General features: G+C 47.8%; 1 long non-coding RNA gene across 1 annotated transcript; it reads right to left on the bottom strand.

The window, feature by feature from the left end:
- Positions 1-19701: 19701 nt before the first annotated feature.
- LOC136611955 (uncharacterized) lies at positions 19702-40330 on the bottom strand. The gene is made up of 3 exons (XR_010790330.1): positions 40244-40330; positions 38362-38449; positions 19702-19816 (listed from the first exon to the last, which is right to left on the bottom strand). It is a non-coding gene; the product is annotated as an uncharacterized lncRNA (long non-coding RNA).
- Between the last annotated feature and the right edge of the window lie 31759 nt (positions 40331-72089).

Genomic DNA, 72089 nt, shown 5'->3' on the forward strand with positions numbered 1-72089 from the left:
CAAGACAGAGTCCCATCCCGCTCCAGCCGACACAGAGGCCAAGACAGAGTGCCATCCCGCTCCAGCCGACACAGAGGCCAAGACAAAGTCCCATCCCGCTCCAGCCGACACAGAGGCCAAGACAGAGTCCCATCCCGCTTCAGCCGACACAGAGGCCAAGACAGAGTCCCATCCCGCTCCAGCCAACACAGAGGCCAAGACAGAAGCCCGCTCTACTCCAGCCAAGACAGAAGCCTGCTCCAGTCAACACAGAGGCCAAGACAAAAAGGCCCGCCCCAGTCAACACAGAGGCCAAGACAAAAAGGCCCACCCCAGTCAACAGAGGCCAAGACAAAAAGGCCCGCCCCGCTCCAGCCAACACGGAGGCCCGCCCCAGCCAACACAGAGGCCCGCCCCACTCCAGCCAACACGGCTATTTTTTCTTACAAATGTTGGCAGGCAGTGTTGTTTAGTAAAGCCAGCATTACCAAAATATTTTAAACTGTGCCAAGTTTTGTGAATGTATCGCTGATTTAGCTAACAAATAAACACCTGTTGTTTGCTACAATGTGTGCTGTTTTTAAGTCCACCTACACATACTTTCAGTAGTACCCTGGGACTTAGATCGTACTTTGAACTAGGGGCCTACTAAGCTCTGAGCTGAGGACATACACTCTGGCAGGCCTCAAAGCAAGATTCTGCAAGATGAATGATGGTGTGAAGGCATATTGTCATTCAGTGCTAGGCAAGTACCTAAAGGGGGAACCACTGCCATTGCTACCGGCCACATCCTACAGGTTATGTCGAGAGTTCAGCACAGCGCTGTTTCCGTAGCTCTCATTGAAGAAAAAGGAAGCTAAGAAAACAGCATAACACAGTCTACTATGCTGTTCCCTTAAAGGAGATGTCTCGAGGAAGCAGTTAAATTTTTTTTTTGCCCAGTCCCCCCCATTAAACATACATTACTAATTACCCCTGTAAATGACATTTCTAGCTGGTTCGTACTTACCGTTCCAGCGTTTCAGCAACTTATAAAAGTTTCCTCAAGATGGCCGCCGGCTCTTTCCCCGTCGCTCGCTGCAGCCCGACGTGCGCGCTCCCGAGACGCCGCCAGCTGTGTCTCCATGGCAACCGGACGCATCGCAGCCGCCGACCAGACGCCCCGCAGCCGCCGACCAGACAGCAGGTAACCGGCGCTAGCCCCCGGCTCCCCAGCGCTAGACCCTCAGCCCAGGTGAAGGCCCCGGAGCCCAGCGCTAGGATCCGGAGCCCAGCGCTAGTTCCCCCGGCCTAGCGGCAGCCCCCCCCGGCCTAGCGACAGCCCCCCCATCACAGCGGCAGCACCCCCGGCCTAGCGACAACCCCCCCATCGCAGCGACAGCCCCCCCGGCCTAGCGCTAGTTCCCCCATCGCAGCGACAGCCCCCCCGGCCTAGCGCTAGTTCCCCCATCACAGCGGCAGCCCCCCCCGGCGCAGCGACAGCCCCCCCGGCCTAGCGCTAGTTCCCCCATCGCAGCGACAGCCCCCCCGGCGCAGCGCGGCGCAGCGGCAGCCCCCCCCCCGGCGCAGCGACAGCCCCCCCGGCGCAGCGGCAGCCCCCCCCCCGACAAATCACTTACCTGGGAGGCTTCTCGGGGCTGCTGGGCTGGGCTGGGCTTCTCCGCTGGGCAGCTCCAGTTTCTGCACCTTCCTCTAACAGAGGATGGTGCAGAATGGCCGCTGCAGCGCGCTCCCGAGCAGTGACAGCTCGTCTGCGCATGCGCAGACGAGCTGTAGCGGGGAGCACACTGAAGCGGCTCGTGCTGAATGGAGAAGACCGGACTGCGCAAGCGCGTCTAAAAAAGCAAGCTGCCAGCGAATTTAGACGGAACCATGGAGACGAGGACGCTAGCAACGGAGCAGGTAAGTGGAATAACTTCTGTATGGCTCATATTTAATGCACAATGTACATTACAAAGTGCATTAATATGGCCATACGGAAGTGTATAACCCCACTTGGTTTCGCGAGACCACCCCTTTAACTCCTAGAATATTTATAACAGTGTAGTGTGCTGGGCTATGCCGTTTCCTTAGCAGCCATTTACTTCACTGAGATCTACAAAAACAGCCCTGCACTCAGTTCTCTTTTTTGACTGGTGCTCAGAACAAAGCTTCTATGTTTTCGCATCATTGTAATGGGTGAGGAGGTGCATAAAAAAAAAGTGAAAATGCAAACATAGAACAGGCAGCACGATTTGGGTATGGGTCTAGGTATAATGGGGGCCCGATCTGACCTTTTGCACCCGGGCTCCTGAGCCTTTAGTTTGCATGGCCCAGAGTGCCATGCATCATCTTCAGAGGGGGCATTATGGTAATGTCTAAAAAATACATCACCCAGCTCCCTGTCACGAGTACTAACAGCGCCATAACTCAGTATATGGTGCTGTGGGAATTAAATGGGTTTCCTTTAGTCTCATTCCTTTGGTCTCATCCACATTCCTGGTTCTATAAAACACTGCAGACTTTTCACAATAAACTCTGCAATGGGGAATCCCAGTATTTCCACAGTGTTCCCATATCCTAAGGGCTCCTTGCCACGAACGGATTTCCGCTGCCTAATACGCGGCAGAAATCCGCTGTGTTGCCCGCAGCTATTAGGTTCTATTAAACCTAATAGCACAATGCTTACGGTGTGGAATTCTACCTTGGAATTCGGCACCGTAAAATCACCCGTCCTCACCCGCGGCATGCTCTATTTGCCGCGGGTGTACGCCCGGAAGACTTCCATTGCAGTCAATGGAAGCCGTCCGTCACACTATCTTCCGCTGTAGCACAGCAGAAAATAGCGTGAAACCGCTTCCCCGCCTGCCGCCAGCCGCGTCATATGACGCGGCCGGTGCGTCCTGTGACGCTGTGGACGTGTCATATGACGCAGCCGGCGCGTCACGCGCTCTATTGCGCATGCGCGCCAAAGCATCATGCGGGACGTAGGACGCCAGATCCGGAAGTATTGGGGTCTCAGGGGGGTGCCATGACGGGCCCGTCATGGCCATGTGAAGCCGGCCTAAGAAGTTATACAGTACAACAGAGGTTCTGCGGCAATGGACATTGAAAGACAGTTTCTTACCTCTCCCTAACCAGCGTGGGTCTCCTCCGTGCTGGCTGGATCTTCTTTCAGCAGCACAGAGCATGCATCTGGGAGCATTGGCCAACGTGCCTGGCTCATGTACAGTGCTATCTTTTTGTTTTAAAATCTCCTGCTTTTCCGCGGATCCGCGGCATGTCCACAGTGAGAGCTGCGGGTGTGCCGTGGATCGGACGGCTTCCATTGACTTCAATGCAAGCCGTCCCTGTGGGATCTGCAGGAAAATGAAGCATGCTGCAATTTCTTCCACGCCAGAAGAAAAAAAAATAAAAATCACATCCGCATGCGGACACTAATGCTTCCCTATGGGTGGCTTGATTTGCGGATTCTCTGCGCGGGTCCACAAATCAAATACACCCGTGGACATTGGGCCTTAATGTGACAGTATATTATCACATTTACAAAGGGGACATTTCTCACAGAAACATAAGTAGCCAACTCATCCCAGCAGCCCAAAAACCTACTGTGTTCATACTAGCAGCACAGCCCAATCAGCAGTCTATGCACTGGTCTTACCCCTCTTGTCTGCTCCAGTCTTACAGCCATCACTCACTAGTACTTCTCTGTGCTAGCAGGGTCGTGCTAGCAGCACAGCCCAATCAGCAGTCTCCACCCTGTTCTTATCCCTCTTGTCTGCTCTGGTCTTACAGCCATCACTCCCTAGTACTCCTATAGAAATAGTCAGCTCTTCTCACCTGGTCAGTCAGAGCAGCAGGTGTAATTCATTGGATGGAATGAGGGCTGGGGATCCTCCCAACTCTTCCCAAACCAGCTCCAGGACCCTTTACATGCTGGACTGGGACAGAACACGGTTTTCTTCTATGTTCAAACACAATGGAGCTGATTTATTAGGACCAGTAATTGCAACCACTAATGTAACTTTATGTCCTGTGGCGTTTAGGGGGTTAAGTGTATGTCGCTTTATACATGTGTCTTGGACTGATCATGTGCCAGAAGAAGAAATCTTTACTAGCTATGTTCTCTGGTGTAAACTCTACTAAATATAGTGGGTGTCTTCAACCCATCTTTCTAAGGCTGGATTCAGACAAACGTATATCGGCTGGGTTTTCACGCCCAGCCGATATACGGCGTCTCTCTCTCTGCAGGGGGAGGAGGCTGGAAGAGCCAGGAGCAGTGCTCTGAGCTCCCACCCCCTCTCCACCCTCCTGCACTATTTCAATGAGGAGAGGCGAGATCGGGGCGGAGCTAATTCCTGAAACTTATCCCCGCCCCGTTCTGCCTTTTCTCATTGCAAATAGTGCAGAGGAGGCAGAGAGGGAGCAGGAGCTCAAAGCACTGCTCCCAGCTCTTTCAGCCTACCCCTTGCAGAGAGAGACGATGTATATCGGCTGGGCGTGAAAACCCAGGCGATATACGTTCGTCTGAATCTAGCCTAAAAGTGTGGAACGGGGTGCAAAAAGCCCAAAAGTTACAATTTTTAGTGCAGGCTATATAAGTGCAAAGAATGTGCTACTTATCTTTTCTCACCACTTGTCCAAGATGTGCTGTAGAATCTCAGGTACAACTTTCTATACATCCATGGGCATATACCCCCAGGGGTCGTTTAAATGGGTGTAAACTAGAGATGAGCGAGCGTATTTGCTAAGGCAAATTACTCGAGCGAGTATTGCCTTTTGCAAGTACCTGCCCGCTCGTCTCAAAAGATTCGGGTGCTGGCGGGGGTGAGCGGTGAGTTGCGGGAGTGAGCAGGGGGGAGCGGGGGGAGAGAGATTTCCCCCCGTTCCTCCCCGCTCTCCCCCGCAGCTCCCCACCCCCTGCCGACACCCGAATATTTTGAGACGAGCGGGCAGGTACTCGCAAAAGGCAATACTCGCTCGAGTAATTTGCCTTAGCGAGTACGCTCGCTCATTTCTAGTGTAAACAAATTTCGATTTCACAAATATGCTGCATATATTTACACAAGCAAAAATTGCTTAAATCTGAATTTTTCTAATAGTAACAGTGACCCTAATAGTAACAGTGCCAGCATTGGTTGCCCTAATAGTAACAGTGCCAGCATTGGTTGTCCCAATAGTAACAGTGCCAGCATTGGTTGCCCTAATAGTAACAGTGCCCCATGCAGTGGCCCCAATAGTATCAGTGCCACTATTCGTGGCCCCAATAGTAATAGTGCCCCCACACCTCCTGAGTGATGTCTATCACCCACTGTCAGGACAGTCTGTATCCGGGCAGCACGCTCTCTCTCTGTAAAGCATCCACTCGCTCCCCCACCAACCGGCTTTTGTGGCAGATGGCTGCCTTGCATGAACAATGGGATGGAACCGGAGGAAGGAGAGGGGATCTGATGCTTTAGGCTGCATTCCCACAAACGTATATCGGCCTCTCTGCCTCCTCTCCGCCCCTCTGCACTATTTGCAATGGGGAGAGCCGGGCTGGGGGCGGGGCTAATTCTCGGAGCTTAGCCCCGCCCCTGTCCCACCTTCTTTCATTGCAAATAGTGCAGAGGGGCGGCTCTTCCATCCTCCCCGCCCCCTGCACACGAGGATGACGTATATCGGCTCGGAGTGAAAACCGAGCCGATATACGTTCATGGGAATGCAGCCTTAGGGTGCATTCACACGAGCGTAGGCGTATTTACGTTCGCAGCGTATAATCGCCGGAAAGAACGTTTTTCGGCGATCATGACCAGAGCTAGAAAGCGTATTATCGTTTGTTCCTACTTTGCAAACTATCTTTTCGTCCATCGAATATGCGTTGGCGCGTATTTCGGTCGCATATGTTCTGTGTTTTTTTCGGGTTGCCGTTTTTACGCGCCGTAAAATCGCCCATGCGAACAAATACATTCGAAACCAACGCCTCAGATGGTCACGTATATACGATTGGGCGCAAAAACGCGCCGTTTATGCGCTCGTGTGAACGCACCCTTAGGGTGCATTCACATTGATGACAATGAGTCGCGTCTGACATTCTTAGGCGTGACTCGCATTGCCCAGCACACGGACATTCCAGGAACACATATAGGCACAGGGGGACAGCACATCTGCATATTCTATTATCGAGTCGCACAAATATAGACCATGCTGTGACTTATCCGACTCTGAATATATGCATAGCACAGGATTATTGATGTGACCACCCTTGTAATGGAGTTTTTGACTTCCAGTAGCCCATATAGGTGACATGGTACTATGCGACGACCACTTTGTGTGGATGTCACCTCCATGTGGTTTGTAGACAAGTGCATACCTTATGTATCAAATGAATAAACGGGATGCCCATTATATCTAACAGAATCTATCATCTATTCTCAATGATATAACAATTGATGAGTGCCAACATATAACTTAGTTAATTGTACAGATGGTTGTAATGAAACCACATATATAGATGATAGGATGAAAATAGTGCATGCACCCATTTACAACACGCCTGTGATTGTCAGTGACTGATACTCCCTTATAACATCAAGTATGGTGTTTTAACCAGAGGGATTATGTGTCCCAGTGATACAATAAAGTATATGTCACATATATTAGATGGATGGAAACAAATCACATGCAAATATGACATGGTGATAACAGTGGCTGCATCCCGTCTAGACATGTATTTATGTGTCAAAGTGATTTATATACACTACCGTTCAAAAGTTTGGGGTCACATTGAAATGTCCTTATTTTTTGAAGGAAAAGCACTGTACTTTTCAATGAAGATAACTTTAAACTAGTCCTAACTTTAAACAAATGCACTCTATACATTGCTAATGTGGTAAATGACTATTCTAGCTGCAAATGCCTGGTTTTTTGTGCAATATCTACAAAGGTGTATAGAGGCCCATTTCCAGCAACTATCACTCCAGTGTTCTAATGGTACAATGTGTTTGCTCATTGGCTCAGAAGGCTAATTGATGATTAGAAAACCCTTGTGCAATCATGTTCACACATCTGAAAACAGTCTAGCTCGTTACAGAAGCTACAAAACTGACCTTCCTGTGAGCAGATTGAGTTTCTGGAGCATCACATTTGTGGGGTCAATTAAACGCTCAAAATGGCCAGAAAAAGAGAACTTTCATCTGAAACTCGACAGTCTATTCTTGTTCTTAGAAATGAAGCCTATTCCATGCGAGAAATTGCTAAGAAATTGAAGATTTCCTACAACGGTGTGTACTACTCCCTTCAGAGGACAGCACAAACAGGCTCTAACCAGAGTAGAAAAAGAAGTGGGAGGCCGCGTTGCACAACTAAGCAAGAAGATAAGCACATTAGAGTCTCTAGTTTGAGAAACAGACGCCTCACAGGTACCCAACTGGCATCTTCATTAAATAGTACCCGCAAAACACCAGTGTCAACATCTACAGTGAAGAGGCGGCTGCGGGATTTTGGGCTTCAGGGCAGAGTGGCAAAGAAAAAGCCATATCTGAGACTGGCCAATAAAAGAAAAAGATTAAGATGGGCAAAAGAACACAGACATTGGACAGAGGAAGACTGGAAAAAAGTGTTGTGGACGGATGAATCCAAGTTTGAGGTGTTTGGATCACAAAGAAGAACGTTTGTGAGACGCAGAACAAATGAAAAGATGCTGGAAGAATGCCTGACGCCATCTGTTAAGCATGGTGGAGGTAATGTGATGGTCTGGGGTTGCTTTGGTGCTGGTAAGGTGGGAGATTTGTACAGGGTAAAAGGGATTCTGAATAAGGAAGGCTATCACTCCATTTTGCAACGCCATGCCATACCCAGTGGACAGCGCTTGATTGGAACCAATTTCATCCTACAACAGGACAATGACCCTAAACACACCTCCAAATTGTGCAAGAACTATTTACAGCAGAAGCAGGCAGCTGGTATTCTATCGGTAATGGAGTGGCCAGCGCAGTCACCAGATCTGAACCCCATTGAGCTGTTGTGGGAGCAGCTTGACCGTATGGTACGCCAGAAGTGCCCATCCAACCAATCCAACTTGTGGGAGATGCTTCTAGAAGCGTGGGGTGCAATTTCACAAGCTTACCTCAACAAATTAACAGCTAGAATGTCAAAGGTGTGCAATGCTGTAATTGCTGCAAAAGGAGGATTCTTTGACGAAAGCAAAGTTTGATGTAAAAACAATGTTATTTCAAATACAAATCATTATTTCTAACCTTGTCAATGTCTTGACTCTATTTTCTATTCATTTCACAACGCATGGTGGTGAATAAGTGTGACTTTTCATGGAAAACACAAAATTGTTTGGGTGACCCCAAACTTTTGAACGGTAGTGTATATCCTTTGAACATTATGCATGGTGTCACATAATGCATCGTATATAATAATTGGGAGTTTTATATAAACAATAGAGATGAGCGAACGCGTTCGTCCGAGCTTGATATTCGTGCGAATATTAGGGTGTTCGGGATGTTCGTTATCCGTAACGAACACCATGCGGTGTCCGGGTTACTTAAACTTTCTTCCCTGAGACGTTAGCGCTTTTTTTTGGCCAATATAAAGACAGGGAAGGCATTACAACTTCCCCCTGCAACGTTTAAGCCCTATACCACCCCCCTGCTGTGAGTGGCTGGGGAGATAAGGTGTCACCCGAACATAAAAGTCGGCCCCTCCCGCGGTTCGCTATGGATGCATTCTATATGCGCTCAATGGGGCCAGCGGCAGCAGCGCTGACCCCATTGAGAACATATAGAAGACAAATCCTTCTTCTCTGGCACAGCTGTAACAGCTGTAGCAGAGAAGAACGATGTTTGCCCATTGAATTCAATGGAACCGGCAATACAGCCGACTCCACTGAATGCAATGGGCTGCCGGCGATCGCAGGATGAATGGTCGGAAAGGGGTTAACTATATAACCCCTTTCCTGCAATTCATCCAGAAATGTGTTACACTAAAAATATATACCGGCGTATAAGGCGACGGGGCGTATAAGACGACCCCCCAACTGTCACCTTATACGCCGGTAATACAGTGGAGCAAAGAATAAAAAGCATTACTTACGTTTTTAGATGATCTGCGGCGCTCCTGCAGGCTGTCACTCCCTCCTGGTCCACGGCAGACAAGCTTTCTCCACGAAAGACTTTAAATCCCTGCCTCCAGAAAGACACGTGCCTTCAGCCAATCACAGCCAATGACAATGATGTCATTGAATGGCTGTGATTGGCTGTGTTTCTGGAGGCGGGGATTTCAAGCCATTGCATTCAGTGGAGTCGGCTGTATTGCCGGTTCCATTGAATTCAATGGGCAAACATCGTTCTTCTCTGCTACAGCTGTTACAGCTGTGCCAGAGGAGGACGATCTTTATGCTGACAGTGGGGGGGGGGGGGGGGGCACTCTTGCCGCTATTGTGGCTTAATAGTGGGACCTGTGAACTTGAGATGCAGCCCACCATGTAGCCCCTCGCCTGCCCTATCCGTCACTGTGTCATTCCCATCACTTTCTTGAATTGCCCAGATTTTCACACATGAAAACCTTAGCGAGCATCGGCGAAATACAAAAATGTTCTGGTCGCCCATTGACTTCAATGGGGTTCGTTGTTCGAAACGAACCCTCGAGCATCGCGGGAAGTTCGTTCCGAATAACGAACACCCGAACATTTTGGTGTTCGCTCATCTCTAATAAACAACAAACATCTACTACATTCAGTACTCCTATTTAAATATAATATGAGAATCAATGGAGTAATGCCTGGGTTATTCCAGTATCCTCCATATCCGTGATTACATTTTAGATCGTTGTCTAAAATGCATTTTGAATAAAAACATCGACAGTGCAATGAAAAGATACACTACCTAATACAAGTGCTTGTTCTGATTGAAGTGTCCTAACTAGAGATGAGCGAATATACTCGTTTCGAGTAATTACTCGATCGAGCACCGGGATTTTCGAGTACTTCAGTACTAGGGTGAAAAGATTTGGGGGGCGCCGGGGGGAGGCGTGGCGACGCGGGGGGTAGCAGCGGGGAACAGAGGGGAGCCCTCTCTCTCTCCCCCCCCACTCCCCGCTGCAACCCCCCACTCACCCACGGCGCCGCCCGAATCTTTTCGCCCGAGTACGGAAGTACTCGAAAATCGCGGTGCTCGGGCAAAAAAGGGGCGTGGCCGAGTAGGTTCGCTCATCTCTAGTCCTAACATATATACAGATCAACAACAAACATCATCCCATCAGGGGTTAATGAAGTCCTGCACTCTGTACACAGCTATCCATGTGATTGCATTGGACAGAGTGAGCTCATTGGAGCAACAGCGACGAGCCCCCTGACAGGGGAGGCGTGGTTTGAGCTATTTAAAGCCTGGGAGTGAGGCTACAGACCATCTATGCTCATTCATTCACAGATGGTCAGGCTGGTCACATCTATATTGATTTATACCATCCTGATGACGCAGCTACACCGATGCTAGCTGTAGAAATGCGTTGATGGTGTTCTATAGCAGTGATGGCGAACCTTTTAGAGACCGAGTGCCCAAACCGCAACCTAAAACCCACCTATTTATCGCAAAGTGCCAACACGTCGGGGGCGGGGCTTATCACAACGTATGATTTTACCCCCGTCGTTCTAAAAAGGACAAGGCCGCTTCAAAATAGACAGCATGCAGATTTTGACTGCTTTTTGGATGCGGAAATACTGCAGAACGTCCTCAGCGGAAATTTCTGTGGAAAATTCTGCAGCATTTCCGCATCAAAAAAGCTGTCAGAATCTGCATGCTGTCTATTTTGAAGCAGCCCTGCCCATTTCCGCCACATGTAAACATACCCCAGCGATAATAGTGACCCACCCCCAGCAGCCCCAGCGGTAATAGTGACCCCCACCCCACAACAGTAATAGTGACACCCCCCCAGCAGCCCCAGCGATAATAGTGACCCCCCCCCAGCGGCCCCCAGTGGATTAGGGACACCCCCCAGCAGCCCCCAGTGCATTAGGGACACCCCCAGTGGCCCCCCAGTGCAGTAGTGACACCCCCCAGCGCAACAGTGACACCCCCCAGTGCAACAATGACACCCCCCAAGTGGCCCCCCTGTGCAGTAGTGACACCCCCCAGCGGAGTAGCGACACCCCCCAGCGGCCCCCCAGTGCAGTAGCGACGCCCCCCAGTGCAGTAGTAACACCCCCCAGCGGCCCCCCCAGTGCAATAGTGACACCCCCCCAGTGCAATAGTGACACCCCCCCAACGGCCCCCAGTGCAATAGTGATACCCCCCAGCGGCCCCCCAGTGCAGTAGTGACACCCCACAGTGGCCCCTCAGTACAGTAGTGACACCCCACAGTGCCCCTCCCAAGACCCACATACTTACCCCCTCCTTCTCCCCCTTCTACTGGAAGCTGATGCTCCTCTTCTGGTCAGCATGGTCCCGGCATGCATATTAACTTTTTCTTACCCACTTCTGCCTCAATAGGTAATTCCCAGCAACCTAATTGGTTGTTTGGTGAATCAGCCAACCCAAACAACCAATCAGGTTGCTGGGAATTGCTGATTGCTGCAGAAGTGGGGAAGAAAGTGTTAATATGCTCCCGGCACACACTCTGACACACACACTGCTGGACGCCTCCCCCCTCCCGGCGGAACCAAGTAGTAGGAGACGTCGGGGCAGGGGGGAGAGGGATTCCTGCTGCACAATGAAGTTAGTGTGTGTCGGGATCAGCGCGGCTAGCAGTACTGTTTGTGAATGCCGGCAGGGGAGCCGCGGCCCCTGCTGGTATTCACAAGTGGTGAGCGGACGATGGGGCGCGTGCCAGCAGGGAGAGCTCTGCGTGCCGCCTCTGGCACGCGTGCCATAGGTTCGCCACCACTGATATATATATATATACACACACACACACACACATATACATATATATACATACACACACACACATATATATATATATACATACACGTATACATTTAAAAGGCCGTAAGATTTTTTTTGCAAAGGGGTGGATGGACGGCAATAAAAACAAAAAACACAGGTGGCAGGACAAGCTTGTTTTTCCAATAGCTAATAGAAATGTATTCTGCCTGACAAAAATGTCAGGAATACATTTCTATTGGTGGCGAGTGGGCAAGCGCCAGATCCCGGTGTAGCCCATGCACGTACGTAGCTCTCTTTCTCTCGCGGGTGTGCTCGCACCGTGGTCTCGCCTGTGCGCACTCGTACAGACTGCCGGTACTTGTGTACCTTGACACCAACGGAAGTGGTGGGTGTACACCAGTGCTAGGCTGTTTGACAGCCAGGTAACGCCAACACTTCGTGTTAGGCGTCCGTGTGTAAACCACACCCCACGAGCGCTGCCGCCACGGCCCCTGCTGCCGATGCCGCAGATCACATGCAATGCTGGCCAATCTGCCCTGCTGATCCTCGCTCTCCGTCCCCTGTTGTCACGCTCCCCTACGGCGCTGTAGCCTCCGCTGTTGGCCCACTCCTCCGGCTGTATCGTTCCCCCGCTGTGAAGGTCCCCATGTGAGCCTCCTCTGTTGCGCCACTGCTCTGCCTTCTCCCCTGATGCTCTGGCGCTGAAGGACCCCCGCTCTGAAGCTCCCCTGTGTTGCAGGAGCCTCTGCTGCTGGGCCACTGCTCTGCCTTGTCCCTTGATGCTCCGGCGCCGTTAGGCCATTGGACTCCCGCTCTGAAGCTCCTCTGCTGTGCCTTCTCCCCTGTGCCTTTCGGTAACCCCCTATCAATGTGCCTGGTGCCCAGCCAATGAGGAAGTGGGGGCGTCACCTGGCTGTCAAGCAGCCTAACAGTGGTGTACACCCACTACTACCCGTGGCGTAAGGGACACCAGCCGTGCATTCCGCATTTCCTGCCTGGGCAATGAACGCTAGGTCACTAGTGACGTATGCGTACATTGACCTGCAGGAAGCAGAATGTAGCGCAATGTACGTTACATCACCGGATCCAGCTAAATCAGGCAGCTGCAGGTCACGTGACCCAAGTGTCAAGAGGATTCAGGAGAAGATTTGGGAGGAGAAGAGGAGAGGTAAGGTTTTCTGGGAAGCAATAGGTAAATATATATTTTTTTGTTTTTAATGACAGAACCCCTTTAATTCCTGAAAAAAACTGTGGGGTCAATACTCAGGACACCACTCAGTAAATATATTAAGGGGTGTAGTTTTTAAAATGGGGTCATTTGTGGGGGTATTTATCATTCTGACACCTATGAGCCTTTACAATCTTGGCTTGGTGTAGGAAAGCAAAGTGTTCCTTAAAATGCTGAAAAGTAATGTTAAATTTGTACGTCTTCTAAATAGTTTAAAAAAAAGAAAGAAAAGTTTTTCAGACGTGCGTCCAGAATAAAGTACACAGATGGAAAAATGTATGTTTGCACATATTTGAGATATTACAGTTGAAAATGTGAAAAAATTACAATTTTTTCAAAATGTTCCCAATATTGGCACTTTAAATAAATATACACAAGTTCTAATGGTCTATTTTTACCACCTAAATGAAGTACAAAATGTAGTGAAAAAACAATGTCAGAATTACTTGGATATGCAAAACCTTTACAGAATTATGATATGTTCAGTGACACATGTCAGATTTCCAGAATTTGGCTCCGTCACTAAGGCGCAAACAGGCTTCGTCACTAAGGGGTTAATAGACAAAAATGCATGGCAATGCTGGGGGCCTGGTCTGTCATGACATCAGAACACCACCGTATGATCTCATTGCACGGGTAGCCATTTGAGAGCCAGAGAGGGCTCACTTCCTTTGTTGGGTTGTTTAGATTTAACAGTGGCATCTAAATGGTTAATAGATAAGGTCTGAGTTATCTCCGATCGCAGCGATTGTGGGCAGGTGTCAGCCGTCAAAGGCAGCTGGCACCCACGGTATATGGAGCAGGCTCAGTTTCAGGGCCAGCTTCATACAAACCACGCCACTGGTGGCATACGCTCTTTAATGTGATGGGGTTACAGTGCTTCATGTGTGGTCGGTGGGGTCAGGCCGACACTCTTACCCTGATCAGGAAAAAAAATGGGGGCCTAGTTCAGTAGCAGGGCCACCGAAACCCTTCAGTAACCATCACAGCATCATTCTTGCACGTGTCAGATACTGCAACAATACGGCTGAGCTGCGGTACCGGACATAGCCACATGGCAGAGAGTGGCACTGTGTCAGATACTGCACTGAAAGAGTCATTGTTTTTCTGTTCATGGTGGTGACAGGGATCAGACTGCCACTGACAACACAGAAATACGCCATCAGTGTTGGAGCACAAAAATCCCCTTTTGTCAAAGGGGTTCAGCAAAGTGCACACAACTCAGCTAGAGCATAGGTGATATTAATGTAATGTTATAAAAAGAAATGCCTCCCCCATCTCGTACCAAACACCATTATCATCTAGTTGTAAACATTGTGGAACATTATCAAGGCTTATCTTTATAATTACCAGTTACAGGCAGAGTGGTGAGTCACAAGACATGTGACAGGGGCAGAACTTTAACTCCATGGCCCCTTGTGAACTCCAAGGCCCTCCAAGCCCTTGCTATGTACCTAGCACAGCGTAACTTTTCTGGATCTTGGAACATTTTTAATTTTTCTGTCCATTTAGGCTGCAGCCAAATCTGCTGCTACAGATTTCCGCTTTATAACCCATACATGTACGTGGGGAATGCAGAATTTTCTGCGTCTTTAGATGAGTATTGCAAAAATCTTCTACTTGTGTGAAAGGTTCCCCTAAAGCGGAGTTCACACCAGCGCTTTGGGGCTTCGTTTTCCAGCTAGGAGTTGAGCAATGGTAAATGTAGAAATGCCAGATGCACACGTCAAACCCTAATGGCACCCGATAGACCCAGGGGCGTACCTAAAGGCTCAGGGGTCCGGGTGCAAAAGTTCAGCTCGGGCCCCCCCTTGGGCCTCCACCCCACACTTTCCCGTACCCATACCCATATCGCGCTGCATACATGATCTGCCCCCTTGGCGTAATCTTTCCAAAGCTGACGCATTTCCTGAACATGAAAATTTGTTTGTAGCCCTGCAGGCCACTCTCACACACACCTCTTTTTACCGCTATTAGCACAGCGCCCTGAGCACCGTACTAACCGCGGTACAACACTCCCATAGATTTTAATGAGGTTACTCAAATTTGCGCTCGAACACAGTGTTTCTAACGCTGTGATTTTCACGAACTGTCTGTTCTATTTTTGGGTTTTCATGCTTTTTAACACACGTTATCACCCATCACAATGATGGGGTGCATTAAAAAGCGCTGTCAGACGCTGTAACCTGTGTTCGAAAACGCTGCTTGAAATTCCGGTAAAAATGCCACGATTACAAGCTGCATTTTCTGAACACGTGCGAGAACGGCCTCAGGCGGGTCATGTATTTGTTGCACATTAGAACCACAATTAAGACACATAAAAAACCTGCATGCAGTATTTAAAGACCGCGTACGGTATTAGGGTGACTGCCCACTACAGTTTTTTTTCACAGCGAAATTCGCAGCGTTTTTTTTCCCTGCAGGGGTCTATGGGACTTGTAATGTTAAAATCACGATCGCGCAAAATTGCGATTTCACGGTAAATTGCGATTTTGCGCGATCGCTATTTTAACATAACAAGTCTCATAGACCCCTACAAAAAAAAAAAAAGGCTGCGAATTTCGCCGTGAAAAAAACTAGTGGGCGGTCACCCTAAAGCTGCAGACACTATTAATAACCGCATGCGGTTTTCATGCGTTTTTTGATTGTGTGTAAAGGGTGCAAATAAATACAGTAAATCCAGGGAGATGTATAACTTATACCCGGGATAGATAGATAGATAGATAGATAGATAGATAGATAGATAGATAGATAGATAGATAGATAGATAGATAGATAGATAGATAGATAGATAGATATGAGATAGATAGATATGAGATAGATAGATATGAGATAGATAGATATGAGATAGATAGATAGATAGATAGATATGAGATAGATAGATAGATAGATAGATAGATAGATAGATAGATAGATAGATAGATAGATAGATAGATAGATAGATAGATAGATAGATAGATATGAGATAGATAGATAGATATGAGATAGATAGATAGATAGATAGATATGAGATAGATAGATAGATAGATAGATAGATAGATATGAGATAGATAGATAGATAGATAGATAGATAGATAGATATGAGATAGATAGATAGATAGATAGATAGATAGATAGATAGATAGATAGATAGATAGATAGATAGATAGAGAAGCCCAGATCAGCGGCAGGGACCAGCAGCCGCGACCCGGACTGCAGCGCCTAGGTGAGCATTACTATCTTTTTTTCTACCTAGCCTAGCTGGGACTGATTTTTGGGATAGGGCTTCTATTGCAAGCCCTCACCCCGAAAATCAGCGAGCGGTTAACGCTGCCAAAAACGCGGCACCAAGTGTTGCCGCGTTTTCAGCAGTGCTAAAACCGCTGCCCATTCATTTTAATGGGCGACGCAGGGCTGAAAACGCCCAAAAATAGAACATGCATCGCTGTCAAAGCGCAGCGTTGCATGACGCTGCGTTTTCAGCCCGGTGTGAGCGGCCCCATTGAAATGAATGGGAGTGTTGTACAGCGTTTAGCGCTGGGCTGAAAAGGCAGCGCTAAACGCTGTATAAAAAGCCCTGTGTGAGGGAGGCCTTAGGATGATAGTCATAAGGCAGAGGAAAAAATGTTACAGCAGTGGATTCAATAATACTTTTGTCTGTCATCTGTCTTGGTCTACATGGGGGCTGATTTGCAGTGGAATGTCCCCAGCGGAAAGCCTTTTTGAAGCTGGTTTTATGACGTATTACCCCTCATTGAGAAGAGGTAAATTTCGCTGTGGAAGTGGCACTAAAATTGATACGTCAATTTCCCAGAGGATTATTTCCACAGCGTGTGGATGAGATTTTCAAAATCTCATTTACTTTGCTGCTGCTGTAAATGTCATGGAGTTTATGTGCGGAGTGTCTGCATGAAAATTTCTCAGCAAATCTTCCCCATCTGGACTCCCCTTCCTTAAATTTGCTGTCTGCTGTCTAATGATCTCAACGACCCTGGACTACACTCATTGTCAAAAAAAAAAATCAAAGCACCTAGAAGGAGTTGTCATTTTTCTGCAAAACTCGGCATGCAGTTACATCTCAGGCAGATATGGAAATGATTAGAGTTGTGGCATGATTAGATGAACTGTCTTGCCACCTCAGGCTCTAAGAGTGGTTCCCCCATTGGCCCTTAAAAAGGCTCTCAGAAGCTACTTGTGTAGTGGACCTCTTGTTGACCACTAGTAGATTGATCGTCTGATTGTCCAACAAGCGCGACCAGCTCCAACTGTTTCACTGTCCGCCATCCAGAGACAGGTGGCATCATCATTACAGACCCTGGTGTCTGTCCGAACCATTTCCAGGTGCTTAGCTGAAGGACATTTAATCTCTGCCCAACAAGCGTGACCAGCTCCAACTGTTTCGCTGTCCGCCATCCAGAGACAGGTGGCATCATCATTACAGACCCTGGTGTCTGTCCGAACCATTTCCAGGTGCTTAGCTGAAGGACATTTAATCTCTGCCCATTACATGTACTGCCTTTGACACCCATCCACCGTAACTTTCATTTGAAGTGGTGCCGTGATCAACTAAACTGGACTGCTATGGAGTGGAATCAGGTTGTCTTCAGCAATAAATCCATGTTTAGTTTGGCCACTGATGACAGCCATGTTTGTGTCTGAAGACCTAGGGATGAATGCCTCAGTCCTGCCTTTGCTGTGGATCTGCACACTGCCCCACTGCTGCTGTGATGTTCTGGGGGGCCACATATGACAGTCAGCCAGCTCTAGTAGAGGTACGATGGACAATGACAGCTCAGCGATATGTTCAGGACATCCTGCAGCCACATGTGTTCCCTCTCATGGTGGCTTCCGAAAGGAATTTTCAAGTAGGGTAATATCAACGTTTCATTTGATTCTGACAACTCCTAGGTGCTTGATTTCTTTTTTTGATAATGAGTGTATTATAGGTTTCTTTACACAAAAATAACACCGGCTGCGTAAAAGAAAAGTCAATAGTGTATCATTTATCCCTGGATAGAACCCAACCACCTGATCCCCTCACATCATGCAGTCCACAACGTTCACTTTATAACTTTCTGTATCTTTCTACTACAGATGGAGACGGTGAGACCAGCAAGATGCTGATATGGCTTGGACAATTAGAATTACTTTCATCATGAGGATGACAGTTGATGTGGGGGTTCTATAACAGCTTGACCAAAAGACAATCTAACATGCAAGAATACTCCAAGACCTGTCACATTAAGATCACATACGTGTAATCTGCCTTAGGTGTAATGTAAATATGTAATCTACACCAGCACTGCTACAAATGTGATTAACATCAACATGCCTTCAAAAGGATTGAAGACCTAAAAACAGAGAAATGGAATATGGTTCTGTCCTTCAGCTTTTATGGCCAGCAGTACAGTTATTTACCATAATAAAACATATTTGATGGTCTATTACTGGCATGCTTTATACTTATGTGCATGGGAGAAATGAGAATTTAAAAGAATCAAACTGTCCATCACTCAAGTACAAATTGTCTCAGCCACTGACCTGCGGGTGCCAAGGAGTCTTCACTATGACACTTGGTGAGGTATGAAAGAACCTGGGATTTAAAATAATATATATTTTTATTTTGATTGGCTGGAGCTCATGTGTTACATATAAGGCCGGGCTCACACCAACATGGCGAATTCCTCATGCAGGAGGCCTGCAGCAGATTCTGGCTGTGAGCTCGGCTGGTGACCCTGCGTACCTCACTAAGCTGTATTGTGGATGACCATGGAGGCACGCTGGTGGTCATGCGCAGTATATCTTTTTTGTTTGTTTATATTTTCTGCGCCAGCGCTTTCTGATACCTCGGGTACCCGCAGCCCATACGCAACGTAAAATAGAATATGCTGCGATTTTTCTTCTGCAAGTTGGAATAAGCAGTTCGTATCCGCAAATGTGAAGGAGAATTCGAAGAATGCATGCCTTTCAATGCCAGAGTTTTACTGCGGATTGTCTGCACGAACGCCGATCATGGAATCAGCAAATTAAATCACTAATGACAGTAAAAAGCGGGCTGTGAGAGAGCCTAAGAGTCGCCTCATGATTCAGGTTTGGGCTCTTGTCGGTGACAAAGGATGGCCATACACATTCAATTGTCAGCACACAGCTGTTCCTCCTGACTCCCACATACACACGCCTGCTTGGCCGAGCGAGCTGGTCATACACATTAGATGTACGTATGCTGAACCCACTTAGTTCAGTGAGACAGGCCAACCTTCTAATATCAAGCATCCAAAAACAAAACCGCTCACCTGAACTTCACACCCCAAGCTAAAAGGCACGCACGGACCGCAATCCAAGTGCAGGTTCAAATCCCAAGCAGCCTACATAAGAGTCCGGCGCCGGCAGTTGCTTTGGTGAAAACTCCATCTTTATTCCAAGTGTTTAAAATGCATACATGCTGTAAAAATAAGTAACAGGAGACAATATGGGATGCGTTTTGGGAAAAATATCCTTTATGGCATAAAACCATATACCATGGAATAATTTAAATAGCTGCAACTGAAGAATAACGTGATAGAAACATCTGAGTATTGAATACACAAATGTATCTTAAACATCACGACTTTGATAGAAGTTATCATACCAAAAGATACTTGAATCACAATATAACAAACCCTGAATTATACTGAGCGGAGATGGAATTGTCGTGTGCAGTAAACAAATCCACTTTGCTTCTCTGCTGTTCAGCCGATGGTGATGGTTACCGGCCCTTCGTGGTCCATTAACTATCAACACCCTGAAAGGCAAAGACAGATATATTACCAGCATGACAATGAATACAGTGTTTAAACACCACAGTGAGATTAGTAGCATTGGGTTGTTGGCACTCGCCATATGTTCTCTATAGCTCACGCATGGCATTTTTGGGGCAGCAAACAATTAGGAGCAGATTTATACCTAAAGTAAACATTATGCTGAGTGGTGCCCTCTTCTTAATACATTTAGCATCTTTTCAGGTTGTCCATGCGCCAAAGATGGATTGTCGTGAAATTCTGGTATAAATTACCAGCCAGGTACGCACGGACACCGGCCGGGCACAAGGTCAGATTGCGCCGTGGGCTCCCGCAGGCGGAATCAGTCCCCTTCAATTGCAGGCAGCCTAAGTCATGTCCACTCTTTTTAAAAGTAGTGGGGCCAGTACTGGTAAGAGACCAATATCTGCACAAAACCTCTGTGGAAATTGACAGGCAGTGCAGAGTCGAAATCCACAGCATGTCAATTTTATCGCCATTTACATTGTGGAATTCACCTCTTCTCAATGAGGGGGTGAATTCCTCATCAAAATCCATGTTAAAAACCATGCCAGTTTGCACCATATGGTGTGAGTTTTGATGTAGACAGAATTCCTGCAATGCCTTATCATATCGATCACAGGTGCTCCACAGGGACACAAATAGTGCAAGTAAAAAAAAACAAAACACCTTTTTTGTGCTTTTTCACATATTTGCATAATTTTTTAAATTAAAATCCCACATATTTGGTATCATTGTATCCGTAACGACATGTACAATAAATTGAACACCCTTTTTATTCTGCACGGCAAAAAGCGTAAAAAAAAACCAAACAACTGAGGCAAAATGCTTTTTTTTTTTTCATTGTGCCTCCCAAAAAACGCAAAAAAAGTGATCAGAAAAGCCGTATGTATAACAAAATGTTACCGATAAAATCTACAGCTTGTCTCACAAAAAATAAGCCCCTACAGACCTCTGTCCATGGAAAAATAAAAAAGTTATAGGACTTTGAATGCAGCGATATAGAAATGCACTGATGCAAAGTAATGCAATGTATGTACACAGTGACTCCACTTGTCACTGGAGATAGGAGCTGACATTATGACATCACTATAGGTGGAGTTATATGTTCTCTGCTCTCTATACGGAGCCCCTATAGTTCCCGCCCTGCAGCAGTTGTCGCCGTGTCTTTGGGGGATGATACATTATATGTAGGATAAGTCTACTTCGGGAATATTGTGCAGCAGCGATCACTCCGATCATAGTTGCTGTGTTAGGAGAAATCCAGACAAAAGACAAACACCACAAAATATAATAAATCTATTTAATTAAAAGAGCAATAAGTAACATTGTAATTAGGCACACAAAGAGAATCAGGACCACGCCTCAGAGTAAGGCCTCTTTCACACATGCAACAGCGATATTGTCACAAGAAAATCGCAACAATATCACAGCTGTGTTCCTGCGATTTCTGTGAGATATTGCTGCGTTTTTTTTGCAGCAATATCATGATTTTGTAGCGCTTTTTTGCGGGGATTCAATGCAATGGCTGTGATTGGTTCATAGAACGCTGTATTGATTGCCTGAGCCGTGGTGCTTGAGAGCCAATCACTTTCTGGAGGCGGGATTTATGAACCCCCTGACCTGAAATCGGTGACTGAAGACCACAAACAAGTGTGCTGGAGTTTTGGGAGGAGAAGTGCGGCAGAGTGCACAGCACCTGTTACGTAATGTATTGGGGTTTTTTTTAATGCTGCTAGGGCTTATTTTGGGGACAAACAGTAGGACTTTCTACTGTAAAAGTTGCGTTGCACCGCACGAAAACCATGTTTTCGTGCGATGCAACACAAAGAAACATGGGCTACAAAATATTGCAAATCACAGCAATATAAAGCATACGGTGATTGTTTTTCTTGCAATGTAGCAGCCTACAAAACATCGTAAATGCGAAGGAACCAATTAGAAAGCATGGGCTGCACATATATGCGATTTGTAGCAGTATCGCATCGCAAGAAAAAATTCGAGCGACTTTGCCGGCTGTGTGAAAGTGGCCTAAATGCGACAAAAGTGAAGGCATTATTGATAGGGGACTTACCTGGCATAGGCCGACAGACCCTCCCCCCTCCAGCCCCGGCTTAAGGCCTCCGCCATAAACACTTCTTTTTCTGTGAGTTATGTCTTTGAGCATTTTTTCTCACCTCTGTGATTTTATGTAGTTAATTGTGAGATAGCGTAGGTTCTGATATACGTGCAGTGGCCTTGCGGTGGCACGCCGGCTTACGTGTTTTGGGCCTAAAATACTGACACCCGCATTTATCAGTGTGTGTTTTTTATGCACGTGGTTTTCTATAGATGCTGGTGGAGTCCAGGATGGCATGCCAGTATGGCACACTTTTTTAGTGCAGGACAATCCACTGCTTAGTCAGTGTGGGTTGTACGCCTGTATGTGTGGTGCACCCATCTGTGGCGGTCATATTGGTATCATTTCATATTGCGCAGACTGGGTTTGTTAGCAGTCACCCCTCCCCTACCCTGGGTTGCTCAATCAGTCTGCACATAAACATTTTTGTTCCTCTATATTGCAATCTGTCTTACTGCATACTCCAAGGTTAAACGGCGATTGAGCCTTTCCTGTAGTATATATCCTGTATCAGCCCAATTTTCCAGGAACCCAAACCCCCCTGCTTACACCAACTCTGGAGCCACTTGTTTACCTCCCTAATCTCCTGCTGCCTTTCTGATGTGGCTCGTGGTACAGGTAGTATTTCTGAGAAAACTACCTTGGAGTACCTTAGCTCCTAGATCCCTGAGCTTAGCTCCTAGATATCTAAAATTATTTTTAAGGGTCCTCCATCGACCTCTGACTTTGTCAGTGCCAATGTGTACCATGACCATGCTGGATCCTCACCAGCCCCTCCTAGTAATCTGTCAACCCAATCTGTGATGTGTCAAACTCAAGCGTCAGGAAGGCAACACACCAGTCGACGATCAAGTCTTTGTGGCAGATTGCCCTGTCTGACCCCCTAATAATGGTGTCCCCCACCACCAGGACCTGTCTAGCCTGCCCTGCACTTCCTTACCCCTTCTTCCTTAATGAAGATGCTAAAGGAGGCGTTTCCGCAGCCATCCACTTTATGGCAATTGCTTTTCGGACTAGAAATATAACTTTTTTAGAAATATTTAAGTTAAATGGAATACCACTACATTTCACCATTCTTTGAATGTCAATGAGGGCATAAGGGATTGTCATTGATCTTGAATAGAAAGTACATTATAATTAACCTTAGATAATGGCAGGTGTGTGTAGAGTATTGATATTAAGCCTTTTAGGTCTCTGGGATTAAAGTATACCTATTATGGGATATTTCAAAATTTGGGTCGAGGCAGGAGTGGGGGAGAACACTGAGCATTTAGAACATGGCACAGTTGGAGGTATCTAAACAATTGGAGTTGAGGTGTCTGTAAGTACTGACATAGCTGAATGAATGAGACAAACATGTTATGTTGGTCAGCAGCATCTTTCAGTGCAACTACTCCCAGCACAACCCAATATTGATAATCTGGTATGAATTGTACAGAGGGCAAGGGTAGGATCGTTCCATAAGAGGAGATCTGACAGAGTAGATAGAGTTAGTTTATGTGATGGGAATATATTGAAAGATTTGACATATTCTGGGCGTTCTAAAAAACTTAATAGATTGTTGCCGGCCATCATCCCTGCTAAATAATGGTCTGTACTGGGCAGTTCCTCATGTAGAAACCATGGTCATATATTCCTTAGTTGGTCTGCCAGGCAATTAAGCTGAAAGTCTGGCAGAGCCATCCTAGTCTGGTTTTTAGGTCTTTACAAGGTGGAAAGTTTTAATGTAGAGCATGATGAGCTCCAGATAAATGTATTAAAGGGGTTGTGCAGCGCCAAAACCTTAAAAAAATTTTTTGCCCAGTCCCCCAGTTTCTCAAAGGGAATACTGTAGCCATGTGTTACTTTTTTTAAAAAAAAATTCTCTTACCTGGATCCCCTTTCAGCAACTTTTAAAAATCTTCTCTCCAAGATGGCGCCGCTGGACTTCTCCCACGGTGCACCGCAGGTCTTCTCCCACGGTGCACCGTGGGTGTTCTTCTGCAGTGTGCGCTCCACTGCCGATTCCAGCCACCTCATTGGCTAATCGGCACCATGTGGCGGAGGCGGAGCAACGCGATGATGCGGAGAAGAGGACGGCCGAGGGAGGAGTCAGGACGCAGCTCGTGTGCACGGACCATCCTGGAGAAGATTCGTCTCTGCGCAAGGGCGACGGTTCCAGCAAGGAGAAGAGGACTTTGGTCGGCGCCATGGCAACGGGGACGCCAACACAGGGGGGGGGGACCCCCTGTAGGTAAGTATATAACTTCTGTATGGCACATATTTCATGCACGATGTATATTACAAAGTGCATGTATATGGCCATACAGAAGTGTTTAGCTTTACTTTAATTTGCCGGACAACCCCTTTATGGAGAGAATTCAACGATTGAACAAAAAATATGTGTTGGGACTTTTACAAGCAAAGTGTAAAGACATTTAGGCTGTATAACCATTTTGACTAAAGTTTATCATCCTACTACTAAAAGGGTCAATTTAGACTATAATTAAAATTTCATTTTGATAAGTTTCTGTAATCGCACTTTCAGGGTCATGTGGGAGATGACAGAAAAATTCTTTATTTTGTATGTATGTTTTCATATAAGGCCATATTGACCATAAGTTAATGAATAAGTGAGAGAAATTATATTCTTCTATAATTAGGTTTACATTTCAGTCTAAAGGCTGTTTTAAACAGGACGAGTGTTGGGCAAACGATACCCAACATTTGTCCCCGTGTATACTCGCTCCTTTACTGTTACACAGGAGCGAATATTGCTGGATCGCTCACAGCACGGCCAACAGAGAGGAGGAGCGGCTGGGCGGAGAGTTCTCACCCCGCCCTCCTCCATTCACTGTAAACAGCAGCCGTTCAGTACTGAACGACTGCTGTTTACACTGAACGGCTTGTTGTTTGGTTTTCAGGCATGCTGGGAGCACGGGGTTTTGAACAGCTACCAATGATAATTGTCACGTGTAAAAGGTCTTTTAATCTGCTTATGTCAGTAAGCATTCCCCATATACAATAAAGAGTGTAATGTTGTTCCTTATCTAGAGAAATTTCTACATAAACAGAAGAATACACAAGATTTAGTTTAGGACAATGGAGTTAATAGACTGGACCAAAGAGGAGTCAACAGAAACTGATCATTCTTTACACATCAAACCAGTTTGAAACCAGCAGAGAGATAATTCTTCAGTCTTTTTTTAACTTTGCCATGTGGTAAGACCCTACTGAGCATCTCTGCTAATTTCCTTCCCTTTTGATTACTTTATGAACACTACCCATGAGAATTACCTATCAGCAGTCATTATGTTGTAATGTATCTGAATGTCACACCTTCTTTTGCTTGAGTTACAGTATAAACCAATTTGTTGCCATTATTAAATTAGATGTCCCCTGGTTTTACACACTATACTGCTGGTTATTCATTGGCTTCTCCGAGCTCGTACCAACCACATCAAATATGGCACTCACAGTATATCTAAGAGTTAATTTGTGCTAACAGTAACATGGTTATTCCAAGGCATTTAAATTTGAAGACCACCGACAGTCCATAATCCAATCATTGATCCTTTTTTTTTTTCAGGTGTGGCCTGTGTATATAATAGCGGATTTCTACTAATATATAACCCAGAAAATTGGGAGAAGGAATTTTTGCGTTTTATAGCTTGGGTAAACTATATCTCTGGAAAGGGATTATATCATTGACATATAGCTCTACTATACTTTCCAATTCTCCCCAGCAAACACCTGTGATAGTAGGGATATAGCATAATCGAATATCCAGGGCTTCTATGGCTGAGCTTTAATCCCTGAGGATGTCAAAACATGCATCCTCTGGGGATTAAAGTCCTGCGGGCTCTGGGCGTGACAGCTCCATGCTGTCGGTTATCGGAGGTAGCCGACATCCTAGAGCTGTCATCTCTGGCCATGGGACCTTCCTCCCGGTCACGCGATCGCCGGTATCCACCGGATACTGGCGATCACATTAAAGTAAATTAAAGTTTCAGCTCCCGTTATGAATCGGATCCGTAAGGGGTGCTGAGAATACTTACCCCGGATCTGACACTGGCGTCTGCCATACACGCCAGATGGCATTCCGTCACGCACATGCGCAGAGGGCCAGGAAGCCTAGCAAATTTTAAATCTCCCTGCTCCCGGCTAGTATGAGTAGCCGAGAGCAAGGAGCTGTCATCAGGAGCCGCTGTATGCGGTTCCCGGTCACATGACCACTGATATCCAATGGATAACAGCGACTATGTAAAAGTTTTAAAAAAGTGTATAAAAAAATGTGTTTCATCTCATCTTTCATAATGATCTCATGGATCATTAGGTACCTAAGGCCCCCGGATTTATCCACAGACCTTACCCCGGCTTTTGCGCACACACTTGAATGGTGGACTATTGCGCAAAAGCCGCAGCCTGGAGATCTCACGGGGGGCCGCAGTATGCGATTCTTGGTCATGTGATCACTGTTATTCAATGCATAACGGTGATCATGTAAAAGTTAAAAAAAAGCTAAAATTTCACCTCCCGTCATACATCCGAACTCTGAGGGGAGGTGAAATTACCTACCTGAGGCCTTTGGTGATGTCCCCCGATGGGATCGTTATCCGTGGACCTTTCCCCAGCTTTGGCACATGGGCCGTCGCCAAAATGACAGATGCAAGGGCAGAAGCTAGGGAGGGCCTGGGAAATTTTAAATTTCCTTACTCCTGGCTACTAAGGTAGCCGACAGCCTGGAGCAGTGACCGAGGTCCCCGGTCACGTGATCGCCAGTATCCAATGGTTTAGGTACGGAAGGGACTAGGAGGGAGGTAGGGGTAGAGAGAAAGACTACACTGCATTGACCTTGGAATGGCAAGATACAAGTACAATTACATAAAAAACCCCACAGAGAACCTATTTACGCAGTACAAGAGAGACTTATGGGGGATATGTTTGGATGTTTTTGTATTGTTTGTTTAAACGTCTTCGGATGAAGAAACTCTAATAAAAATAATTGATTAAAAAAAATCCGTCTGTGTGCATTCGGCCTAAGGCTGTGTTCACACCGGACGGAAATGCTGCGCAGTTGCTGCAGCAGAAATTTCCGTGGCAAGCTCCTCAGCGCTCCCCTCCTAGGACTTCGGCTGTCAGCGCACTCAATTACCTGATGCCCGGCAGATTATATGTTGATTTAATTATGCGCATATTAGGGATGTAATAAAACGGATTATACAATCTCAGTGTGTAGTCTGTACTATTCAATAGTGCATTTTTGGGCTGAAAGTCTATATTGGCTATGCATAAATATTGAATTTAATGGGTTTTGGGTCAACTTTATGCATTTGGGTGCGGACATGTTGTCAAATTACCAATACATAGCGTGATGGATTGGATTTGGATATATTATGCTTCATTTGTTGACCCGATTCATATCTATTGGAGACACATTGGACATTTTGCAACTTACGTGTTATTTACTCTTTCTGTAAAGTTGAGAGTTTTTTCTAGTCATCTGGGTGATGAACCTTTGATTTCCTCAATGTAGGATATAATATACCTTCATAGGGATGATTGATGTTTTATGCCATCAGTGTTCTGATTCCATGTTACAATGCATTGCATAAATTATATATATATATATCTTGCTTTGAGGACAATATGGTATGTGACCGTGATGGTAAGAGATTAACATACATGCAGGTTGATTTTTGTTATATGGCACTCATATGATCTAGCCCTTTCTGATTTCTTTATATTACCACTTTTGATGGTTAATAGCTTCAATGAACGGACAGATGATTTCTATTCAATTTCATTGGGATATCGCATTTATATGCGCTTTGTATAATATCTACTTACCAATGATACTGCCCAGTTGATTTTGTTTGTAGTCACAGGATACTCATGTGATTTGGCATGTGCCAATCACGTGTGCTGACGTCAGTGATTGGTCATTGTGAAGATGGAGGACACCTGATGATATCGTGTGGAGTGGTGTAAATCCTGCGCATGCATGCTTGAGCCTAGGCACGCTGTGATTACCGATATCCTTTTGTTAACCCCGCTCCAGGTGACCAGCTGAGATGCTCCATTTGTTTTGATATACATCATGGTACTGCTTTGGCATACAGCTAGTTAAACATTGATAGATGATGATTGTTAGCACCTCACCTGCACACAGATGTTTTTTGTTTGTAATTTTAAATTTTTGTATATATATGTGTTATATAGTCTGTACTCACCAGGCATGATTAAGACCCATTGACGGGTCGAAACGTCGCTGGTGTTTTTTTTAACATGGAGGAATAAAGAATATAAAGCCTAATTGCATCTCATGCGGCCTGGATATTCAATATATTTTCTGGAGGAAGTCGTGGTCTTGATCCAGACCATACAGCTGGGCTTTGCACTATACTCTCCTTGCCTTGGAAGTCAGGCTTGTATATCAGGCTTCACATGATCTGAAAACATAATAAAAGGGGAAACCCAACTGGTGAAGCTAACTTTAGCGACGATGTCACATCCACAAAAACTGCATGTGTTGTTTTTTGTGTACGGATGAAGATTAAGAGGTGAAGATGTCACTAAGACACTGTTGAGAGGCATTTCAACAAACAGACGAGGTTTCATCATAGGGCCGCATATAGCTGGTTGATCGTCATGTAATAACACGTCAGAAACTCACCGGATGCAAGAATCATGGGGCGAACTAAATGTGCATCACCATAGTGGGACTGGAGCACCGAGATGAACATCACAATACACATATCCTGTGTCATGCACTAGCTGCTCCACAATCCGCTGCTGGTGACATTATATGGAGTATATGGATAGATTACTGCAGCATTTATGAACATTGCCCCAACACTTCACACTGCACCCCAACATTCAGCACCCTCCTATTTATTGGGCCTCTTCATCCACTTACCAAATCCCCCCACTCCATCTGCAAAACTAATTTACATATATGTTCTACCCTCTTGGCTTAAGCTTTCCAAACATGACTTATTTCCTGGACCACATGAAAATTTGTACCCCGTAGGCCACTCTCACACATGGCTTTGCCGGGATTTTACTTTTGTTTTCAGAGGCAGCATTCCTGCCTCCAACAGTGGCTTTAGCATACCCCATGATTGATGAAGTGCGCTAAATGCAAAAAAAAAAACAAACAGCGCTCGAAAATTGCAGTGGTGGAAAGCGCGCCGTTCAAGCGCGTCTGTGAGGGTCCATTGAAATCAATGGGAGCGTTATACCACGATTACCATGGGTGTTATTGAGCCTTTGCAGTCTTTGCTTGTGTAGGAAAACAAAGTGTTCCTCAAAATGCTGAAAAGTAATGTTAAATTTGTACGTCTCCTAAATGGTTAAAAAAACGAAAGTTTTTCAAACGTGCGTCCAGAATAAAGTAACCTGATGGAAATATATATCTTAGCAAAAATTTGTACAGTATGTTTACACATATTTGAGATATTACACTTGAAAATGTGAAAAAAATGACAATTTTTTCAAAATTTTCCCAATATTGGCATTTTTAAATAAATATACACATCTTCTATTGGTCTATTTTTACCACCTAAATGAAGTACAATATGTGGCAAAAAAACAATGCCAGAATTACTTAGATATGCTAAGCCTTTACAGAGTTATATGTTAAGTGACACGTGTCAGATTTCCAAAATTTGGCTCCGTCACTAAGGCGCAAACAGGCTTCGTCACTAAGGGGTTAATGCATAATGTTCCCATGCATAATGCCAGACAGAGTGCCCCCATAAATGCCATCAATGACATTATGTGTAAAGTAAGATTATCCCTTTAAATGCAGCTTAATAAGCAGACACTAGAGGGAGGCACTGAGCCAACACAGTTACTACATACACGACATAGCTGTGCCACCTATAGACATCAATCACAGGGAAAGGCAGCAAGTGAATGGGATCTCTCATCCAGAAAACATGAAAAAGTCAGGTTAAAAGTAACCTTCCCACTTTTATTAAATAAAAACTGGCATCTTACAGCAGCGACGTTTCGGCCAAGATCACTATGGCCTTTGTCAAGCTATTACACCAGAGACTGAACATACATATATATATATATTAAAAACAATAGCACTCACCTGTGTACATCCGGAGGTACCATTAGCCATCTTTCCCGCCTGTCACAACAGCGTGAAGACAGCTCTACTGCGCATGTCCCCAAAACGTAGTGCCCTCAAAGTATCTGTGGGCAAATCGCCTCAAAGGAGAACTGCGTATGCGCAACTATTCCGCGGCCAATCGAAAAGAGGACCGGCGGCACCCTACACGTCATCAGCGTGCGTCTGGCGTCATCATGCGTGCCCTCATCGTAACTGTGGGCAAAACGCCTCAGAGTAAAACTGCTAATTTTCTGCTATCAGAGTAAAACTGCGCATGCGCAACTATCGCGCAGCCAATCGGGAAGAAGCCCAGACCGGAGTCATAGTGCACATCATCGGCGTGCATCCGGCGTCATTACGTATGCCTAAAATGTGTAACACAGTCAAACACTGTGTCCGGATATTCACCCAGCCGGGTCCGGATTGAGGCTTGCAAGGCGAGTACCTGTATTGAAGGGTACCATTAACTACGTGGTGCTGCTGTGATCTGCGTGCTACATCTATAGACATCAATGTCCTCCTCGTCTGCGTTTTTGCTTTGTGGCATATGTAAACAAAAGGGATTATCATCCACTTTCCTTAACAGGGTTTCTTAACTGACATTTTTTAGTTTTTACACTTTTGTGTTTTCCTCCTCATTTTCAAAAAAACAACTTATTTATTTGCATTTTTGTAGGAAGAGTTGTTTCAATGGTATCACTTAATGCACCATTTAATGTACTGAAAAACTTTTGAAAATTTCTAAGTGGGCTGAAGTAGAAAAAAAACCCCCTCAATTTCGCCATTTTTCTTGGGGGATGGGGGGGGGGAGGTCTAGTTTTTACAGTAAATACCTTGCAACAAAAATGACATGTTGACTTTATTCTATCGGTATAATTACAACAATACCAAATGTACCCAGTTTCCACGAAAATAAGACCTACCCTAATTTTTCAGGATTTTTGGGGAGGCTTGAAAAATAAGCCGCACTCTGAAAATAAGCCCTAGCTGTATTACATTTTACAAAAAGGAACACATTACCTAGCAGGTGCGGCCCAGGCTCCTAACCCTGCTCCCCGGAGCTCTGACGCGCTTCTTGCAGTCCTCCGATAATTTCTTGGTTACAGGATACATAAATCCCACCTCCAAGTCACAATGCGATGGCTGTGATTGGTTAATCGAGAGCTGCATTGAAGTATAACAACACATCTCCTGAAAATAAGACTGTGTGTCTCTTTTGGGGCAAAAATTAATAAAAGACAGGGTGTTATTTTCAGGGGGAAAAACGGTACGTAGTTTGTTTTGTTGGACTACTTTTAAAAAATAAAATATATATTTTTATAAAGGAAACTGCTTTCTGTCACCATCTCCTGTCCACCATCCCTTTTTTATTTTTGTATCGATTCGGTTGTGTGAAGACTTCTTTTTTTTTGGGAGGGGGGGGGGGGGGGGACCTGTAGTTTCTATTGACACCATTGCAGTATGTACGGATTTTCTATAACATTTTTTCTAGGACATAAGATGACAAAAAAGGCACTTCTGGTATGTTGTTTTGTTTCCGATGGTTTTCACCATGTGGGATGAATAATACACTCTTTGTCAAAAAGAGAATCAAACACCTAAAATTAATTCAGGAAAAAGCAGCAATGCAGGACAGCAAAGTCTGGTGCAAAAAATAGTATTATGACATCCAGAGATGTATCTTTATTCCACAAATATCGTAAAAAGTGTTGACGTTTCGGCTACCACTGTAGCCTTTGTCAAGCTCACAAAGGTCCTGGGTGGAGAGGGCCACAGCGTGCTTGGAAGGTGGGAGCCAGCAGCGGCATTAAGAAGCTTTATTGTTGTGGCCTAAGAAGGCCAGCACCCACCCCTGCTGGCGGGATGTGAGTAAGAAATCACCGGCGCCTTACCCATAACCCCCCGTTCATACCCCAGCAGGGAGCAGGAAGCAAACAGCAGTAGCGGAATAAACAATGGCAGCGACGCAAACTACAGCAGGACAGGGGATCCCACAGCGTGCCGTACCCACAACCCCCCTTAACAGCGCGGGCGACAGCGGGGAGCACAGTACTGCTGCACAGGGGAATCGCACAGCACCCCAGCATGTTCAGGTACATGAAACAAGGCTCCACCAATTTGCCAGGATACAGCGGCGACTTCATGTCACTGACAGCCGGATAACAGGGGCCAGCACTGCGCCGGGGAACACACAGGGATTGCGCATCACAGACCTCTGCACTTTCCAGGACCTAGGGATCTTCTACCAATCGGGAGCTAGGGGTGTGCCAGGGGGTTCCTCCATGGAAGCCCTATCAAACCCCTACCTTCTGGTGGCGTCAAAGATACACTAACACCTAGACCACCAATATAGAGGATCATCTGATTGTCCGACAGGCTAATGCTCGGCCACACAGAACAAGATTGTTATAGGAATGTCTCCACAACATTGCAACACTTCTGTGGCCTGTCCGGTCACAAAATTTACCGCCAATAGAACATGTATGGCCCCATCTGAGTTACCAACTTTGGCAGTGTACGGGATTGCATGATCTAGAGCCTCAGTTACAGCAAATGTGGACCAATATGCTGCTGGATACCATACTGCACCTATATGCCTCCATGCCCACCCATATCACATCTTGTATCCAAGCTAGAGGCTGTACAACAGGGACCAAAGCCTCAATGCCAGCCTGTATCACTTCTTATCCAAGCTAGAGGCGGTCTAACAGGGTACTAGCGCCTCCATGCTCACCTGTACCACATCTTAAATACAAGCTAGAGGCGACCCAACAGGGTACTAGAGCCTCCATGCTAATCTGTATCACAACTTACATCCAAGCTAGAGACGGTACAGCAGGGTACTAGAGCCTCCATGCCCACCCGTACCACATCTTGTATCCAAACTAGAGAGGGTACAGCAGGGTACTAGCGCATCCATGCCGGCCCATGTCACATCTTGTATCCAAGCTAGAGGTGGTACAACAGGGTACTAGATCATCCATGCCCGCCTATGTCACATCTTGTATCCAAGCTAGAGGCAGTAGAACAGGGTCCTAGAGCCCTGCTGTCCGCCCGTATCACATCTTGTATCCAAGCTAGAAGCGATACAACAGGGTTCTAATGCCTCGATGACTGCCCGTATCACATCTTGTATGCAAGCTAGAAAAGGTACAGCAGGGTCCTAGAGCCTCCATGCTCACCTGTATCACATCTTACATCCAAGCTAGAGATGGTACAGCAGGGTCCTAGAGCCTCCATGCTCATCTGTATCACATCTTACATCCAAGCTAGAGGCGGTACAGCAGGGTCCTAGAGCCTTTATGCTCACCTGTATCACATCTTACATCCAAGCTAGAGACAGTACGGCAGGGTACTAGAGCCTCCATGCTCACCTGTATCACATCTTACATACAAGCTAGAGGTGGTACAGCAGGGTCCTAGAGCCTTTATGCTCACCTGTATCACATCTTACATCCAAGCTAGAGACAGTACAGCAGGGTACTAGAGCCTCCATGCTCACCTGTATCACATCTTACATACAAGCTAGAAAGGGTACATCACGGTACTAGAGCCTCCATACCCACCTTTATCACATGTATCCAAGCTAGAGGCAGTACAACAGGGTCCTAGAGCCCTCCTGTCCGCCCGTATCACATCTTGTATTCAAGCTAGAAGCGATACAACAGGGTACTAATGCCTCCATGACTGCCCGTATCACATCTTGTATGCAAGCTAGAAAACGGTACAGCAGGGTACTGGAGCCTCCGTGCCACCCATATCACATGTTACATCCAAGCTAGAGACGATACAACAGGGTCCTAGAGCCTCCATGCCCGCCTGTAACACATCTTACATCCAAGCATTACAATAATTACAATTAAAATCCAATACATTATATCAATAGATAGAAACACAGACATGCAAACACACTGTATGCTAATGATCCCAGCAGTCTGGCAGTGAAGACTACATTGTGATGTCATCAGTCTATTGTGACACGGGCAGTATAGAACTATAAACGCCAGAGCTTGGCGGCCATCTTAAGGCAGTCTCTGCTGCAACTGGAAGTGGACAGATGTATCCTCCTGTATCTCCCCCGTGAAGCCACAGGAGCTGGATCATTTTAATTTTTAACAATGCACCTTTTTAATACAGCCCACAAGGGGGTGACAGAGGCCTACAAAAATCTTATTGGCTGCTGCTGTGGCATTTAAAAAAAAAAAAAAGGTAGGTTCAATTCTTCCATGGAGAGGAATAGGTAGTAGGTAGGTCGGTTCAGTTCTTGTCATTTGGGGAATGATTATGGGCAAGGCCTTATGCCTTGTGGTGCATGAAACATCAGGAAGGTTTGGGCCAACCTTTAAAGATGGAGCAGCATTTTCAGCAAGCACCCACAATGCATTGCGGTGGATTTAAAATCTTTTGCATAGCACAGCCTTGTGGACCGCCCCACCCCTTATCCTCATTCCTCTTGCACCGGGCTCTTTAACGCATCACATTCTAGGCTTGCAGTGCCTGCAGCACCCCTCCCCCCCCCCCCTCTGCAGGATGGTTCAGCGGATGATTACTTTACAATCACTAGTTTCCCTCTGAAGGTACGTCTCTCCAAGGGATCTCGCTGGCCGCATTTTGAGTGGGGACGGACGGTACTTTTCCCCTAAAATGAGGAAAGTTGGCTTTGACCCCATGGGGGTTTATTGCCTACCCCTGGGTTGACATTAATAGCACTAGTAAGAATAATGATAGATTGTCATTATCATCACCATCATCACCCCCCTCAACAAAGGCTGAAGGACTTAAACACACAGCAGGCCTTTTTTCCCACCATACATAACTATAGATAGGGATTATATATATAAATAAATCTTGCTATTTGTATAGCGCCAACTTATTCCACAGTGCTTTCAAGTAATTTACTTATCACCCCACACTCTAGCATTTTACCAACCTCGGAATGATGGAAGGCTGTGGATGATAGATCTGGATTATATATATATATTTATAATCTATTTATTATATATATGTAGTTTCTATCCTCTATATTAATAATAATCTTTATTATATATATTATATCAATAGATAGAATTACAGACATGCAAACACACTGTATGCTAATGATCCCAGCAGTCTGGCAGTTAGGACTACATTGTGATGTCATCGGTCTATTGTGACACGGGCAGTATAGAACTATAAATACCAGAGCTTGGCGGCCATCTTAAGGCAGCCTCTGCTGCAGCTGGAAGTGGGCAGATGTGTCCTCCTGTATCTCCCCCGAAAAGCCACAAGAGCTGGATAATTTTTATTTTTAATAGATTACCTTTTTAATTTGGCCCACAAGGGGGAGACAGCGGCCTACAAAAATCTAATTGGCTGCTGATGTTGCATTTAAAAAAAAGGTAGGTTAAACTCTTCCATGGAGAGGAATAGGTATGCAGGCAGGTAGGTTGGTTCAGTTCTTGTCAGTTGGGGAATGCTTATAGGCAAGGCCTTATGCCTGGTGGTGCATGAAACATCAGGAAGGCTCGGGCCAACCTTTAAAGATAGAGCAGCATTCAGGGTGCAAAAAAGTCCAATGCACGTTTCCTTTAAAAGGACGTATTTCTTCATTCAATCCATAGACACGACAACGTTTTGACCGCTATTTGCAGTCTTTATCAAAAGTACGAAATGTTGTTGTGTTTATGCATTGAATAAACAAAAATGTCCTTTTAAAGTAAACGTCCATTAGAGTTTTTGCACCCCGAATGCTGCTCCATCTCTAAAAGCTGGTGTGGATCTTCATGGATGATAGTCTCCATCCTATCTGGAGCATGCATCCCAACCCACTTGCTGTGCATCCACACTATTTCAGGGGCTTTGTGGAGTGCTGCTGTCAAATAGGGTATTTATTATGCTGCTCCATATCCGTTCTGCTCCATGGTGCTGATGCTGCCCTTGCTGAACACAGCGGCAGCCGACCCATGATGTCACAGCTGGGGGATTGCAGGGTGGCCGGCGGGAAAGCCGCTTGAAGCTGAGAAAGGAGGGCATAGCACAGCCTCGACAGCAGCCCAACCAATCAGCAGCTATAGGCATACCCAATACCTCCCACAGCACAATCCCAGGTCTCCACCTAATTTTGTGGTGGAGAAAAGATACACCAGTACCCAAGAATATAACTACTATAGTAACTGCCCTCTATGTACAAGAATATAACTACTATAATACTGTCTCTTATGTACAAGAATATAACTACTAGAATACTGTCCCCTATGTATAAGAATATAACTACTATAATACTGCCCTCTATGTACAGGAATATAACTGCTTGAATACTGTCCCCTATATACAAGAATAAAACCACTAAAATACTGTCTCCTATGTACAAGAATATAACTACTACAATACTGCCCCTCTATGTACAAGAATATAACTACTAGAATACTGTCTCCTATGTACAAGAATATAACTACTAGAATACTGTATCCTATGTACAAGAATATAACTACTAGAATACTGTCTCCTATGTACAAGAATATAACTACTAGAATACTGTCTCCTATGTACAAGAATATAACTACTAAAATACTGTCCCCTATATACAAGAATATTACTACTAGTATACTGTCCTCTATGTACAAGAATAAAACTACTAAAATACTGTCTCCTATAGACAAGAATATAACTTTTAGAATATACTGCCCCCTTCGTACAAGAATATAACATCTATAGTACTCCTCTCTCTGTAAAACAATATGACTGCTGTAGTTCTATCACCTACATAGAAGAATATGACTTCTATACTACTGCCCACTATGTACAAAAATATAACTGCTATAGCACTGTCTCCTATCTACAAGAACCCCTATGATATTTTCTCCTATGTACAAACATAACTAGCAGGTTACTTCCCCCTATGTACAAGAATAGAACTTCTATAGTACTGGCTCATATGTACAAGAATATAACTACTAGAATACTGCCCCCTATGTACAAAAATATAACTACTACAATACTGCCCCCCTATGTACAAGAATATAACTACTAGAATACTGCCCCCTATGTAAAAAAAATATACCTACTAGAATACTGCCCCCTATGTACAAAAATATAACTACTAGAATACTGCCCCCTAAGTACAAGAATATAACTTCTAGTTAGTATATTGTCTCCTATGTAGAAGAATATACCTGTTTTAGTACTGCCCCCAATGTACAGAAATATAACTACTTGAATACTGTCTGTTACATACAAGAATATTAGTACTAGAATACTATCTCCTGTGCATAAGAATATAACTACTAGAATACTGCCCCCTATGTAAAAGAATATAACTACTAGAATACTGTCTCCTATATACAAGAGTATTACTGCTATAATACTGCCTCCTATGTACAGGAATATAACTGCTCAGATGATAATCATTATCGACGTGGCCTGAAGAAGTTAAACGTACAGAAGCTCTTTTTTTCACACGGGCGTATTGTCAGTCCGTACATTTTATAGACATAAAGCAAACATATCACCCCATTGATTTGCATTGGTGTAGTCAGACATGCAATGGTTTATGGTTTTGGGTTGCAGCATGTCTTATTTTGATTCATATTTACAGAACAAAACTGCACATTCAAATCTACAGAAGCGTAAAAAAGGTACGGAGCGGCTGTTACATGCGCATTCACTGCGCTTATGAAAGAAGTCAGTGTGAGGAAAAGCGGACATCAGTTGGGCCTTTTTTTGCGTGAGTGAAAAAAAAGATCTGAAAAAACAGATTTAAAACATGTTTTTATAACATATGTGCGTTGTACAAGTATAACCAGTGATAATCATCATTGATCATATGTATAAAATGCATGAAAAATGCGCTGTGTGAGGCCAGCCGACCTAGAGTCCTCGGATCATCATCATTTACATTCCTATATATATTTTATATCTATATTGTATTATTGTAATGGAGTGATATGGGCCCTTTAATTTACTTCTTGTGAGACAAGGCATAACAGTTATCCTCTGTGTAGTGAAGTGGGCGGAGCTTCCTGGAAGAAAAGTGGCAGTTGGTCAGTCAGACGCCATCTTGAAGCCAGATGAGAACTGTTGGTCTGGCTGACAAGAAGCTAACCCAAGTGGATTAGATTTTGCCAGGAACAGCTGGAGAAACCAGAAGGGGAGAAATGGTGACAGTGGCAGATGACGGAGAAAGAAGAGTCAACAGAAAGTCATAGTCCAAGGAGATCTATCCTGTAGCAAAGACCAGGCAGACAAAGAGCGCAGCAGAGACCCATCTAGGGGCCAAATATGTTGGATTGGAGGACAGCAGGAACAGACATTAAGGACTGGATTATTACCTGATAGGACCAGTGATCTGCAGCTGTCAGCGGGGAAGCCAGTGCCGGCCGCAGCGTCAGCCTCAAGGAGCGCCAGCGAGGGGGTCACCTGGAGTCGTAAGCAACCAAGTCACACAAAGATTAGCAGTCATTTAATTCACGGTTTATTAATGTTGTGGATTTTGTCTGGCATTTTGGGTGGACTTGCCACAGATTTCCCCATTTGGATTCATAAAGGTGAAATCTGCAGCACATAGTTAACCTGCTGCGGATATAAAGTCCACAGCGTATCCCTCGGGGAGATCATCTGCACCCTGTGGGGGAGATTTGTTAAGCTCTCATCCACATGGCTTATATTGTAAATGCTGCTGATTCACCTTGCAGAAAGTCCACACGGAAAATCATTCTTGCCTCATGTGATGTACCCTAATGCTCTAGGAGGAGTCGGACGATTATTCTACATGTAGTATATTGGTGTGACTATTATATACAGAACACTAATATATGTATACACACACACTGAATAGCCATTGAGATGTGAAGGAATAGAGTTATAAGGGTTTTTTTTGATTTGGTAAAATGTTTTGAAAACTGATAGATCGGTGGGGGTCCTACTGCTGGGACCCCCATTAATTGCCAGAATAGGGGTCCTGAGGTTTCCCAAATAAATGGGGTGGTGGCTCAATGAACTTCAAATGGCCACCTTTAGCAGTCCTACTGCAATAAATGGAGCAGCAGCATTAATGTACGGCTCAATTTATTCTGCAAACTTCAGGACTACCATTCTGGTGATTGGCGGGGATGCCGGCAGTGGGACCCTCACCGATCTATCGGTTATCACCTATTCAGAAGGCTGAAAGAAAAAACATGAAAAACGTCACCTAAGCAGAAAACCTTGAAATATAGAAATATGACATTGTTAGGTTTTCCTGAAATGGGCCGATACACGAGATACGATTTCCTACTGAGATATTTGGCCTATATGGTATTCATTGAGGACACTTATCTATTTCATGTTTATCTAAGGAAACGGTTCTGTTATTCTTCAATGACTGAAGCGCTTGTGGTGATGACATACGGGTTCATTGGGACTTTTTCATGGATATTGGTAAAAATTGCATCCCTGGAAATTACAAAACTAAAATGCTGGTTATTTCATTAACCCCTTCATAACAAAGGTTGTACATTTATAGGAGCCGAGCATACTCCAAACACGGAGGATGCCAAATGTGTTACATAGCAGACATCTACCTTCATTTTCAGGGAACAGATGCCAGCTGCTTAAATTTCACACTCAATGCTGAATGTGGCATCTAAGCAGTTAGAGGAAATCCCTTCACCCCTCCCCTCCTCCCATGACCACTGGCGTAACTATAGAGGGCATGCGGTTGCTCCCGGGCCCAAGAGCCTTAGGGGGCCATTAAGGCCTTTCTTCTGTATAGAGGGAGCCCAGTAAAATGAATAAACCATTATTGTTGGGGGCCCTGTTAGAGGTTTTGCATTGGGGCCCAGAAGTTTCAAATTATGCCTTTGCTAAGGGGTTAAGTTTGGGGGCCCAAAGATAAACTTTTGTACCTGGGTCCATCCATCCCCATCTCCCATGACCACTGTCATAACTATATAGGGCATGCCGTTGCACCCGGGCCCAGGAACCTTAGGGGTCCATAAAGGCCTCTCTTCTCTATAGAGGTTGTTCATATATTGTACATTCCTACATAGTATTTCAATGAAAGAAGTCCGAAGTAGAAAATGGCAAAAAAAAATAAGGCAACCTGCCAAAATGAACATTTCTTTCCTTTCTGCAGTTCATGGCGCTGTATGTATAAGAATCACGTTATGTACTCATCCTTCCCATATGGTATGCAGAATACTGTGCCCTATTACAATAAACCTGTAGACTCACCCAAATTCATGGCTGCCAACAGTCCATAGAGTCATGTACAGTTCACAAAAACTGGGTGCTATTTTTCTGACTTCTGTATTGTCCCTTAAAAAAAAAAACACAGTTCATTAATTTAAGGTTTTATTACTGAATTTGCACAGTGTGCATGTGCCAACATGGTTCCACTACTGCAGCCGCCAGGAGAGGAAGAAGCATGTGACAAGAGAGGGGGGATCTCATTCACCCAATCCTTGTTCTTTGGGCACGAGGACGCAGCAGTTTTTGGGAGATTTTCATCTCCACTTTTCAAAAGCCATAACTTTATAATTTTTCAGTTGACTTGGCTGTATGAGGGCTTGTTTTTAATGAGACGAACTGTAGTTTTTATGGGTACAATTCCTGGGTACTTATGCTACATTGTAAATCTTTTATTAATTATTTTTTGAGAGCAGTGAGAGAAAACACAGCAATTCTGCCATTAATTTTTTTAGCGTGTTAATCATGCAGCATAAATGACATGATACATTTATCACTTTATCACTTGTAATAGCGATCATAGGCAACAGTAAGCTAGGACACCAATGTTTGGCATTCTGTTGTCATTGCAACCTTCCGTGAACCGTTTACATGCCGCCATCTACATAGATGGCAGCATGCAGATGGTTAAAAGCGCAGACCAATGTTCACTGATCTCGGGTATTACAGCAGGAGGCTGGTTATCGGTAACAGCCAACTCCCGCTGCAAGGTTGCGCAGGCACAGCTTCTAAATCCGTGCCATCCACATGGCATTGTCCTACATAAGTTGGAGATGCATGTCATTACTTTACTATCTGGACAGGTCAATATACTGGGTATTGTCTGGTGATGGTAGGGAATTGGGAGGAGTTATGTATGGGTATACTGTGAATATGGTGAAATTTAAGGATTTGCCAAGTAACAGAAGAGTTAAAGGACACCTTCATCTCTCACCTGCTATAAACCTTTTCGTATTCCAAAGAAAAATTTCCCCTGCGCTCGTGGGTTCCAGCAACAATAAAGGACTCAATGTCCGTAGGTAACTTTAAATGGTTTATTCCTTTGTTGCTACATGTTTCTGCGGGATAACCCGCTCTCTTCAGGCATATCGCCTGAGTCCCTTATTGTTGCTGGAACCCACGAGCGCAGGGGAAATTTTTCTTTGGAATACGAGAGGTTATGCAAACAGCCCGATCACGGCTGTAACCCCAGCGATGCTCCCCGGTGATCGGATTCGGGACTCCAGGGACGCTACAAGCCAGCTCGGATACAAGGTGCCGGTCAATCTCCTGGGTAGGAGTTTTGGCCGAGCACCAGGTGAGTACTCAAAAGTATATCACGTTTTTGAAAATCGTTTAGTGTGAGTAGGCGCTGATCCTTGTTCTTTTTCACTGCTATAAACCTTAACACCCATTTGTTCAAAAAAATCCGAGAGGCCCTACGCGGGACAGACCGGCCGAGAGGCCCTACGCGGGACAGACCGGCCGAGAGGCCCTACGCGGGACAGACCGGCCGAGAGGCCCTACGCGGGACAGACCGGCCGAGAGGCCCTACGCGGGACAGACCGGCCGAGAGGCCCTACGCGGGACAGACCGGCCGAGAGGCCCTACGCGGGACAGACCGGCCGAGAGGCCCTACGCGGGACAGACCGGCCGAGAGGCCCTACGCGGGACAGACCGGCCGAGAGGCCCTACGCGGGACAGACCGGCCGAGAGGCCCTACGCGGGACAGACCGGCCGAGAGGCCCTACGCGGGACAGACCGGCCGAGAGGCCCTACGCGGGACAGACCGGCCGAGAGGCCCTACGCGGGACAGACCGGCCGAGAGGCCCTACGCGGGACAGACCGGCCGAGAGGCCCTACGCGGGACAGACCGGCCGAGAGGCCCTACGCGGGACAGACCGGCCGAGAGGCCCTACGCGGGACAGACCGGCCGAGAGGCCCTACGCGGGACAGACCGGCCGAGAGGCCCTACGCGGGACAGACCGGCCGAGAGGCCCTACGCGGGACAGACCGGCCGAGAGGCCCTACGCGGGACAGACCGGCCGAGAGGCCCTACGCGGGACAGACCGGCCGAGAGGCCCTACGCGGGACAGACCGGCCGAGAGGCCCTACGCGGGACAGACCGGCCGAGAGGCCCTACGCGGGACAGACCGGCCGAGAGGCCCTACGCGGGACAGACCGGCCGAGAGGCCCTACGCGGGACAGACCGGCCGAGAGGCCCTACGCGGGACAGACCGGCCGAGAGGCCCTACGCGGGACAGACCGGCCGAGAGGCCCTACGCGGGACAGACCGGCCGAGAGGCCCTACGCGGGACAGACCGGCCGAGAGGCCCTACGCGGGACAGACCGGCCGAGAGGCCCTACGCGGGACAGACCGGCCGAGAGGCCCTACGCGGGACAGACCGGCCGAGAGGCCCTACGCGGGACAGACCGGCCGAGAGGCCCTACGCGGGACAGACCGGCCGAGAGGCCCTACGCGGGACAGACCGGCCGAGAGGCCCTACGCGGGACAGACCGGCCGAGAGGCCCTACGCGGGACAGACCGGCCGAGAGGCCCTACGCGGGACAGACCGGCCGAGAGGCCCTACGCGGGACAGACCGGCCGAGAGGCCCTACGCGGGACAGACCGGCCGAGAGGCCCTACGCGGGACAGACCGGCCGAGAGGCCCTACGCGGGACAGACCGGCCGAGAGGCCCTACGCGGGACAGACCGGCCGAGAGGCCCTACGCGGGACAGACCGGCCGAGAGGCCCTACGCGGGACAGACCGGCCGAGAGGCCCTACGCGGGACAGACCGGCCGAGAGGCCCTACGCGGGACAGACCGGCCGAGAGGCCCTACGCGGGACAGACCGGCCGAGAGGCCCTACGCGGGACAGACCGGCCGAGAGGCCCTACGCGGGACAGACCGGCCGAGAGGCCCTACGCGGGACAGACCGGCCGAGAGGCCCTACGCGGGACAGACCGGCCGAGAGGCCCTACGCGGGACAGACCGGCCGAGAGGCCCTACGCGGGACAGACCGGCCGAGAGGCCCTACGCGGGACAGACCGGCCGAGAGGCCCTACGCGGGACAGACCGGCCGAGAGGCCCTACGCGGGACAGACCGGCCGAGAGGCCCTACGCGGGACAGACCGGCCGAGAGGCCCTACGCGGGACAGACCGGCCGAGAGGCCCTACGCGGGACAGACCGGCCGAGAGGCCCTACGCGGGACAGACCGGCCGAGAGGCCCTACGCGGGACAGACCGGCCGAGAGGCCCTACGCGGGACAGACCGGCCGAGAGGCCCTACGCGGGACAGACCGGCCGAGAGGCCCTACGCGGGACAGACCGGCCGAGAGGCCCTACGCGGGACAGACCGGCCGAGAGGCCCTACGCGGGACAGACCGGCCGAGAGGCCCTACGCGGGACAGACCGGCCGAGAGGCCCTACGCGGGACAGACCGGCCGAGAGGCCCTACGCGGGACAGACCGGCCGAGAGGCCCTACGCGGGACAGACCGGCCGAGAGGCCCTACGCGGGACAGACCGGCCGAGAGGCCCTACGCGGGACAGACCGGCCGAGAGGCCCTACGCGGGACAGACCGGCCGAGAGGCCCTACGCGGGACAGACCGGCCGAGAGGCCCTACGCGGGACAGACCGGCCGAGAGGCCCTACGCGGGACAGACCGGCCGAGAGGCCCTACGCGGGACAGACCGGCCGAGAGGCCCTACGCGGGACAGACCGGCCGAGAGGCCCTACGCGGGACAGACCGGCCGAGAGGCCCTACGCGGGACAGACCGGCCGAGAGGCCCTACGCGGGACAGACCGGCCGAGAGGCCCTACGCGGGACAGACCGGCCGAGAGGCCCTACGCGGGACAGACCGGCCGAGAGGCCCTACGCGGGACAGACCGGCCGAGAGGCCCTACGCGGGACAGACCGGCCGAGAGGCCCTACGCGGGACAGACCGGCCGAGAGGCCCTACGCGGGACAGACCGGCCGAGAGGCCCTACGCGGGACAGACCGGCCGAGAGGCCCTACGCGGGACAGACCGGCCGAGAGGCCCTACGCGGGACAGACCGGCCGAGAGGCCCTACGCGGGACAGACCGGCCGAGAGGCCCTACGCGGGACAGACCGGCCGAGAGGCCCTACGCGGGACAGACCGGCCGAGAGGCCCTACGCGGGACAGACCGGCCGAGAGGCCCTACGCGGGACAGACCGGCCGAGAGGCCCTACGCGGGACAGACCGGCCGAGAGGCCCTACGCGGGACAGACCGGCCGAGAGGCCCTACGCGGGACAGACCGGCCGAGAGGCCCTACGCGGGACAGACCGGCCGAGAGGCCCTACGCGGGACAGACCGGCCGAGAGGCCCTACGCGGGACAGACCGGCCGAGAGGCCCTACGCGGGACAGACCGGCCGAGAGGCCCTACGCGGGACAGACCGGCCGAGAGGCCCTACGCGGGACAGACCGGCCGAGAGGCCCTACGCGGGACAGACCGGCCGAGAGGCCCTACGCGGGACAGACCGGCCGAGAGGCCCTACGCGGGACAGACCGGCCGAGAGGCCCTACGCGGGACAGACCGGCCGAGAGGCCCTACGCGGGACAGACCGGCCGAGAGGCCCTACGCGGGACAGACCGGCCGAGAGGCCCTACGCGGGACAGACCGGCCGAGAGGCCCTACGCGGGACAGACCGGCCGAGAGGCCCTACGCGGGACAGACCGGCCGAGAGGCCCTACGCGGGACACTTGTTTGAAAAATTGATCGATCTATTCACTTATTTCTTTTTCTTTGCAGAGACAGGATTGGCAGCCATGCTCCAGCCAAGACAGAGGCCCGGCCCGCTCCAGCCAAGACAGAGGCCCGGCCCGCTCCAGCCAGCACAGAGCCTCGCCTCGCTCCAGCCAGTACAGAGCCTCGCCCCGCTTCAGCCAGCACAGAGCCTCGCCCCGCTCCAGCCAGCACAGAGCCTCGCCCCGCTCCAGCCAGCACAGAGCCTCGCCCCGCTCCAGCCAGCACAGAGCCTCGCCCCGCTCCAGCCAGCACAGAGCCTCGCCCCGCTCCAGCCAGCACAGAGCCTCGCCCCGCTCCAGCCAGCACAGAGCCTCGCCCCGCTCCAGCCAGCACAGAGCCTCGCCCCGCTCCAGCCAGCACAGAGGCCGTCCCATACTTTAAGAGACTATTTTTTCTTACGAATGTTGGCAGGCAGTGTTGTTTAGTAAAGCCAGCATTCCAAAAATATTTGAAACTGTGCCAAGTTTTGTAAATGTATCGCTGATTTAGCTAACAAATAAACACCTGTTTACTACAATGTATGCTGTTTTTAAGTCTATCTACACATACTTTTAGTAGTAGCGTCTGACCTGGTTCCTACTTTGAACTAGGGGCCTACTAAGCTCTGAGCTGAGGAGATACACTCTGGCAGGCCTCAAAGCAAGATTCTGCAAGATGAACGATGGTGTGAAGGCATATTGTCATTCAGTGCTAGGCAAGTACTTAAAGGGGGAACCACTGCCATTGCTACCGGCCACATCCTACAGGTTATGTCGAGAGTTCAGCCCAGCGCTGTTTCCGTAGCTCTCATTGAAGAAAAGGGAAGCTACGGAAACAGCATAACACAGTCTACTATGCTGTTCCCTTAACTCCTAGAATATTTATAACAGTGTAGTGTGCTGGGCTATGCCGTTCCTTAGCAGCCATTTATTTCAATGAGATCTACAAAAACAGCCCTGCACTCAGTTCTCTTTTTTGACTGGTGCTCAGAACAAAGCTTCTATGTTTTCGCATCTTGGCCATGCAAAGCACAGATGGGAATACCATTTTTTGAAAGCTGTTCAAAACTTTTACTATTGATGGCCTATCCACAGGATAGGTTATCAATACTTGATTGGCGGGGATCTGCTACTTGGGATCCCTGCTAGCCCGTTAATTGCCAAGTCTCAATTGAAGGGGTTAAGTCTGCTGCAGATCTGCATCAAAATCTGTCAGTGGTGCAGAAGTTGACGTGGATATGAATATGCAACAAAATAAGCAACAAATCAGTGACATGGGAAAGCAAACGGCGGATTCCATTGTGAAATGATAGACTTGTATGGAATCCACATGCTATTCTGCCATTCACGTACAGCGGATCCGGATGCAGATTTGGCCTAGTCAGTGGGTGGGCAAAATTTGCATGTAGAGGCTTTGATACTGCATAGATTTGCATGAAGTACATGTCTCTTTCCCCCATCCTTCATTCAAGGGGTTGGCAGAGTTTTGTTTTTTAAATTCTAGGTCAACATGCCAAAAACAAAAAAAAAGGAAGTAAAAAACTGAAGGATGTGACGCTGGAGCTCCACGAACCCAGGAGAAGGGAGTACACATTACTTTTGTAATACATTATTTTATGCACGGCAAGCAGGAATATAAAGAGAACATGTCACGTCCCCACCGCACCATAAACTATGTTATGTCGCCATTAGGTGACTTGACAAGGAGTCAGGTGATTTATTTTTTTGATATTCATTGATTCCCACGATCCAGTGATAAGTCCCATACACATGTTTTCCAATAGACTTCTATGGGATTACTGGTGTACCATCAGGGGTCACAATGGTGACTTGGCCACTGCACTAAGGGGGCCCAGATGCCACCATAAACAAATGCACATTCAGTGCATTAACGGCTGGTCGCACTGTCAGCTGCGCTGCACTAATCACGCAGCCGGAGAGGACGCTGAAGCAGAGCGTAGCAAGATGATGTCATCAATGATGACTCATTATCCTGCTGCTCCTGGCTCCTGCTGTACGGCGTCCGTGTACCATGCTGCTCTTCTCACCAAGAGAGGTGGTCCGGGTCCCAGAGTATATATGAATTTATCTGTCTATCCATCTCTCTGCCATCTCTCTCTACTGCTGGTATACGTTACACATCTCCCTGTATATACTGTATATAATTGCACACTTTACACGCAATTAAAAATGGATCAAACACACATGCGGTTTTTAATAGTGTATGCAGTTTCTTAAAAACGTTTGTGGTCTTTGAATACTGCATGCAGTTTTTTAATGCATTTTTCTTAATTGTGGTTCAAAAGTGCAACAAAAAGCATGAACCCACTCTTAGACATGCGTTCAGAAAATGCATCTTGAAATCGTAGCATTTTTACCGCAATTTCGAGCAGCATTTTTGAATGCATTGTACAGCGTTTTTTAATACACCCCATCATTACGATGGGTGAGGAGGTGCATTAAAAAAACGTGAAAATGCAAAAATAGAACAGGCACCATGATTTGGGTATGGGTCTAGGTATGATGGGGGCCCGAGCTGAACTTTTGCACCTGGGCCTCTGAACTTTTAGTTACGCATGCATGCACAGGACTCTAAAAAGAGTGCCATGCATCGTCTTCAGAGGGGGCATCGTGGGAGTGTCTAAAAAAATACATCACCCAGCTCCCTGTCACAAGTACTAACAGCGCCATAACTCAGTATACGGTGCTGTGGGAATGAAATGGGTTTCCTTTAGTCTCATTTCTTTGGTCTCATCCACATTCCTGGTTCTATAAAACGCTGCAGACGTTTCACAATAAACTCTGCAATGGGGAATCCACAGCATTTCCACAGTGTTTCCATATCCTGAGAAGGTATACAGTACAACAGAGGTTCCTCTATGTTGTAGTATATTATCTGGCTGTACAGAGGGGACATTTCTCACAGCAATATAAGTAAACAACTCATCCCCGCAACCCAAAAGCCTCCCCCGTGACAGCAGGGTCATACTAGCAGCACAGCCCCATCAGCAGTCTCTGCCCTGCTCAGTCTCTGCCCTCTGCACTCACTAGTACTCCTCCGTGACACCAGGGTCATACTAGCAGCACCAGCCACAGCTTCATTGAAAGCAATGGGAGAACTCTACGATCCCATGCCGTGGCTGCGACAGCTGCGGTGGGGGATTCCGTTCATCACATGAAAACGCCTTGCATCACTGGGGCTTTCACATGGATGGCCGAGGGCAATATCGCTCTCTCCTGTGTGAAACTAGCCTAACAAAGAGGCAATCAATAGGAAAAAGTCCCTCACCTTTACAACAGGTCGTGCCCGCTCCTGTCTTGTCTTTAGTTAGTATCCTCCTTTCAGCAGAGAGAAACCTTCCATCCAGTGCCACTCGATCCTGGAGGCTCCTTGGATCATAAACAGCATATAAGACAGGAGTTTAGATGTGTGAAAGTAACATTCTTCTGCTTTATACAATTAGTGCTTCATACAACCAGGCTACCACATATTCCTGGAGGAGGGGTTTCGATCTCCCAGATCTTGATCACCTCACTCCCATAATGCAGTTCCCTTCCTTAAAAACAATTGCTATTAGGATATCACCTGTTGATTAACCCCTTCATTTTCAGAAAGAATGTGTGTATGGCTCGGATCTCCTGCGCCCAAAAGAGACCCAGACCAAAAAACACCTTCCTGTGTTACTACAAAACATATAAGACAGCAAATATAAAATCGATGTTCATCATATGCATAACAAAACAGAACAAAACATCAGCAACTCCACAATTCAATTATTCTCCAACTCATTTCTAGTTGCATACAATGCTTGCAGTAATTAGACACCTATACGGACAACACCTTGTTTGAACAGCCTATCCCATATATTAATTTTTGCCCAGATTACATAGCTATCCAAACAAAAATATGCCTCCCACATCTTTGCAAATCTAATTACATTGTGTGGTCCGAGACCCTCTCCCTCGGTAAACCCTTTGGATGCCATGATCGTCATAGATTGCGGCATTTAGGGGGTTAAAAGCAGAGATAAATATTCTCATTGATCTCAGTTGTTGCTGCGGCTGTAAGATGGCGTGGGCTCTGCTTCTGATCCTGCTCCGTCCACATGATGTAAGTTTATGTCCTGGTGCGTTAAGTACCAAACTGCCATGATGTCAATTTACGTCCTGTGCTGTTAAGGGTTTAACAGAGCTAAATCCACCTACTGATCCAGAGCAAAAGCCGCAGCAAATCAGCAGCAGGTTTAGACTGGGTTCACACGGCGTAGTCCCACCGGAAATCCCGCGGTTTGGCCGCAGCAAAAACCGCGAGACTTCTGCCGGGAGAACCGCCACGGAAAAAGCTGCGGCGGCTTTGAAGCGGCTCGGCCTCTCACTCTTCTGCTGCGGCCGGCGCTCCCATAGAGGAGAGCGCGGCCGCAGCGGAAAGAAAAGATAAATAGACATGCTGCATATACTGAAACCCGGTTCCAGCCTGACTTACCGCAGCAGATTGGCCGTCCCGTGTGGACGAGATTTCTGAGAAATCTCGTCCACATGGCTGGCTAATCCCGGGATTAGCGGCCGCAGGCGGACTCGCCGCGGCTAAATTCCGCGGCAAATCCGCCCTGTGTGAACCCAGCCTTACAGGCGGAATCCATCCTGTGAACATACCCTAATAAATGTGTCACACATGGAGATGAGAGGAAGCTGATGAATGTGACACCTAGAGAGATGAGGGGACAGTAAGAAATGTATTACACGAGGATATAAGGGGACTGAGTAGTGAGGTGAGCATGCTGGTTGTTGTAGTACCTGTGGAGCCTGAAAGAGACCATGAGCGGATTTTGAACTCAGTGCCCCCATAAATAGTGCCAGATGGAATGCCCGCATAGTGGCACATAGAGTGCCCCCATAAATAGTATCAAATAGAGTGCCTCTATAAATAGTGCTAGATAGAGTGTCTCTATAAATAGTATCAGATAGAGTGCCTCTATAAATAGTATCAGATAGAGTGCCTCTATAAATAGTATCAGATAGAGTGCCTCTATAAATAGTATCAGAGGGCCCCATAAATAGTGCTAGATAGTGTGTCTTTATAAATAGTATCAGAGTGCCCCCTTAAATAGTGCTAGATAGAATCAGATAGAGTACCTCTATAAATACTATCAGATACTTTCGCCGCCATATGTAGCCATACACAGGGTCACGGACGGGCTCACAGCTGTTAACCCCTGCAGGTTTCCGCCTACGGCTTTCTGAGTGCGGCCTTAAAGTGTTTTTTTAACGGCCATATTTTCTTTATTACACTTTAGTTTTTTCCTCCCCACTTACATAAAAGTCACAACTTATTTATTTGTCCACCAACATAGCCACCTGAGGATTGTTTTTTGCAGGACAAATTGTATTTTTCAATAGTGTCATTTTATCTATCATATAATGTACTGAAAAACTTTTACAAATTTCTAAGTAGACTGGAATGGAAAAAAAAATCTTTTTTTGGGGGGTGGAAGTGGGGGTGAGGGGTGGGGTGGAGTCTTGTTTTTACAGTAAAAAACCTTGCAGCAAAAATGACATGTAACCTTATTCTGTCGGTAGAGTTACAATACCGAATGTATCTAGTTTTTTTGTACTACTTTTAAAAAATATATACTTTATAAAGAAGGAAATTGCTTTCTGTCACCATCTTCTGACCACCATCCCTTTTTTTATTTTTCTATCGATGGGGTTGTGTCGAGGCTTTTTTTGGAGCAGGAGTTGCAGTTTCTTTTGACACCATTTTGGAGGTTGTTTGGATTTGAATCTTTTTTTGAAACTTTTTCTAACATTTTTTTCTTGGAGATGAGGGTGCATTCAGACGACCGTATATCGGCTGGGTTTTCACGCCGGCCGATATACGGCGTCTCTCTCTGCAGGGGGAGGAGGCTGGAAGAGCCAGGAGCAGTGCTCTGAGCTCCCGCCCCCTCTCTGCCTCCTCTCCACCCCCCTGCACTATTTTCAATGAGGAGAGGCGGGACGGGGCTAATTCGCGGAACTTAGCCCCGCCCCGTCTCCTCTCATTGCAAATAGTACAGAGGGGCAGAGGGGGTGGAGGGGAGGCAGAGAGGGGGCGGGAGCTCAGAGCACTGCTCCCGGCTCTTCCCCCTGCAGAGAGAGACATCGTATATCGTTGTAAAAAAAAAGTGCAATTTTGGTATGATGTCTTTTTGTCTGACAATGTTCACCGTGCGGGATGAATAATACACTCTTTGTCAAAAAAATTTCAAGCACCTAGAATTGTTGTTTTGCTGCAAAACTCGTCATGCAGTTATATCTCAGGCCGATATGCAAATGATTATAGTGGTGGCATGATTAGATGAATGGTCTTGCCACCTGAGGCCCTAAAAGTGGTTCCACCCTTGGCCAGAATTCTCGCAGCATGACCCGACCCACGCCCCTGCAGGGATCAGTGCAGCTCTCACCTGCTCCTGCGGCTCTGGCTCTGTGATGTGCCGGCTGCTGGCACATCACAGTCCATATAAAAATACCAGTTGCAGTCAAACTACTAATGACAACTTGTCAGTTAGTATGTGAGTGCTTCTGATGCTCCGCCCCTGGTGATGTCATTGCTCTGCCCCAGGTTACGTCATCACAGGTCCTACAACATATCTAAAACACAGAGCCTGACCAACAGAAGAACAACACAGTTAGGGCTCTTGGAAGGGGAGGACAACAATAACAAAATGACTATACAACTTAGCCATTATTATCTCAGACTCAACTCAGTGGTCCTGACAGGAGACACCGACCTACTGTCACCTCAGAGATACGGTGGGCTGAAGGACCTGCGGTGATGTCACTGTTTTAGGAGGAGCCATTGTGAAGTTTGGTAGAAAGTACTGTATACTGGATAAACCGACAGCATCTACTACCAGGACTTGTGATGACGTCACCGTCGTGTGATCACCTGTTTGGGTGGAGTTAGGAATCACATGACCAGGGGCTCATCACTGTTTCCAGGAGTCTGGTGATGTGTGAAAATCAGGATGGATGTGGATGTAGCAGAGCTGTGTGTGTGTAATGTGCATAAATCAGGATGTAGCAGAGCTGTGTGTGAATCAAGATGGATGATCTGAAAACATGATAAAAGGGGAAACCCAGTTGGTGAAGCTAACTTTGGCAACAATGTCACATCTGCAAAAACTGCATAGTGTTGTTTTTGTGTACGGATGAAGATTAAGAGGTGAAGATGTCGCTAAGACACTCTGTCACGGCCGGATCTTCTTTCTTCGGCCTGGCGGATGTGCTCGACATGGTGGCAGCGCACATGCGCCGTGCACTATTTTTTTGAACTCCTGCTCTCCTGGGCTGGAGAGCAGGAATTCAGCTGCGGGTGTGCCGTGGATATGTATGGCTTCCATAAGCTTCAATAGAATCCTGCGCACTAAAATGGAGCAGGCTGCGGGTATTTTCCCGCACACGCAATCCGCGCCTCATGGGAAAATGACACCCGCAGGTATTTAATTACCTGCAAGTGTCCAATGCATCCCTATGGGGCGTGGATCACACGTGCAGGGGATCGGCTGCGGATCTGTTCCTGTGGATATGAGGCCTAAGGCCTCATGTCCACGGGCAAAAGAAGAATTAAAATCTGCAGCGGATTTTAACTCTTCTCCTGCCTGCGGATCCGCATCCCATAGGGATGCTTTGACCATCCGCGGGTAGATAAATACCCGCGGATGGTCAATAAAAGGGATTTTTTTTAAAATGGAGCATGAAAATATCTGGACCATGCTCCATTTTCATGCGGGGCTCCCGCGGGGACGGCTTCCGCGGGCTTCTATTGAAGCCTATGGACATGAGCGCTGAAAATAGGAATATAAAAGAATTAACTCACCCGCAGCAGGCCGGTAAGGTCTTCTCTTCCTCACGGCTGGATCTTTCTTGCTTCGGCTCGGCAGATGTGCCCGGCGCATGCGCGCGGCACGCTGGCGACATGCCGCCGGCATGACGAGTTCATCCGCTGGCCGAAAAAGAAGATCCGGCCGTGAGGAAGAGAAGACCTTCCCGGCCCGCTGCGGCTGAGTTAATTCTTTTAAATTCCTATTTTCAGCGCTCATGTCCGCGCGGCAGGAGGGACCCGCTACGGATTCTCCATGGAGAATCCGTATGGGCCTGATTTTCCCCGTGGACATGAGGCCTTAATGTTTTCCCCACAAAGTCCCATCACAAGAGAGAGCCGTAGTGAGTAATTACCATTGCAAGTGACAAGAAGTTTATACAGATATATAACAGTGCAGAAGTCTACTGAACCTCTGAAGATAATACTGAGATTTATTGATGATTCCTATGCGGCCGTCTGAAGTATAGATCACCGTATAGTAGTACACCCATAACTGACACCCTCGTGTGCTGAAGTCTATGAGAGCGGGGTGATCATTATAGCCATTTTGTGGCCATTGACTTTCATGTCAAGTATTGCTGAATATGTACTAAGTTTTCCTGCACTGTAAACTCTGCATACTGAAGTCTACTGTATTTCTTGGAAAAGTCACTAGTCAAGTGTTACCGGGCCCCCACCGTTCCGGAGGACCCGAGGTACTATGCACTTGTCCAGTGTCATTAATGCGCCGAGTGTGAATGCCGGTGTATGGAACGATGGCTTCATGAACCGACAACTACTACCCTTATCATTGCCTGTCGTTACAGGTAACAAGAAAATTTGTATATACCATTTTTTTCGCTTTATAAGACGCACCTGATGATAAGACGCACCTAGGTTTTAGAGAGAGGAAAGTAGGAAAAAAATATTTTTGGCGCACATTGGAAAAACTTTCGTTTTTTTTAACCATTTAGGAGACATACACATTTAACATTACTTTTCAGCATTTTGAGGAACACTTTGTTTTCCTACACCAAACCAAGATTGGAAAGGCTCATAGGAGTCAAAATGATAGATACCCCCACAAGTGACCCCATTTTAAAAACTACACCCTTTAAGGTATTCACTGAGGGGTGTCAGGAGTATTTTAACCCCACAGTTTTTTTTAGGAGTCAATGCAATTTAGAAGAGAAAACCTACAATTTCATATTTTTGCAAATATGTCATTTTAAAGACAGGACTTTTTTCTATAGTACACATGAAAATTAGGATTTGCACCCCAGAATGGATACCCGTTTGTCCCGTGCTCAGAAACATACCCATTGTGGCCCTAGTATTACGTCTGGATGCACAATGTGGCCCAAAATGCAAGGAGAAACCGGTGGCTTTCGGAACAGAAATTTTGCTTGAAGGAGATTTAGGCCCTATTGCACACTTGTAGAGCCATTGAGTGACCAAAACGACGGAGAACGCCCACAAGTGACCCCATTTTGAAAAGTAGACCCCTTAACGAATTTATCTAGGGGTACGATGACTTTTTTGACTTCACAGGTTTTGAATGAATCTAAGCCAAGCAGAAGGAAAAAAATTATGATTTTCATTTCTTTGGCAATTGTGTCAATTTAAAAACAGGTTTTTTTTGTACAGTGTACATAGGAATGAAGACGTTCACCCCAAAATGGATACCCCCGTTTGTCCCGTGTTCAGAAACATACCCATTGTGGCCCTAATCTACTTAAAGGAAACATAGCTAGGCCTATAATGGAAGGAGCACCCGTTGGATTTCAGGGTACAACGGAATAAATTCCAGCCCCCATTGCCCACTTGTAGAGCCATTGAGCGGCCAAAACTATAGAGAACCCCCACAAATGACCCCATTTTGAAAAGTAGACCCCTTAACAAATTCATCTAGGGGTGTACTGCATATTTTGACCCCACAGTATTTGAATGAATCTAAGCAAAGCAAAAGGAAAAAATTATGATTTTCATTTTTTTGTCAATTTTGTCAATTTAAAAACAGGTTTTTTTTGTACAGTATACATAGGAATGAAGACGTTCACCCCCAAATGGATCCCCCCGTTTGTCCCGTGTTCAGAAACATACCCCTTGTGGCCCTAATCTACTTACAGGACACATGGCTAGCCCCATAATGGAGGGAATGCCTGCTGGATTTCAGGGCAGAACTGAACAAATTCCAGGCCTCATTGCCCACTTATACGGAAAAAAAATTGACTTCCTACAAATAATCCCCCCCCCCCCCCCCTCCGCCATCCCCATTTTTTGGCATTCCCTAAATATTAGATAAAGGTAATAATATAAACTGCGTTTTATGTCCGAAGACAGGGGTAATTACAGAGGCTGCTTGGGATGGGCACATGGGGCAAGAAAACCGTGTATCCCCCCCTCCTCTCATGTATTTTGGGGGGGATTTCGTAACCTCAGCGGCGGGGATGGGGTGTGAAAAGTGGCGCTGTGAGGCTTTGTAATTTTGCTGCGGTGCAGCGGTCTCACAGAGAAGGCGCTCAACAAGCTGCTCCCGGAACTGCATGAAGGCGAGCGTTCCCGGGGCTTCTTGTAAATTGCGTATTACAGGTAGCGGTCTGAATAACGCCGGGCTCACACAGCCGTGTGCAGAATCCGCTTGCGGAGGCCCGCAGCAGATCCCAGCTGTGAGCCGTCCGTGACCCTGCGTACGGCCGCGTAATATACTGCGCATAACAGCCTACTCACACAGGCGGTCATTCGCAGTACTTTTTTTTTTGTTTGCATTTCCCGCGCCGTCGCTTAGAGATGACCCGAGTACCCGCAGCCCGTACACAATGTATTTGCATATGGGCTGCGAGTATATCCGCGGTTATAGAGCACAATGGGCACTAGGTCGCAGATATTCGCGGTAAAATATAGCATGCTGTGTTCTGTTTCTGCGAGTGGATTACGTAATTCCGACCCGCTAATTGGGGGGGAATTGTGTAATCCAATGCATGCAATTGATCCGTGGATTACCGCTGATCAAGCGCATGCAGAACCTGTAATTCCTCTCCGGTCATGCGTGACCGGCCTAATGTTAGATCGCTACTTTATCACGTGACCGGGGACCGCTCAGCGAGGCCCCCGGTCACTGCTCCAAGCACTCAGCGACCGTTAGTCGCTGGGAGCAAGGAGATTTAAAATTTCCTGGGCTCCCCGGCTCCTGCGAATGTGTCCGGCATTTTGCCGGAGGGCGCATGCGCAGCAGCCGGAAGGGTCCATGGAGGATAATCGCATCTGGATTCAAATGCGGAAGCCTCCGAGAAGATGTTTCATCTCCCCCCACCGATCGCATCGGTGAGGGGAAATGAAACGACCACTTTTTAAAGAACTTTTACGTGATCGCCATTATGCATTGTATAACGGCAATCACGTGTCCAGTAACCGCATACCGCGGCTCTCCGTGACATCTCCAGGCCCTTGGCTACCTCTGGTAGCCAGCAGCAGGGAGATTTTAAATTTCTTGGGCAATATTTCACTTTTGCGCATGCGTCCGCCATCATGCTGACGGGCGCATGCGCCGAAGCTGGGGTAAGGTTCGCGAATCAACATCCCATCAGGAAACAAATCCGGGACCTTGGGTACGTAATTTCATCCCCTTACGGATATGATCCGTAAGGGGAGATAAAACTTTAACTTTTTTAACTTTTTTAAAATTTTTTACCTTTTAACTTTATATGATCACCGTTATCCGATGGATAACGGTGATCATATGACTGGAAACCGCATACAGCGGTCCCCAGTCATATCTCCCTGCACTGGCAGGATTACCCTCTGTGACAGCCCCCTGCCCACCCCACAGCGACAAATTACTGTGACAACACCCCCCCTCCCACTCGTTCCCCGCAGCGACACGTCCCTGCGGCAGCACGCCCCGCAGCGACACGTCCCTGCGGCAGCACGCCCCGCAGCGACACGTCCCTGCGGCAGCACGCCCCGCAGCGACACGTCCCTGCGGCAGCACGCCCCGCAGCGACACGTCCCTGCGGCAGCACGCCCCCGCAGCGACACGTCCCTGCGGCAGCACGCCCCGCAGCGACACGTCCCTGCGGCAGCACGCCCCCCAGCGACACGTCCCTGCGGCAGCACGCCCCCCAGCGACAAGTCTATGCGACAGCACCCAACAGCGACAAGTCTATGTGACAGCACACCCTATGGCGACAGCACTACCCCTTCCCCCAAACACCCAACCAGCACACTGACAGCAGCCCCCCCCTCCCCCCAGATACCCGCCCAGCAGTCTGACAGCAGCCCCCAATACCCCCAGACACCCGACCAGCACACTGACAGCAGCCCCCCCTCCCCCCAGACACTCGACCAGCACACTGACAGCAGCCCCCCCTCCCCCCAGACACCTGACCAGCACACTGACAGCAGCCCCCCCTCCCCCCAGACACCCGACCAGCACACTGACAGCAGCCCCCCCTCCCCCCGACCAGCACACTGACAGCAGCCCCCCCTCGCCCCGACCAGCACACTGACAGCAGCCCCCCTCCCCCCGACCAGCACACTGACAGCAGCCCCCCCCCTCCCCCCAGATACCCGCCCAGCAGTCTGACAGCAGCCCCCAATACCCCCAGACACCCGACCAGCACACTGACAGCAGCCCCCCTCCCCCCAGACACCCGACCAGCACACTGACAGCAGCCCCCCCTCCCCCCAGACACCCGACAAGCACACTGACAGCAGCCCCCCCTCCCCCAATAATGACCCACACACACAATGACCTCTCTGTGCGCCCCCCCCCCCCAGTGCCCTCTACAGTAACCCCCACCACACACATGCCCCTCCACAGTGTCACCCCCCACAGTGCACCCCCCACAATGACCCCTCTCAGTGCCCCCTCAACAGTGGTCCCCCCACAGTAACCCCCTCAGTGCTCCCACAGCACACATGCCCCTCCAGTGTCACCCCCCACAGTGCACCCCGCACAATTCTCCCACCACAGTTCCCCTCTCCACAGTGTCACCCCCAACAATGCCCTCCCACAGCGCCCCCACCACAGTTCCTTCCCCACAGTGCGCCCTCCACAGTATCCCCCCACAATGACCCCTCCACAGGACCCCCCCACACTGCCCTCTACAGCCCCCCCCCCTCCACAGTGTCCACACACAAGTACACTAAAGGCACCCCCGCCCCTCCACAAGTACAGTGACACCTGTATATAGATAACACAGGACCCACCATTCACAATAGACACAGCTCACCTCCTCCCCTCCCTGCACAGGCAGGATTACACTCTGTGACAGCCCCCTGCCCACCCCCACAGCGACAAATTACTGTGAAAACACCCCCCACACACTCTTTTCCCGGCGACGCGTCTATGTGAGAGGGCGCCCCACAGCGACGCGTCTCTGTGGCAGCCCGCCCTACGGCGATAGCACTACCCCTTCCCCCAAACACCCAACCAGCACACTGTCAGCAGCCCCAGCTCCCCCCAGACACCCGATCAGCACAGTGACAGCAGCCTCCCCCCAGACACCCGACCAGCACACTGACAGCAGCCTCCCCCCAGACACCCGATCAGCACACTGACAGCAGCCCCCCCCTCCCCCCAGACACCCGATCAGCACACTGACAGCAGCCCCCCCTCCCCCCAGACACCTGATCAGCACACTGACAGCTGCCCCCAATACCCCCAGACACCCGACCAGCACACTGTCAGCAGCCCCCACTCCCCCCAGACACCCGACCAGCACACTGTCAGCAGCCCCCCCTCCCTCCAGACACCCGACCAGCACACTGTCAGCAGCCCCCCCTCCCTCCAGACACCCGACCAGCACACTGTCAGCAGCCCCCCTCCCCCCAGACACCCGACCAGCACACTGTCAGCAGCCCCCCCCTCCCTCCAGACACCCGACCAGCACACTGTCAGCAGCCCCCCCCTCCCTCCAGACACCCGACCAGCACACTGTCAGCAGCCCCCCCCCTCCCTCCAGACACCCGACCAGCACACTGTCAGCAGCCCCCCCCCTCCCTCCAGACACCCGACCAGCACACTGTCAGCAGCCCCCCCCTCCCTCCAGACACCCGACCAGCACACTGTCAGCAGCCCCCCCCTCCCTCCAGACACCCAACCAGCACACTGTCAGCAGCTCCCCCCAGACACCCGATCAGCACACTGACAGCAGCCCCCAATACCCCTAGACACCCGACCAGCACACTGACAGCTGCCCCCAATACCCCCAGACACCCGATCAGCACACTGACAGCAGCCCCCACTCCCCCCAGACACCCGACCAGCACACTGACAGCAGCCCCCACTCCCCCCAGACACCCGACCAGCACACTGTCAGCAGCCCCCCCTCCCTCCAGACACCCGACCAGCACACTGTCAGCAGCCCCCCCTCCCTCCAGACACCCGACCAGCACACTGTCAGCAGCCCCCCCTCCCTCCAGACACCCGACCAGCACACTGTCAGCAGCCCCCCTCCCCCCAGACACCCGACCAGCACACTGTCAGCAGCCCCCCCCCTCCGGACACCCGACCAGCACACTGTCAGCAGCCCCCCCCTCCCTCCAGACACCCGACCAGCACACTGTCAGCAGCCCCCCCCCCCTCCCTCCAGACACCCGACCAGCACACTGTCAGCAGCCCCCCCCTCCCTCCAGACACCCGACCAGCACACTGTCAGCAGCTCCCCCCAGACACCCGATCAGCACACTGACAGCAGCCCCCAATACCCCTAGACACCCGACCAGCACACTGACAGCTGCCCCCAATACCCCCAGACACCCGATCAGCACACTGACAGCAGCCCCCAATACCCCTAGACACCCGATCAGCACACTGACAGCAGCCCCCCTCCCCCTAGACACCCGACCAGCACACTGACAGCTGCCCCCAATACCCCCAGACACCTGATCAGCACACTGACAGCAGCCCCCCCTTCCCCGTTACACTCACCCGCGCCTCCATGACAGCTGAACACTTGTAATCCTTACCACAGGAGACCTGGACTGAAGAGAGCTACTGGGCATGCGTGAAGAATACCGGGCTCATCCCCGTGGGCGCATGCCCGACTACTGGAGAAGCCGGCTTGAAGAAGTAGTCGTAGCCAGGGAGATGGGATCATCAACACGGGGGCGGGGCACCCCTGTAGGTCAGTAAATAACTTCTGTATGGCCAATTAACAATGTATATTACAAAGTGCACACACCCACTTCACACAATGGGACAACCCCTTTAAGCATAAAGGTGCTCTTTAGCTTGTTGTGAAGCAATAGCAGCAGCTGCTAATGCTTGTAATTTGCCTCTAGTTGCTGGGTTGACGTTGCTGGTCCAGGTGCAGCACAGCAGTTAACGGTACAACCGTGAGCCTTCACATCGCTCATGTAATAGCACTCTAAGCTGGTCATACACCTCATATCATGCGAACCATCTATCAATATCCCCGACTAAATTGATAGGCCAGGAACCTAGTTTATCAATGAACATCGCTGTTCAGCTTTATGGCAGCTGGCAGTCTGTCATCGTGAACCTGCAGGATTCACTGGTAAAACTTTAACCCGCTGATCAGCCAAAATGGTGAAAATTTTCATCTGATGCTGGTGGCCAGTATTAGCAGCAGTCGCCTTCCATTGTTCACTTTAGATGGATTTATGCCTCTGCCAGTCTTAGGGTGCATTCAGACGTCCGTATATCGGCCGGGTATTCACGCTGGCCGATATACGGCGTCTCTCTCTGCAGGGGGAGGAGGCTGGAAGAGCTGGGAGCAGTGCTCTGAGCTTCCGCCCCTCTCCGCCCCTCTGCACTATTTGCAATGAGAGGAGGTGGGGTGGGGCTAAGTTGCGGGAATTAGCTCCGCCCCCGTCCCGCCTCATTAAAAATAGTGCAGAGGGGCAGAGAGGCTGCTGGAGCTCAGAGCACTGCTCCCGACTCTTGCAGCCTCCTCCCCCTACAGAGAGAGATGCCGTATATCAGCTCGTCGTGAAAACCCAGCCGATATACGGTCGTCTGAATGCGCCCTTAGGCCTCCCTCACACAGGGAGTTTGCAGAAACGCAGCGTTGAAAAACGCTGCGTTACTGCAGATTGCGCCCCGTTACAGCAGCGCTGGCATACTTTATGCCAGCGTTTTGGCTGCGTTTTCAGCTCGGCTGAAAATGCAGCCAAGAATGCTGAAAAGAAAAAAAAAAGTAATACTCACCTAGCCGCTGCAGTCCGGGTCGCGGCCGCTGGTCTCTGCCGCTGATCCGGGCTTCCTCAGCACTCCCAAGTCTATTGCCAGAGGCCAGGTTTGAGAACCCGGCCTCCGGCGATAGAGTGCTGTGATTGGTTGTCGGTGCTTGTTCGATGCCCAATCACAGCCCTTCATTGACTGTCTCAGCCAATCAGAGCTTGCCGGCACTGATTGGCTGAGACAGTCATTGAAGGGCTGTGATTGGGCATCAAGCGTGCCGATAACCAATCACAGCACTCTATTGCCGGAGGCGGGGTTCTCAAACCTGACCTCCAGCAATAGACTTGGGAGTGTTGGAGAAGCCCAGATCAGCGGCAGGGACCAGCAGCCGCGACCCGGACTGCAGCGCCTAGGTGAGTATTACTATCTTTTTTTCTACCTAGCCTAGCTGGGACTGATTTTCGGGGTAGGGCTTCTATTGCAAGCTCTCACTCTGAAAATCAGCGAGCGGTTAACGCTGCCAAAAACGCGGCACCAAGTGTTGCCGCGTTTTCAGCAGTGCTAAAACCGCTGCCCATTCATTTTAATGGGCGACACAGGGCTGAAAACGCCCAAAAATAGAACATGCATCGCTGTCAAAGCGCAGCGTTGCATGACGCTGCGTTTTCAGCCCGGTGTGAGCAGCCCCATTGAAATGAATGGGAGTGTTGTACAGCGTTTAGCGCTGGGCTGAAAAGGCAGCGCTAAACGCTGTATAAAAAGCCCTGTGTGAGGGAGGCCTTAGGATGATAGTCATAAGGCAGAGGAAAAAATGTTACAGCAGTGGATTCAATAACACTTTTGTCTGTCATCTGTCTTGGTCCACATGGGGGCTGATTTGCAGTGGAATTTCCCCAGCGGAAAGCCTTTTTGAAGCTGGTTTTATCACGTATTACCCCTCATTGAGAAGAGGTAAATTTCGCTGTGGAAGTGGCACTAAAATTGATACGTCAATTTCCCAGAGGATTATTTCCACAGCGTGTGGATGAGATTTTCAAAATCTCATTTACTTTGCTGCTGCTGTAAATGTCATGGAGTTTATGTGCGGAGTGTCTGCATGAAAATTTCTCAGCAAATCTTCCCCATCTGGACTCCCCTTCCTTAAATTTGCTGTTCTGCTGTCTAATGATCTCAACGACCCTGGACTACACTCATTGTCAAAAAAAAAAATCAAAGCACCTAGAAGGAGTTGTCATTTTTCTGCAAAACTCGGCATGCAGTTACATCTCAGGCAGATATGGAAATGATTAGAGTTGTGGCGTGATTAGATGAACTGTCTTGCCACCTCAGGCTCTAAGAGTGGTTTCCCCATTGGCCCTTAAAAAGGCTCTCAGAAGCTACTTGTGTAGTGGACCTCTTGTTGACCACTAGTAGATTGATCGTCTGATTGTCCAACAAGCGCGACCAGCTCCAACTGTTTCACTGTCCGCCATCCAGAGACAGGTGGCATCATCATTACAGACCCTGGTGTCTGTCCGAACCATTTCCAGGTGCTTAGCTGAAGGACATTTAATCTCTGCCCAACAAGCGTGACCAGCTCCAACTGTTTCGCTGTCCGCCATCCAGAGACAGGTGGCATCATCATTACAGACCCTGGTGTCTGTCCGAACCATTTCCAGGTGCTTAGCTGAAGGACATTTAATCTCTGCCCAACAAGCGTGACCAGCTCCAACTGTTTCACTGTCCGCCATCCAGAGACAGGTGGCATCATCATTACAGACCCTGGTGTCTGTCCGAACCATTTCCAGGTGCTTAGCTGAAGGACATTTAATCTCTGCCCATTACATGTACTGCCTTTGACACCCATCCACCGTAACTTTCATTTGAAGTGGTGCCGTGATCAACTAAACTGGACTGCTATGGAGTGGAATCAGGTTGTCTTCAGCAATAAATCCACGTTTAGTTTGGCCACTGATGACAGCCATGTTTGTGTCTGGCGACCTAGGGATGAATGCCTCAGTCCTGCCTTTGCTGTGGATCTGCACACTGCCCCACTGCTGCTGTGATGTTCTGGGGGGCCACATATGACAGTCTGCCAGCTCTAGTAGAGGTACGATGGACAATGACAGCTCAGCGATATGTTCAGGACATCCTGCAGCCACATGTGTTCCCTCTCATGGCGGCTTCCGAAAGGAATTTTCAAGTAGGGTAATGCTGGGCCGCACACCGCAAGGGTGTCACAGTAATACCTCCACAACATTCTTCCGTGGCGGCGCGGTTGCCAGATTTAATGCCAATAAAACATGTTTCAGACCATCTGGGACACCAATTTCGACAGCCTATGAGTTTCCACAATGTAGAGGCTCAGCTACAGCAAATGTGAACAGATATGCCTGCCTATATCACATCTTGTATCCAATTTAGGGGCGGTACAACAGGGTACTAGAGCCTCCATGCCCGCCCGTATCACATCTTGTATCCAAGCTAGAGGCGGTACAACAGGCTACTAGAGCTTCCATGTCCGCCCGTATCACATCTTGTATCCAAGCTAGAGGCGGTACAACAGGGTACTAGAGCCTCCCTTCAAGTGTTGTTTTGCTCTATAAATTATCCTTTTGCTCCGCTAGTGTAATCACTTGCATATATCAACGTTTCATTTGATTCTGACAACTCCTAGGTGCTTGATTTCTTTTTTTGATAATGAGTGTATTATAGGTTTCTTTACACAAAAATAACACCGGCTGCGTAAAAGAAAAGTCAATAGTGTATCATTTATCCCTGGATAGAACCCAACCACCTGATCCCCTCACATCATGCAGTCCACAACGTTCACTTTATAACTTTCTGTATCTTTCTACTACAGATGGAGACGGTGAGACCAGCAAGATGCTGATATGGCTTGGACAATTAGAATTACTTTCATCATGAGGATGACAGTTGATGTGGGGGTTCTATAACAGCTTGACCAAAAGACAATCTAACATGCAAGAATACTCCAAGACCTGTCACATTAAGATCACATACGTGTAATCTGCCTTAGGTGTAATGTAAATATGTAATCTACACCAGCACTGCTACAAATGTGATTAACATCAACATGCCTTCAAAAGGATTGAAGACCTAAAAACAGAGAAATGGAATATGGTTCTGTCCTTCAGCTTTTATGGCCAGCAGTACAGTTATTTACCATAATAAAACATATTTGATGGTCTATTACTGGCATGCTTTATACTTATGTGCATGTGAGAAATGAGAATTTAAAAGAATCAAACTGTCCATCACTCAAGTACAAATTGTCTCAGCCACTGACCTGCGGGTGCCAAGGAGTCTTCACTATGACACTTGGTGAGGTATGAAAGAACCTGGGATTTAAAATAATATATATTTTTATTTTGATTGGCTGGAGCTCATGTGTTACATATAAGGCCGGGCTCACACCAACATGGCGAATTCCTCATGCAGGAGGCCTGCAGCAGATTCTGGCTGTGAGCTCGGCTGGTGACCCTGCGTACCTCACTAAGCTGTATTGTGGATGACCATGGAGGCACGCTGGTGGTCATGCGCAGTATATCTTTTTTGTTTGTTTATATTTTCCTCGCCAGCGCTTTCTGATAACTCGGGTACCCGCAGCCCATACGCAACGTAAAATAGAATATGCTGCGATTTTTCTTCTGCAAGTTGGAATAAGCAGTTCGTATCCGCAAATGTGAAGGAGAATTCAAAGAATGCATGCCTTTCAATGCCAGAGTTTTACTGCGGATTGTCTGCACGAACGCCGATCATGGAATCAGCAAATTAAATCACTAATCACAGTAAAAAGCGGGCTGTGTGAGAGAGCCTAAGAGTCGCCTCATGATTCAGGTTTGGGCTCTTGTCGGTGACAAAGGATGGCCATACACATTCAATTGTCAGCACACAGCTGTTCCTCCTGACTCCCACATACACACGCCTGCTTGGCCAAGCGAGCTGGTCATACACATTAGATGTACGTATGCTGAACCCACTTAGTTCAGTGAGACAGGCCAACCTTCTAATATCAAGCATCCAAAAACAAAACCGCTCACCTGAACTTCACACCCCAAGCTAAAAGGCACGCACGGACCGCAATCCAAGTGCAGGTTCAAATCCCAAGCAGCCTACATAAGAGTCCGGCGCCGGCAGTTGCTTTGGTGAAAACTCCATCTTTATTCCAAGTGTCTAAAATGTATACATGCAGTAAAAATAAGTAACAGGAGACAATATGGGATGCGTTTTGGGAAAAATATCCTTTATGGCATAAAACCATATACCATGGAATAATTTAAATAGCTGCAACTGAAGAATAACATGATAGAAACATCCGAGTATTGAATACACAAATGTATCTTAAACATCACGACTTTGATAGAAGTTATCATACCAAAAGATACTTGAATCACAATATAACAAACCCTGAATGATACTGAGCGGAGATGGAATTGTCGTGTGCAGTAAACAAATCCACTTTGCTTCTCTGCTGTTCAGCCGATGGTGATGGTTACCGGCCCTTCGTGGTCCATTAACTATCAACACCCTGAAAGGCAAAGACAGATATATTACCAGCATGACAATGAATACAGTGTTTAGACACCACAGTGAGATTAGTAGCATTGGGTTGTTGGCACTCGCCATATGTTCTCTATAGCTCACGCATGGCATTTTTGGGGCAGCAAACAATTAGGAGCAGATTTATACCTAAAGTAAACATTATGCTGAGTGGTGCCTTCTTCTTAATACATTTAGCATCTTTTCAGGTTGTCCATGCGCCAAAGATGGATTGTCGTGAAATTCTGGTATAAATTACCAGCCAGGTACGCACGGACACCGGCCGGGCACAAGGTCAGATTGCGCCGTGGGCTCCTGCAGGCGGAATCAGTCCCCTTCAATTGCAGGCAGCCTAAGTCATGTCCACTCTTTTTAAAAGTAGTGGGGCCAGTACTGGTAAGAGACCAATATCTGCACAAAACCTCTGTGGAAATTGACAGGCGGTGCAGAGTCGAAATCCACAGCATGTCAATTTTATCGCCATTTACATTGTGGAATTCACCTCTTCTCAATGAGGGGGTGAATTCCTCATCAAAATCCATGTTAAAAACCATGCCAGTTTGCACCATATGGTGTGAGTTTTGATGTAGACAGAATTCCTGCAATGCCTTATCATATCGATCACAGGTGCTCCACAGGGACACAAATAGTGCAAATAAAAAAAAACAAAACACCTTTTTTGTGCTTTTTCACATATTTGCATAATTTTTTAAATTAAAATCCCACATATTTGGTATCATTGTATCCGTAACGACATGTACAATAAATTGAACACCCTTTTTATTCTGCACGGCAAAAAGCGTAAAAAAAAACCAAACAACTGAGGCAAAATGCTTTTTTTTTTTTCATTGTGCCTCCCAAAAAACGCAAAAAAAGTGATCAGAAAAGCCGTATGTATAACAAAATGTTACCGATAAAATCTACAGCTTGTCTCACAAAAAATAAGCCCCTACAGACCTCTGTCCATGGAAAAATAAAAAAGTTATAGGACTTTGAATGCAGCGATATAGAAATGCACTGATGCAAAGTAATGCAATGTATGTACACAGTGACTCCACTTGTCACTGGAGATAGGAGCTGACATTATGACATCACTATAGGTGGAGTTATATGTTCTCTGCTCTCTATACGGAGCCCCTATAGTTCCCGCCCTGCAGCAGTTGTCGCCGTGTCTTTGGGGGATGATACATTATATGTAGGCTAAGTCTACTTCGGGAATATTGTGCAGCAGCGATCACTCCGATCATAGTTGCTGTGTTAGGAGAAATCCAGACAAAAGACAAACACCACAAAATATAATAAATCTATTTAATTAAAAGAGCAATAAGTAACATTGTAATTAGGCACACAAAGAGAATCAGGACCACGCCTCAGAGTAAGGCCTCTTTCACACATGCAACAGCGATATTGTCACAAGAAAATCGCAACAATATCACAGCTGTGTTCCTGCGATTTCTGTGAGATATTGCTGCGTTTTTTTTGCAGCAATATCATGATTTTGTAGCGCTTTTTTGCGGGGATTCAATGCAATGGCTGTGATTGGTTCATAGAACGCTGTATTGATTGCCTGAGCCGTGGTGCTTGAGAGCCAATCACTTTCTGGAGGCGGGATTTATGAACCCCCTGACCTGAAATCGGTGACTGAAGACCACAAACAAGTGTGCTGGAGTTTTGGGAGGAGAAGTGCGGCAGAGTGCACAGCACCTGTTACGTAATGTATTGGGTTTTTTTTTAATGCTGCTAGGGCTTATTTTGGGGACAAACAGTAGGACTTTCTACTGTAAAAGTTGCGTTGCACCGCACGAAAACCATGTTTTCGTGCGATGCAACACAAAGAAACATGGGCTACAAAATATTGCAAATCACAGCAATATAAAGCATACGGTGATTGTTTTTCTTGCAATGTAGCAGCCTACAAAACATCGTAAATGCGAAGGAACCAATTAGAAAGCATGGGCTGCACATATATGCGATTTGTAGCAGTATCGCATCGCAAGAAAAAATTCGAGCGACTTTGCCGGCTGTGTGAAAGTGGCCTAAATGCGACAAAAGTGAAGGCATTATTGATAGGGGACTTACCTGGCATAGGCCGACAGACCCTCCCCCCTCCAGCCCCGGCTTAAGGCCTCCGCCATAAACACTTCTTTTTCTGTGAGTTATGTCTTTGAGCATTTTTTCTCACCTCTGTGATTTTATGTAGTTAATTGTGAGATAGCGTAGGTTCTGATATACGTGCAGTGGCCTTGCGGTGGCACGCCGGCTTACGTGTTTTGGGCCTAAAATACTGACACCCGCATTTATCAGTGTGTGTTTTTTATGCACGTGGTTTTCTATAGATGCTGGTGGAGTCCAGGATGGCATGCCAGTATGGCACACTTTTTTAGTGCAGGACAATCCACTGCTTAGTCAGTGTGGGTTGTACGCCTGTATGTGTGGTGCACCCATCTGTGGCGGTCATATTGGTATCATTTCATATTGCGCAGACTGGGTTTGTTAGCAGTCACCCCTCCCCTACCCTGGGTTGCTCAATCAGTCTGCACATAAACATTTTTGTTCCTCTATATTGCAATCTGTCTTACTGCATACTCCAAGGTTAAACGGCGATTGAGCCTTTCCTGTAGTATATATCCTGTATCAGCCCAATTTTCCAGGAACCCAAACCCCCCTGCTTACACCAACTCTGGAGCCACTTGTTTACCTCCCTAATCTCCTGCTGCCTTTCTGATGTGGCTCGTGGTACAGGTAGTATTTCTGAGAAAACTACCTTGGAGTACCTTAGCTCCTAGATCCCTGAGCTTAGCTCCTAGATATCTAAAATTATTTTTAAGGGTCCTCCATCGACCTCTGACTTTGTCAGTGCCAATGTGTACCATGACCATGCTGGATCCTCACCAGCCCCTCCTAGTAATCTGTCAACCCAATCTGTGATGTGTCAAACTCAAGCGTCAGGAAGGCAACACACCAGTCGACGATCAAGTCTTTGTGGCAGATTGCCCTGTCTGACCCCCTAATAATGGTGTCCCCCACCACCAGGACCTGTCTAGCCTGCCCTGCACTTCCTTACCCCTTCTTCCTTAATGAAGATGCTAAAGGAGGCGTTTCCGCAGCCATCCACTTTATGGCAATTGCTTTTCGGACTAGAAATATAACTTTTTTAGAAATATTTAAGTTAAATGGAATACCACTACATTTCACCATTCTTTGAATGTCAATGAGGGCATAAGGGATTGTCATTGATCTTGAATAGAAAGTACATTATAATTAACCTTAGATAATGGCAGGTGTGTGTAGAGTATTGATATTAAGCCTTTTAGGTCTCTGGGATTAAAGTATACCTATTATGGGATATTTCAAAATTTGGGTCGAGGCAGGAGTGGGGGAGAACACTGAGCATTTAGAACATGGCACAGTTGGAGGTATCTAAACAATTGGAGTTGAGGTGTCTGTAAGTACTGACATAGCTGAATGAATGAGACAAACATGTTATGTTGGTCAGCAGCATCTTTCAGTGCAACTACTCCCAGCACAACCCAATATTGATAATCTGGTATGAATTGTACAGAGGGCAAGGGTAGGATCGTTCCATAAGAGGAGATCTGACAGAGTAGATAGAGTTAGTTTATGTGATGGGAATATATTGAAAGATTTGACATATTCTGGGCGTTCTAAAAAACTTAATAGATTGTTGCCGGCCATCATCCCTGCTAAATAATGGTCTGTACTGGGCAGTTCCTCATGTAGAAACCATGGTCATATATTCCTTAGTTGGTCTGCCAGGCAATTAAGCTGAAAGTCTGGCAGAGCCATCCTAGTCTGGTTTTTAGGTCTTTACAAGGTGGAAAGTTTTAATGTAGAGCATGATGAGCTCCAGATAAATGTATTAAAGGGGTTGTGCAGCGCCAAAACCTTAAAAAAATTTTTTGCCCAGTCCCCCAGTTTCTCAAAGGGAATACTGTAGCCATGTGTTACTTTTTTTTAAAAAAAATTCTCTTACCTGGATCCCCTTTCAGCAACTTTTAAAAATCTTCTCTCCAAGATGGCGCCGCTGGACTTCTCCCACGGTGCACCGCAGGTCTTCTCCCACGGTGCACCGTGGGTGTTCTTCTGCAGTGTGCGCTCCACTGCCGATTCCAGCCACCTCATTGGCTAATCGGCACCATGTGGCGGAGGCGGAGCAACGCGATGATGCGGAGAAGAGGACGGCCGAGGGAGGAGTCAGGACGCAGCTCGTGTGCACGGACCATCCTGGAGAAGATTCGTCTCTGCGCAAGGGCGACGGTTCCAGCAAGGAGAAGAGGACTTTGGTCGGCGCCATGGCAACGGGGACGCCAACACAGGGGGGGGGGACCCCCTGTAGGTAAGTATATAACTTCTGTATGGCACATATTTCATGCACGATGTATATTACAAAGTGCATGTATATGGCCATACAGAAGTGTTTAGCTTTACTTTAATTTGCCGGACAACCCCTTTATGGAGAGAATTCAACGATTGAACAAAAAATATGTGTTGGGACTTTTACAAGCAAAGTGTAAAGACATTTAGGCTGTATAACCATTTTGACTAAAGTTTATCATCCTACTACTAAAAGGGTCAATTTAGACTATAATTAAAATTTCATTTTGATAAGTTTCTGTAATCGCACTTTCAGGGTCATGTGGGAGATGACAGAAAAATTCTTTATTTTGTATGTATGTTTTCATATAAGGCCATATTGACCATAAGTTAATGAATAAGTGAGAGAAATTATATTCTTCTATAATTAGGTTTACATTTCAGTCTAAAGGCTGTTTTAAACAGGACGAGTGTTGGGCAAACGATACCCAACATTTGTCCCCGTGTATACTCGCTCCTTTACTGTTACACAGGAGCGAATATTGCTGGATCGCTCACAGCACGGCCAACAGAGAGGAGGAGCGGCTGGGCGGAGAGTTCTCACCCCGCCCTCCTCCATTCACTGTAAACAGCAGCCGTTCAGTACTGAACGACTGCTGTTTACACTGAACGGCTTGTTGTTTGGTTTTCAGGCATGCTGGGAGCACGGGGTTTTGAACAGCTACCAATGATAATTGTCACGTGTAAAAGGTCTTTTAATCTGCTTATGTCAGTAAGCATTCCCCATATACAATAAAGAGTGTAATGTTGTTCCTTATCTAGAGAAATTTCTACATAAACAGAAGAATACACAAGATTTAGTTTAGGACAATGGAGTTAATAGACTGGACCAAAGAGGAGTCAACAGAAACTGATCATTCTTTACACATCAAACCAGTTTGAAACCAGCAGAGAGATAATTCTTCAGTCTTTTTTTAACTTTGCCATGTGGTAAGACCCTACTGAGCATCTCTGCTAATTTCCTTCCCTTTTGATTACTTTATGAACACTACCCATGAGAATTACCTATCAGCAGTCATTATGTTGTAATGTATCTGAATGTCACACCTTCTTTTGCTTGAGTTACAGTATAAACCAATTTGTTGCCATTATTAAATTAGATGTCCCCTGGTTTTACACACTATACTGCTGGTTATTCATTGGCTTCTCCGAGCTCGTACCAACCACATCAAATATGGCACTCACAGTATATCTAAGAGTTAATTTGTGCTAACAGTAACATGGTTATTCCAAGGCATTTAAATTTGAAGACCACCGACAGTCCATAATCCAATCATTGATCCTTTTTTTTTTTCAGGTGTGGCCTGTGTATATAATAGCGGATTTCTACTAATATATAACCCAGAAAATTGGGAGAAGGAATTTTTGCGTTTTATAGCTTGGGTAAACTATATCTCTGGAAAGGGATTATATCATTGACATATAGCTCTACTATACTTTCCAATTCTCCCCAGCAAACACCTGTGATAGTAGGGATATAGCATAATCGAATATCCAGGGCTTCTATGGCTGAGCTTTAATCCCTGAGGATGTCAAAACATGCATCCTCTGGGGATTAAAGTCCTGCGGGCTCTGGGCGTGACAGCTCCATGCTGTCGGTTATCGGAGGTAGCCGACATCCTAGAGCTGTCATCTCTGGCCATGGGACCTTCCTCCCGGTCACGCGATCGCCGGTATCCACCGGATACTGGCGATCACATTAAAGTAAATTAAAGTTTCAGCTCCCGTTATGAATCGGATCCGTAAGGGGTGCTGAGAATACTTACCCCGGATCTGACACTGGCGTCTGCCATACACGCCAGATGGCATTCCGTCACGCACATGCGCAGAGGGCCAGGAAGCCTAGCAAATTTTAAATCTCCCTGCTCCCGGCTAGTATGAGTAGCCGAGAGCAAGGAGCTGTCATCAGGAGCCGCTGTATGCGGTTCCCGGTCACATGACCACTGATATCCAATGGATAACAGCGACTATGTAAAAGTTTTAAAAAAGTGTATAAAAAAATGTGTTTCATCTCATCTTTCATAATGATCTCATGGATCATTAGGTACCTAAGGCCCCCGGATTTATCCACAGACCTTACCCCGGCTTTTGCGCACACACTTGAATGGTGGACTATTGCGCAAAAGCCGCAGCCTGGAGATCTCACGGGGGGCCGCAGTATGCGATTCTTGGTC

This window comes from Eleutherodactylus coqui, chromosome 1 (assembly GCF_035609145.1).
Source record: "Eleutherodactylus coqui strain aEleCoq1 chromosome 1, aEleCoq1.hap1, whole genome shotgun sequence".
In the NCBI taxonomy this organism is placed as follows: Eukaryota; Metazoa; Chordata; class Amphibia; order Anura; family Eleutherodactylidae; genus Eleutherodactylus; species Eleutherodactylus coqui.